The sequence below is a fragment of the Octopus bimaculoides genome, chromosome 5 (assembly GCF_046866305.1).
Source record: "Octopus bimaculoides isolate indiv1 chromosome 5, ASM4686630v1, whole genome shotgun sequence".
Lineage (NCBI taxonomy): Eukaryota > Metazoa > Mollusca > Cephalopoda > Octopoda > Octopodidae > Octopus > Octopus bimaculoides.
The window spans coordinates 107199212-107271300 of NC_142932.1; the positions used below are offsets into that span (position 1 = coordinate 107199212).

The following is a 72089-nucleotide window of genomic DNA, read 5'->3' on the forward strand; positions in this document are numbered from 1 at the left end:
ATAGGGTAAAAGATTATTAATTTATTAATAAATTAATAATATTTTACCCTATATCTTTAATGATATATATATATACAAGTTTAGTTGAGTTAAAGGTTGGAATAACCATCTAAGGGATAAAAATATCCATTATAGTAACGGTATAATTACCTATGTTAACCCTGGACATACATATGTAGGCATATTATGCTCATAGGTTACAGGTAATGACAAAGATAAACATGAGTTTATCAGGAATCAAATTTAAAGTAAAAAGAAAATGGAGAAATATTGATCAACAACAATTGACTAACATCAATTATTACTTTTTAATTAAATACAATTACACTGTATCTCATCTAACAACTGTTTCTGTTTCCAATGTTATATGGTATAGTCATTGAAAATTCTGAAAATGATATTCATCATATTTGGTAATACATCTGATCTGGAACATGGAGCTTCACCAGATTGAAGAAAAATACATAAAAGAAAAGGAAAGAAAAGAAGAGTCTCAAGAAGAAGATGAAAGGCTTAATATATTTAAATCATACCATTTCACTTACGTATCTCTTCGAGACGTTGAGTAAATGGCTAAACTTAAAATAGTAATTGGTGGGTTAATTTTTCTATGGGGTGGATAAGTAATAAAACAGTAAAATAAAAATTTACAATAATGGGATAAGCCAATAGGTTTAGACAATACCGTATAACATTGGAAGGAGAAATAGCTGTTAGGTGGGATACAGTCTATTTGTATTTAATTAAAAAGTTATAATTGATGTTAGTCAATTGTTGTTGGTCAATATTTCTCCATTTTCTGTTTACATTATATATATATATATATACACACATTTATATATATGTGTAAATATATTTATGTATATATATATATATATATATATATATATTTATATATATACACATACGCATACATACACATGTATTAACTATCAACCTGTATTATTAATTTCTATAATGTGTATTGATTTGGCTTTAAGAACATATTTAAAACATCTATATATATATCAGACAATGCTTCATAAAATCTATACTACATTATGTATGTATGTATGTATGTATGTATGTATGTATGTATGTATGTCTCTTCTATTCTGTATTTAATCATTTGAATTCTTTCTCTGAACAAAGATACAAAGTTCCATCATTGGAATGTAGTCCTTCTAATGGTGTAACACCAATGAGTTTATTTCTTGGTTTAAAGCAAAGCAGGGTAAAGGCAGGGTAAAGGCAGGGTAAGGTTCACCCAGTTTGATATAGTAGGTTTTTATCTGTCGATATCGAAAGAGTTACTAGTTAAGGGTTACTAGAGAATTTACTGATGTTAGTGATAGGGATATAGATGTAATTATGCATGCAAGGCCTCTGCCAGGGGTGTAGCCAGCCCACTTATGCGTACCTTCCTCCATTGGACACTAAACTCGGTTTGCAAAGACCTGTTGGGGCAAGCGAAATCGTGATGGCACCTGTGCCCAGCGTCGCCTTCCTGGCACTTGTGCCGGTGGCACGTGTAAAGACATTCGAGCGAGATCGTTGCCAGTGCCGCTGGACTGGCTCCTGTGCAGGTAGCACGTAAAATACAACATTTTGAGCGTGGCCGTTGTCAGTACCGCCTGACTGGCCTTCGTGCCGGTGGCCCATAAAAGCACCCACTACACTCTTGGAGTGGTTGGTGTTAGGAAGGGCATCCAGCAGTAGAAACTCTGCCAAATCAGACTGGAGCCTGGTGTAGCCAGTCTTCAGTCAAATCGTCCAACTGTATAATAACCCACCTCAGTTACTGCCTTTCAAATGGGCAGTAACGAAGATAGTTGGGGGTGAGGAGGCTGACCGGCTCTGGGTAAAGATTTTATGGATGCAGCATCTTGGAGCCTCCTGTATAATACTGTATAGGCTTGGAAGCCTGGAAAAGCAGCAAATTCAAAGGCTGTCTCTGGTGGCACATGATCTAGTTGTGTCACTGTGATAGGAAGCAAAGTTAACTGGAATGATCTACGAATATCCTTTGCAGGACGAATGTACAATTTTATATGCTTGAGCTGGTTAACGCAATTGCGCTAGTTATCGGTAAGGTTCGAAAACTGGTTACAACATGAATAAATTAAGTCAAACAGAACACACGTCATTAAGGATTCTGAATTAAAACAAACTGCTGGGCGTCGCTTGCTTGACACTTGCATTTGCGTTAAATGTGATTCACTAATATTCTGAAATGTCTTCATGACTGTCTTTTACGTTCTTCATTCTGATTATATTTCGTGTTAACAGCTCTTTTTTAAACCAACTGGTTGTTTCATTTTCGATATGTTTGAATTGAAATTCATATTTATTTCGTCTGTTTTTCATATATTTTTTCAAAAGGCTTAAATCAAATAAACTGTTACCAGATATAAAATTTAAAAAAGGAGCACGCCGTCGGTTACGCAGACAAGGGTCCCAACTGATACGATCAACGGAACAGCCTGCTCATGAAATTAACGTGAAATTGACTGAGCAATCCACAGACATGTGTACCCCTAACGTAGGTCTCAGGGAGTCTCAGCGTGACAAGACTGGCCCTTTGAAATACATGTACTACTCATTTTTGCCAGCTGAGTGAACTGGAGCAACGTGAAATAAAGTGTCTTGCTCAAGGACACAATGAGTCACCGGGAATTGAACTCACGACCTTACGATCGTGAGCCAAGCGCCCTAACCACTAAGCCACGTGCCTTCACATACAAACTACTTTTATGTGAATATAGGGAAAAATCGTAAATCGTATCTATTACTTTACTCAAGAATTCTTCATTACTGAGTGTTTATTTTGCTCAGCGATCTCTATAAGGATATTTCTATTAAAATATAATCACTTTTTACCCTACAAGTTTTTTACTGCCGTATCAATTTTGTTCAGAATTTGACAGCATTAGATTCATCTATTTTAAGGCAAAAATAATAAAGAAATAAGGAAATTACACTGCTTAGACATTGTATACCTATATATGCGTACTCTCTACGCTACTCCTTTTCGATGGACTTATCCACATTTCATTAGGTCGAAACTGGGTTATCTAGAGAGCATAAGCAAAAAAGTAAATGATCTTAAGAAAATTAGTCACGCCATACCGTACTTTAATGTAACAGAAAGATGCATGCACTTATCAATAGATATGCATCATACACACACACATACACATACACATACATACGTACATACCTACCTACATATACACACACACACACACACACACACACACACACACACACACACACATACATATATATATATATATATATATATATATATATATATATATATATATATATATATATATATATATATATATATATATATACATATATATGGTAAATAAATTCAAAAAGGGATAAAACTCTTTTACAAGAATTTTATCAAGAAGCCAGTGTGTAAAAAATTTCATAAGGGAAATTTCTATTCCCAAGAATATAATTATTCGTTTATATTTATATAAAGGGCATTATTGAATTTTTTTACACACTGGTTTCTTATATATATATATATATATATATATATATATATATATATATATATATAACCCACACTCCACCCATGCTTTCCCCACTCTCGCCTCCCCGCCTTCGCCTTCCCCACCTCCCAACACTTTCACATCATACCACATTACACCATATCACACCACACATCACTTCACAACACACCACCACGCACACACTAGCACTGACCAACTCCCTTCTCCCTTCCCCACTTTTTCACACCTACATACGTTAAGATCACCAGCATTCTCTCTCACACACACACACACACAGCTTCTCGTATTTGGGTTCACCGCTTCTTTCCCCTTTGTTATCTCCCCTTTTTCTTAGCTCTCCTGTGTGAACTTTCTGTCCGGCAGTCGCCATGATAGATCGCTGACCACTACATTTTAATTTTTTCTCCTTGTTTTTCTCCTTGCATGCATAATTACATCTATATCCCTATCACTAACATCAGTAAATTCTCTAGTAACCCTTAACTAGTAACTCTTTCGATATCGACAGATAAAAACCTACTATATCAAACTGGGTGTAAATTTTTATTTTACTGTTTTATTACTTATCCACCCCATAGAAAAATTAACCCACCAATTACTATTTTAAGTTTAGCCATTTACTCAACGTCTCGAAGAGATACGTAAGTGAAATGGTATGATTTAAATATATTAAGCCTTTCATCTTCTTCTTGAGACTCTTCTTTTCTTTCCTTTTCTTTTATGTATTTTTCTTCAATCTGGTGAAGCTCCATGTTCCAGATCAGATGTATTACCAAATATGATGAATATCATTTTCAGAATTTTCAGGCTATTCTTATTCTAGCAGCTACACTTTCAGTGCACCCTCCCCCACTACTAACTTGGTCACCTAGATAGCGGAAACTATCAACTAAGTCTAGTTTTTCTCCCTGGAATGTGGCCAAAGTTGTTTTCTGCACATTTTCAGTGTTTTTTGCTCCTGAACACCTGCTACATACAAACAATAACTTCCTAGTTAACCTTCCTTTGATATTGCTGCACCTCTTATGTGTCTATAGCTTGCACTGGGTACATCTTATAGAGTTTCTATCTATGCCTTTTCTACAGATCGAGCAGGGCCATCTACCTGAAGGGGTTTGTGGTTTGTCTACCTTCCTACTTATTAGGACTTTGGTTTTAGCTAGGTTGACTCTAAGGCCCTTCGATTCTAGTCCTTGCTTCCACACTTGAAACTTCTCCTCTAGTTCTGATAGTGATTCAGCAATTAGTGCAAGGTCATCAGCATAGAGGAACTCCCAGGGGCATCCTGTCTTGAATTCCTCTGTTATCGCCTGGAGGACTATGATAAATAGGAGGGGGCTGAGGACTGAACCTTGGTGGACTCCTACCTCTACCCAGAATTCTTCACTGTACTCGTTGCCAACCCTCACCTTACTGACAGCATCTCTGTACAGGGCTCGCACAGCTCTCACTAACCATTCTTCTGTCCCTGGTTCCCTCGTTGACCACCAGATAAGGGTTCGGGGGACCCTGTCAAAGGCTTTCTCCATGTCAACGAAAGCCAGGTACAGAGGTTTATCTTTGGCTAGGTATTTCTCCTGCAGCTGTCTTACCAGAAATATAGCATCAGTGGTGCTTTTCCCTAGCACAAACCCAAACTGCATCTCATCTAAACTGACTCTGTCCCTAATTAGTTGGGCTATGACCCTCTCCGTGACTTTCATTACCTGATCTAACAACTTGATACCTCTGTAATTATTTGTATCTAAAGCATTACCTTTACCTTTGTATCAGTTGACTATGGTGCTGCTACACCAGTCATTGGGTATGACTCCTTCATGTATCACCGGGTTAACAATTCGGGTGACTAGGCTATAGCCGGCACTGCCAGATATTTTGAGCATTTCTGCAGTGATTCCTGATGGGCCGGGGGCTTTCCCTGTCTTCATACTCTTAATTGCTTTATCTACCATGGTACTGTCAACTCGGATAGCTGGTCCCTCTGTTGGGTCGATATTCGGCAGAATCTCTTCCTCCCATTTATTCTCTTTTTTGAGCAACCTTTCGTAATGGATGTGTATGTGAATTTATATATAAATGCATACTATATTTGTATGTGTGTGTGTGTGTGTGTGTGTGTGTGTGTGTGCATGCGTGCATCTGTATACATATACACATGTATATACACTCACATACATGCAGGAGTTGGAAAATATAATAGAACTACCACTTTTTCAACTGCATTTTTCTGCGAGCAATATGACGAACTCAAAACTGTCCTAGTCTGTATATATGCATTATCTATGCCTTATATTTCATGATATAGCTCAGTGTTTTTCTTTTTTCTTTCTTGCAGGTACTTGTATTTAAATAAGTTAAAATACGTGTCGAGGACAAATTGCTGGAGCGCGGATTGACTGGAGCTTCAGTCATTATAACTGCTGAAATTGTTTAATGTTTTAAGAGGTACAGTCTCTAAAATCATGTTGGGATTCCCAAATCTAGGTAATCCAGCTCTGGCAAGTATAGAGGAGGGCAGTAGAACAGTGAAACATATTTTGTCTGAAAAGCATCAAACTACTGCAGCAAAAGTGACAGCGATTACCTTGCCAACTCTATGTCAACCAAAACCGTTCCATAAACCTTCATATAGCATTAGAGTTTCATAAAGCTGGATACTACAGGAGGGCTGCAATTACTAAACCTTTCCCATTCACCATCAACATTGTTAAACGGGAAAAATAATGTCTAGATTGGTGGTTCCCGAAAACGTATCTTTTATTGATGAACATCTCAAGAACAAGTGCATAGTGTCATTTGAAGAAAACTTCCGCATTCGTGGGATGACCAAAAAGGGGACGATAGATGGCAATACCTCATTCTAATTTTCAATAGTACACAGGTTCAGAAAATACTTTTTAAAAATCGATCAGAAAAAGTTGCTTGAAGTTAGTTTTCTTAAAACAAGAACAGAGAACAAAATTAAATTTTAAAAACTCCCAAAAAGTTTACTGATAAAATTTCCAAGAGAATTCCCTACAAAGACGAAACATATATGTATGTGTATGTGCATTTATGTACCAACTCTTCGAAACGCCGGTGTTAAAACGGGGGTAGCTGATGAAGGAAAATGTTCTCTATGTGGCTTGTGTATTTTCTGTACTCTGGTTATTATTATTTTCTTGTCTACGTTTTGTTTGCAATGTCCTGTACCCAGATATGCACCTATACATACAGGTAGACGTAGGTATGCACATACCTGTACGTATATATGCATATACTCATTTATTATTTGTTTTATATATATATATATATATATATATATATATATATATATATATATATATATATATATATATATATATATATATATATATATAAACAAATAGTAAATGAGTAGGTGCATATCTGGGTACAGGGCATTGCAAACAAAACAGAGACGAGAAAACACACAAGCCACGTAGAGAACATTCTACTTCATCAGCTACCTCCGTTTTAACACCGGCGTTTCGAAGAGCTAGGCAGGACGCATCGTTAAAACAGCTCTTCCCATGGACCGCAAATTAAATTTGTATACACAAATTAAATCTTGTCATGGAGGAATGTTGTGGCGGACAAAAAACAAGACAGGAAAACAAACAGAAAAGGCTTTACGGCCAGACGAGAAAAATTGTTTGTGTGTGAACGCTGTGAAGCACGAACTTGAAAGTAGGGACGAAATGGTCCGTGTGTTTGCTCGGCGACAGCCAAGGAAGAAAAAGAATATTGACCGGAAGCATGTGACCATGCCGGTGTAAGGGGAAGAGAGAGAGTGGCAGAGGGAGAAACAAAGGGAGGAAGTAGAAGAATAGGTGAGCAACGAGAGGAAAAGAGAAAGAGAGGAAGTACGAGGGGGAAAAAGAGATACGTAGTAGTAACAGAGGAAGAACGAGAGGGGTAAAACGGGATACGTAGTAGTAAAGAGGAAGAACGAGGGGAAGAGAGAGAGTGGTAGAGGGAGAAACAAAGGGAGGAAGTAGAAGAATAGGTGAGCAACGAAAGGAAAAGAGAAAGAGAGGAAGTACGAGGGGGAAAAAGAGATACGTAGTAGTAACAGAGGAAGAACGAGAGGGGTAAAGCGAGATACGTAGTAGTAAAGATGAAGAACGAGACGGGGGAAAATGATAGAGAAAGAGAAAGAGATAGAGTAGCGTCGGAAAATATGAAGTTACGAAAAACTAACAATTGGAGACGCTGCGTTCAATCATGTAAAAACAAATAGTAAATGAGTATATGCATATATACGTACAGGTATGTGCATATATATATATACGTATCTATATGTGTGTGTGTATATGTATATATGTATATGTATGTACATATCTATCTATTCTCTCCGTGGACGGACGCTAGTCGAATCGGCTCCACGTAAGTTGGTCATTTAGTATGTTTAAATGTGTTTATTTTTGAATATTTTGTGTCTAAAAGTTGTGCTACAACATTCACCCCAAAACTTGATTAACACCTACATAAAATTTCGCCCCTGCGTGGGCGAAATTTCCAAAATTTTGAAGGACATTGTGGTTTTATTTTAGCCATATTTTTTTTCAAAAATGGCTACCGGACACCATGAGGTCAGCACGCAAGACATATGCGTGACGCCAGTGAGGTTGCACAAACAAAAGAGGAAGACTTTCCTAGCCTTCCCCCACCACTATTTGCTGAACCTAATAGCTTGAACGTGACAATAACAACAACAATAACAACAATAACAACAACAATAACAACAACAAAACCAAGGTTGCTAGGCCATTCACCATCACCGCCACCAAAGACTCTGCTGTCAACACCAACACCACCACTTCAAAAACATCTGCTGCTACAGCTGCCTCCTCTGCTACCGATGACACCACCACCACCACCACCACCACCACCACCACCACCACCACCAGTGACAACAACAAAAACAAATCCAATTTTGCCGAAGCCCTAAAACAAAAAAAAACCCAAAAAACAAACTATATTACATTTCACAACCGAACAAATAAAACAAAGTCCCTTTTAACCCAACAAGGTTCGAACCTACAACTTAACATACCACAAAATGTCATAGACATTATACAAAAAAGAGCCATTGTATACAAAGTAATTAACTCAAAAACACGCAGACCAGAGCAAGCACCACCGGAACTAATAGAAAAATGGTCCGATATGGACACATAAAAACTATGTGAACTGGTGGAACAAATATACAACGATACAAGTTCGCTTCAACAGCGAAGAAAAAGCAAAAGACCTCTCAACCCTAACCTTACAGTCTGAGAAACTAATTTTGGTTCCGACCTACCTTGGACAATGCGTGACCAAAATCTCCATCAAAAATGTCCCTTCAGAAGTAGAAACACAATGGCTGTTATCCCCATTTGTTACAATATGGAGGAGAACATAAACATCCTAGAGATTTCTGCCTTAGAGCAGCAAAATTGGTCCGGTAAAATGATCCAGGCCTTGATGCAAATAGATCAGAATTCAATCAATAGTATTCCACATCAAATTGAGCTGCCAGACGGCCATAACCTATACATGGTGGTAGAAGGTAGGAGGCCTCGATGTTACTTGTGTGGAAGCGAAGAGCACCTCAAAACCAAGTGCCCAACCACAATGGAACGACAAAAACAACAAGAAAAAGAACAACTACCACAATAAGGAAAAAGCGAAAAGAAAAAAGAACCCTTGCTACCCACACCACCACCAACACAGAAGATAAGCAAAGGGTGTCTGACAAAAGAACCACACAAACCAAACATGCCAACGCCAACAAATGAACATACACCAGCACCTGGAAAAACACCACCACCACCACTAACAACAACAGTAAGAACTAAAGAAACCAAAAGACCAAAAGAAAACACAAAAACTGATACCCCTTCCCCTATATCGAATACACCACATACAAACAGCCAACATCAACGAAAACAACAACACAACCACCTACACAAACACCCATAGAAGCCTACAACATGCCCCTACCCCCGTCCGATTTCTCAGAAATTTCGTCGGAAGACGAAACCAGTGAGAAATGGCAAATAGCCAGAAAAGGAAGGAGGAAGAGGAGCAAAAAGAGAACAAAAGTCAACACCAACAAAGCAGGGAGATACACAACTCTCGAAAACACTCCCAACGCCAACACCAACAACAACACCTCAAAAACAAACACATGCACAATGCTCACTGCCATCAACATGAAAAATACAGAGTTGATAGAATACGTCAACACAAAAACTAATATTACACACGAAGACATAAAAAAAACAAGCAACCACCCATACACAACACCACCAGAATACATCAAAATACTGCACATCACACCAGTCCTGCACCACATACTAAAAGCCATTTAACCCAACGCGGTTGGAAGACGTCAGAAATACTCTTCCAAAAAACTCTATAGCGATCTCCTCAAGGAAAATTCGGAGGAGACATAAAAACTTTCGCACGGTAAGTGACTCTGTTCCTATCGTTTGTGTTTAAATACACACATCATTATGCTCAAGATTGGTTGTGTGAATGTGCATGGCTTGGGGTCCCCTTGGGAACAAGGACACCTCTTAAACGACATAAAGTCACATGAATTAGAAACCATAGCCATAAGTGAGACCAGACTCCATGAGCCACGGGCCCTAAAGTCCATGTTTGGCAGACAGTTTAACATTTATTTTTCTCCCTGTCTGCCGAGAATGGGCGGTAGTAGCACTGCGGTACTTTTCCGCAAGAGTCTGGATCTCGAAGTAAAGACAGTATTCATAGACCTGGAGGGTAGACTGGTTGTTCTGGATGTCGACGGCAGCGATGGGTGTGCTTTACAACTCATATCAGTCTATGCACTGCCTTTAACAGGTCGGCCGGATTTCTTTCGACGTCTAGAAGTATTCCTAGGAATGTCTCGTCCTTTACTTTTAGTGGGGGATTGGAATGCTACCTTGGACACGCATCTAGACTACGTGGGCAGAGATAGGAATAGACGGGGATGCAAATGCCTCAGAGACCTGCTCAGACGCTTTCAATTGGCTGACAGGTACCGACTCGACCACTCGAATGCGCCAACGTGGACATGGAGCAACCGCATTGGGTTGTCGAGATTGCATCTAGATAGAATATTGTGTAGGAGAGTAGATAGAGATGGCGTAGGGTGTCCACAATTCCACATAGTCAGCTACACGGACCACAAAATTGTGACGTGTACGCTGACTTAGATAAGACATATGCAGGGTCCCAGCTACTGGAAACTAAATATGTCTTTCCCGTCGAGACAGGTTTTCAGAGACCGGATTAGCATGCTAGTAAAGAGGGCTTTGACGGGAGCCATCATCAATAACAAATGGTGGTTCACCCTCAAGAGAGCAATAAAAGCAGAAGCGATTAGGAATAGCAAAGCACTAGCCATAGATATAAACAGAGTAGAGGGTGACCTAGTTAAGAAGATAGAAGAGGCGATTAGAAGTGGCATCGCATCCGACGTTGGCTCTCGACCAACACTTCAACGCCAAACACGAATGGTGTGTTGTCAGAGCTAGGATGCGTGCTCTAAGGGACGAAGGTATTGGAGCCGCATGAGAGGCGGTCTCTGGTAGATGAACGAGGGCGTGAATTACTCAAGCCAAGTAAAAGGTGTGAGGCCTTTCAGCAGCATTTTGCCCGACTGTTCGCGACGAGTGGCGAGCGAGAACACAGAGTGGACTTCAGTGCCTACCTGCACAGCCTGCCATGACTCGACAACAGAGGCAAGGTGCTGCAAAGGTGCCAGCATGGCGGCGGAAGTGCGGGACGCGATGGCAGAATGCTCGAGGGACAAATCGCCGGGTCTGGACGGTCTGCCCTACGAGCTTTACAGTTGTATGCCAGACTTGTTTGGGGACGTCTTGACAGCAAAACGGGAGCATCACTGGTTTTGTGAGCCGAGGAGCTGTAACGCTGCTGATGAAAGATCCAAACAAGGGGGACGTAATAGATAACTTTAGGCCCATCACTCTGCTCAATGCAGACTTGAAAATTTTGGCCAAGATGTTAGCCAAGAGGTTGGCGCATGTCATCGAGAAACTGGTCGACAAGGGGCAAACGTGCACCGTGCCAGTCTGGAGCATCCATGACAACCTCCACCTGATGCGCTACATCATAGACAGGGTAGTTAAGGAACCTGGCATGGGTGAGGCCCTGATCAATTTGGATCAATCGAAAGCTTTCTATACTTGGAGGCTGTCCTCATAGCGGCTGGTTTTGGTCCCGTCTTCCGCGGCTGGATAGCTGCCTTGTACAGAGGCGTCCATTCGGTAATTTGCATGAATGGGCATCTATCGAGACCGTTCGACATTGCACATTCGGTCCGTCAGGGATGCTCCCTCTCGTCGCTTCTGTATGTATTGACTCTCAATCCACTACTGCGGAAGCTGGCGACGCTGAGGGGCATCCCACGATAATTGGGATGCGGGACGAGTGTGTCCGCATACGCGGACGACGTCACCGTCAGTGTCTAGCCCACAGCACATCAAGCTGGTCTGCAAGACACTGAAAGACTACGAAGCGGTAACAGGAGTGAAAATCAACCAGGAAAGGTCAGTGGGATTGCGGCTCGGCACCAGGAGAAGCAAACCCATGCCGTCAGGCAGCGCCTCCGTTGTGGGACACTGGACCAACGGTCCGGTCGAGTTGCTCAGGGTTTGGTTTGAACTGGGATGAAATAATGAGTAGGGTGGCTACTCTCGCCCGGCAATGGGCCGAGAGGAAACTGTCCCAATAAGGTCGAGCGGAGGTGGCGAACACATACATCGCGTCCGTCATCTACTACCGCCTGACCGTCGTGCTTTGTCCCGACCCTACCATCACCAAACTGGAACGAATTCTCTTCCGCTTCTTGTGGAAAGGAAGTGTTCCGATGGTCAGGCGATCCGTTTGCTGCCAACACCCGTTAAAAAGAGGGCTGGGCATGCCGTGGTTGATGATGCTGAGACTGCAACATCTCCGGCTCTACGTAGATGACGGTGAACATGTGTGGTCGCCGTTTGCGAGGCGCGCTTTTCCACAACTGATCTTGACCGAACTGCAGTCGTGGAACAAAAAGAGGCTGAGGAAGGGCGAATGGCACCGCGAGTGTCACGTTGCTCTCGAGCAACTATGCCATCCCGGGTCGACCTTGAGCGACTGCAACACAACCAAAGCATTCTATAGGAGATCAGTGGAGGGGAGATACGACGACGATCTCGGGGCGAACCTGGGCGTCGACGAGGAAGACCTGACCCCCACTGTTCAAGACGACTTTCAGGCCGGGACCTATGGACAACTTCCAGAGATCCCTGGCCTGGCAGTGCTATCGGGAAGCGCTACCCGTTCAGGATAAGCTCTACAGGCATGGCTCTACAGGCATGGCTCGGGGCCGACCTGCCCGAGATGCGGACAGAGCGACGAAACTGTTCTGCATGCACTCGTACAGTGTCCAACCATTTCCGACCGGTGGGCTTATGTCGAACGACTGCTATCGCGTGTGGGACGAGTCAGTTTATCAGCTGAGTCTATCGTGAATATTGTCGCACCTCCTTCCTTGAAACGGGAGAGAAGAGCCATGTTCATCGTACTTGTGTCTATGGCGAAAGAATGTGTATGGTGGACGAGTCTGAAAGGTCTAGAGACAAACACTTTTCTCTCTGGTGAATCTCTCATCAACTTTTCCAAGTATCACTTGAAGAGGAAGGTAAGAGTAGAGAGGGAAGTTCTGTCTACTGAATGCTTCAAGAAAAGATGGGTGAATGTAGCAAGGATGGCACGTGTGAATGACGGAGCCACCTTGAGCATAATCCCATGAACCAGAAAAAAAAAAAAGGTAAAAAGAGAGTCACTTACTGTGTTGTGTTTTTCTGCATGACGTTATTGGCCAAGGTTACCATGGTCTTTTCCGTAGGCTTTTCTTCCTACGGATAAACCTAATCTGTTTCCCCCTTTACACTTTACATCATGACATTTCTGTGATACACGATCCCTATTGATCGGTTTTTTCCTTTTTTTTCACGATCCCTTTTGATCGAAAATCTACCCCACCTTTTTTTCCTTCCTTCTCCAAATAGAAAAGCTCTACTTTGTAACTTGTCCCCTCTGTGTTTAGCCCTGTGTGGCTAATAAAGAAACATATCTATCTATCTATCTATCTATCTATCTATCTATCTATCTATCTATCTATCTGTCTGTCTGTCTGTCTATCTATCTATCTATCTATCTATCATCATCATCATCGTTTAACGTCCGCTTTCCATGCTAGCATGGGTTGGACGATTTGACTGGTGGACCAGGAGGCGACACCAGGCTCCAATCTGATTTGGCAGAGTTTCTACAGCTGGATGCCCTTCCTAACGCCAACCACTCCGAGAGTGTAGTGGGTGCTTTTACGTGCCACCGGCACGAGGACCAGTCAGGCGGGTACTGGCAACGGCCACGCTCGAAATGGTGTGTTTTACGTGCCATCTGCACAGGAGCCAGTCCATCGGCACTGGCAACGATCTCGCTCGGATGTCTTACTGGCAAAGGCCACGCTCGAAATGGTATATTACGTGTCACCTGCACAGGGGCCAGTCCATCGGCACTGGCAACGATCTCGCTCGAATGTCTTTTCACGTGCCACTGGAACAAGTGCCAGGAAGGCAACGTTGGTAACGATCAACGGTCACGCTCGAAATGGTGTATTTTACGTGTCACCTGCACAGGAGCCAGTCCATCGGCACTGGCAACGATCTCGCTCGAATGACTTTTCACGTGCCACTGGTACAAGTGCCGGGAAGGCGATGTTGATAACGATCACGCTAGTGCTATTTACGTGCCACCGACACGGAAGCCAGACAGCTGCTCTGGCAACGATCACGCTCTGACGGTGCTCTTAGTGCTCCACTGGTACAGGTGCCATTATGATTTCGCTTTCGCTTGCCCCAACAGGTCTTCGCAAGCCGAGTTTAGTGTTCCTACAAATTTAGTTCAATTTCGATTTCACTTGCCTCACCATGTCTTCGCAAGCGGAGTTTAGTGTCCAATAAAGGAATGTTACGTGTAAGTGGGCTGGCTACATCCCTGGCAGAGGCCTTGGATTTTGGTCTCACTTGGCCTGCCGGGTCTTCTCACGCACAGCATATTTCCAAAGGTCACGGTCGCAAGTCATTGCCTCGGTGAGGCCTAACAACAGAGGGATTGTTGTTCACTAAATCTTTTCAGCCGTATCTTTTATGAATGAGTAGAAGTGTTACATCATGCAAAAACAAAAACCCGTTTTCATCAGGTAAGGATTTTGAACATCTCAAGAACAAGTACATGGTGCCATTTGATTCTGCTGACCCAATTGTGTGACCTTGGCGACTTGTGTATTCAGTCATTTATGATTGTACGCACACCCAGTCAAATCCGTGTTTACTTTAGTAAGTATGTATTTGTCCTTAAATATTGCTTGTACATGATAGCGCTATCACCGACCTGACCTTGGTTCTTTACTATTTAAATACCTGATTCTCTTGAATTCTGGAAATTTATATATATACAATGATGCAATAGAAAGTTTGTCTGTTTTCCTTCCATTTGATTAAGATGATAAAGATTACAAATAAAATTGTCATTTCCCCCTTTAAGAAAACAAATCCAGTTGAAAAAGTTGACACTTCAAAGAGTCGTCGCAGCTACCACTGTCTGTTGTTCTTTTTTTGTTTTTTACTTTTTCTTCCCTTAATCATTTATACAACTTTCGAGTGCCGTGGACTGAAAGAGAAATTCCCCCTATATTTTTATGAGATATTTTTTGAATCAGGGGTGCTTGATTTTTTTTCTTAAAAGGGAAAATTACTATTTTATTTAAAATAAAATACTAATCTTCATCATTCTTAATGAAAAGGCATAAAACAGAGAGACTATCTTTTTATAGATGAAGATCAGTTGCAATGGGAGGAGTTGAATCTCATAAGATTGGAAAAACAAACAACAACAAATGGATTGTACCTTATAATGAAACTTTTGAGAGCATTTAGGTGCCCTTGCAACGCTGAAATCGTTGCCTCGGTGAGGTAAATTAAGTACGTTATCAAGTACATGTTCAATGGAAATGACCAAGCTGCTGTTCAAATAAACAATGATAATGAAAGTAGTCAATATCTAATGGGTAGGTATATTGGGCCATCCAAAACAGTTGCATCCATTTTAGGATTTTCAGTTCATAAAAGAGCATCTGCAACAATGAGACTGCAAGTTCATCTACCAGATGAACAAAGAATATTACTCAGAAATAATGAGGATACATATAACTGTCAATGAACGACATATGAAAACAACATTGACAGAATTCTTTTCATTGTGCATCAATGACGACTTTGCAAAACTATTACTTTATGCTGAAGTACCCAAGTATTTCACTTGGAACAGCAGTAACAAAGAATGGCAAAGAAGAAAGCGAGGAAAAAAGTTGAAGGCCATTTGAACGTTTTCAAAGAAGAAACACTTGGTCATGTTAAAGTTGTCACACCAAAGGCAGGAGAACTGAATTATTTAAGAATTTTATTGCATGAAGTTCGAAATAGTATTTTTTCCTTTTCTGCCGCGCATCAACATTTTCAACTTGGAGTGATTGTGTCTTAACGGGTTGTGACAGGTACATCTTGTATATATATATATATATATATATGTATATATATAAATATAAATATATATATATATATATATATATATATATATATATATATATATATATATATATATATATATATATATATATATATATATATATATATATATATATATATATATATATATATATATATATATATATTATATATATATTTATATATATATATATATATATATATATATATATATATATATATATATATATATATATATATATATATATATATATATATATATATATATATATATATATATATATATATATATATATATATATATATATATATATATATATATATATATATATATATATATATATATATATATTTATATATATATTTATATATATATATATATATATATATATATATATATATATATATATATATATATATATATATATATATATATATATATATATATATTAGTTTATGTATATATTAATATTATCTCAGTTAAAAAAAAAACCTTTGATAATGTAAATATGTTAATAGTTAGCAGAGGTAGCAAAATTACACTAGAAACCAAGATATCACAGCCATTTTACAGGTAGAGATACCAAGTTAAAGTGATACATTTTGAGAAGATATGAATAATAATAATAAATGGAGCAAAACGCATATAAATAAGAGTTCCTTTAATTCCTACACATGTTTCAAAATATATGAGAGCTCTTCTACTGACCATGTAACATCTTAGCTCGTAAGTTACCTCATCATTTCGTATTTGTCTTATATGTTGATTCCCTGAAGATGAATATATGAGGAATTCCAGCAGCTCTTACTTCTTTGTAGAAGGGCTCTCATATATTTTGAAACATGTGTAGAAATTAAAGTAACTTTTATTTATATGCGTTTTGCTCCATTTATTATTATTATTCATATATACATACATATATATATATATATATATATATATATATATATATATATATATATATATATATATATATATATATATACATATAAAAGTGAGTTTTGGAGTGATATATTACCCGGGTTGATACCGTATTAGCTCTCAGTTGAGTTCCAGTTGACGGCTAACCATAACAATCAGTATCCAACGTCTGTGTCTACAATTAGATATTAGTTGCTCTGTGAATTCTTCCAATGGGTAATTCCGTGTGCTCTGCGCTGGACTGTAAAAATTGCCTGGAGTATATATTAATAATAATAATAATAATAATAATAATAATAATAATAATAATAATAATAATAATAATAATAATAATAATAATAATAATAATGCAGTACCAGGCAGTGGCTCTCATGGCTTCTCATCTTAATTGATTGGAAGTGTTATCATGTACATATTTTGTCTTGGTATAAAAGATGGGCTACAGCAAATATTCTGCTCAATACCACAAATTTGCTTGTCCCTTTGTGGCTGATGATATGTGCATCTCTGATCATGAGCAGAAATAGTTGGGGAGCATCATAGTCATGTGTTGAGAGGAATTCTTTGGGGTTTGGATAATTCACCTTTGGAAACATGGGTGTTTTGTTCAACATCCTTAAACAACCCTTATTCAGGGACCATTTGAGCAGGATGGGCTACTCAACCCAAAGAAAATCAAACTGGGCCCCACCTGCAAGGTCATGCGCTGTTTATCTTGACATGAGATCACTATGTTGCACACATATGGTTGTGATGCATGTGCCTGGTGTACCCCTATCAGGTGGGTAGTCATAATGGATATGCTGGGCTTCATATATTTTACCCCAGTATCACTTTGATGGCAAGTGAATTTTGTGACCCGGTAACAACAGGATCAAAGAGAAAGAAGAAAAAAAATGAACATCTATGACGATTTGAAAGGGGAAATACAAAGATTGTGGTCAATGAGGAGAGTAGACACACTAGCGTAGCTAGAGGTGGGGTGGTAGGGGGTGGTAGGGGTGGTGCATCCCAGGCAGCACTTTTCATCTTGTTGAAGGCTATTGCTATTGACAACAGTGTTTTTGTGGGGTCCGGTGGCGGTAAATGGAAGGGCCGCCTCCCGGCACACACTCTAGCTATGCTAGTGAGTAGACGTGGTACCAATTGTACTTGGCACACTTGGAAGTATCAACACTCAACTACCTACATGGCTCAAAAAGATTGGTACAAATGTGAAGGTAGAACACCAACAAAAAACAGCATTGCTTGGTACTGCAAGAATTATTCTCGGGGTTCTTGAAGCATGACCAGTAAAAAAGTGTCACCTTAGTCTGCTGGCTGTGGGCAGCTGATATTTTCCATCATACCTAACAAAATAAGCTGTGAGTTTTCATGTAATAATGATAATAATTATACTTTCTACTATAGGCAGATTTCAAAGTGGAATGAAATGAAGAGGTCAGGTGAGCCTATGGGGATGAAGTAAACTGGAAGGAAAGAGTCAGTGATGTCAATGGCTAAGGAATCCTACCGGAAGAGGAAGAGTGAGTGAAGAATTGGGCGGAAGTAGGACCAGCGCAGCTCTCTTTGACCCCAGGCAGCGGGAGTGAACGGATGCATGTAGACGTGTGAGCTAGAAAAGAGATTAGCGGCAGGTTCTAGCGATAGGTCAGACAGGGAGAGCACCTCTCAGATTTACCCCAGTTGGATAGTCGACACTGAAAGGTAGATGAATCGCATTTTGTTCCTCATATTACAGTTCCCTACACTACAGTTATTTATTCTCCTATATCTCATTTTATTGTTTTCAAACATATTTCATATTTTTTAGCTTCACAGCCAAGGTCATACTAAATGTAGTAACGCCGTGCGCATGCGTAGTCTCACGCATGCGTGGAATTAAACAAGCAAGCGTTCCCGCTTAATTCTATCTCTTTTACGGTCGGCCGACCATGAGCATTGGACGTGTTAAGCTGTCTCTCTACATCTTTCGGACTTACACTCGACAGCTCGCTTGCAACTACATACCCACGTGCCAACAACTATGCTCATACACACAGAAGCTGTAACAACAAGAACTAAAGATGTATATATTTACCACCTGAATAAATGTTGTTTAAGTTGATAGTCTGGAGTTCAGCGTTCCGTTATATTCTAATTTTATAGTAGGAAAGTCAGGTATACATCTAATGATGTGTAGTGAAACTACCTCCCGCCATTAGATACAAAACTACTATCGCCATTACATATAATCTTCTCATTTAAATATAAATAAATGCGAGCGTAGTAGAGAACCCATTCCTTGTCATCACGTGACTGATTATTATTCGAATCGGCAACTTCTTCGAACCTTTCCCGCCAGAACGCAAACTGACCAATCACAGCCCCTAATAAGGCCACGTGATAGAGTAAAATTCTGAAGCCATCGGGAGCCCATAGTTTGTTATAAATAGCTTTAACTCGGCAACCAAATTTGTCTCGGTCCAGTTTCTCTCAGAGACTGTTCCGTGTACCACACGACAGCAGCAGCAGTTCCAGCGACCACTTCAACAGCTTCGTCCAGCCAACGATGACCACCGCCGTCGCCACATCAGCAACAAGAGTCTACGACTACTATCCAGCATCATCGTCATGACCAACACGATTCTACGATTACTACTACCGAGCATCAATCTCCACCAGCGTCAACACGACTTACTATGTACACCAAACCAAACCAAACCTCCGCGGCACATCTCTCTCTTCGATTCTGTTAGGTGACTCAGCTTCACCACGGTAAATAAACAGACAAGAGTTCTCAGCCAGCGATGAACATCTGTATAACAAGAATCACGGCCCGGCATCGATGCCACGACATCACAACTAGTGATCAGCTCTGCCACACTCAGCCTTTCCTCACTTTCACATACAGAACTTTTCCTATAGTGTACTAACGAACTGGTATAATTGCTCACGTGTTATTGACTCTCTTTCTATCTGCTGTAAACACTCATACACACATGTATCACTCACATACACACTTTTCTTTGTATGACGGCCTGTCTTTGATTATGTTCTTATATGTCGCATTCACACTCTCACACAGACATACATCTTTAACGCCATAATAAATATCTCTGTTATTCATCTAATACGGTTGTGGTCTTTCATTACTGGTCACATATGTTATTGTCGCATAACATATCATCTATATCATTATTGATATATATATTTGTATGTTCGACCGTGTGACACGTTTAAATAAAAGGAGTCCTCTGTTTTTCCATTCGTCACCATATCTCCTTTTTGAGTTCGCACGGTCGTCCCTTACAGATGTATAACTCACTTTCTACTAAATAAGGATCGGCTGGTGATAAACGTTGTTTGTTAAATCGTGCTAGTGTTCTAAAAACTGATATGTATTCGATTAAACTGCTGTATGTTTATATAAGAGATACTATGAATATAAAAACTCATATGTATTTGATTAAACTGCTGTATGTTGATGTAACAGATCCTACGAAGAGTAATATATAAATTGCATATACATATAAAATTTCATTGTGATGGTTATAATCAATATTGAAGCTTTATTGATTTTGTGCCAATGGAGCCAGTTGTCTCTGGTTTCAAAAAGAAGTAAATAAACAGTATATCGAGGTCGAAACCTCGTGCATAGTAGTCTTAATATCTATCGTTACAGTTATAATGACGATGTTAGCTTTTCGTGTTGTCGTTTTAAAGCCAATCAATGGTTATTGTATCATCTTTACTTTTGTGGTCGATCTATTTGCTGTCACAGAATCTAATCTATATACCTGGTTGTTCAAGGCATCTGATCATCGATACTTAGGTGCATTGATTTCAGTTTACAACCTGTGAGATCCAACTTCACATCTACTTTCACCCAGCAAAATAATGAAATACTCGTCAGGACGATTCAATAAATGTCCATCATAACGCATACTGTTGTCTTAAACAAAAAAGATAAACCGAACATATGACGAGGCAAGTCAGCTGTAATTCAGACTACTGTCAGTAGAAGCCACTTGATGTGGCCCTCAGGCATCAGTCTGCCGACTGATGTCGTCCTGTGATTTTGTACTGCCACGTTGTGCGATTTTTATGATGGCCGTTCATCAATTTTCATGATGGCTGAAACAAAGGAACAGCGTACTTCCATGAAATTTTGTATTCTGCAGGGGGGAAACGGCAGCCGAAACAAGTGTCATGCTTCAAACAGCTTACAAGGACTCTACCATGAGAAAAACACAACTTTATCAGTGGTTTTCTCGTTTTAAGAATGGTCACTTATTGATTGAAGACAAACCTCATTCAGTGCGACTGTTGACTTCCCGATGAAAACATCACGAAAATTCATGAACTAGTCTTGGAGGACCATCTCTGCAATTAACGAACTTGTTGATATGACTGGTGTGTACTGGGGTGCCCACCAACGGATTTTGAGTGAGGAATTGCGAATGAAAAGAATTTGCAGCAAAATTTGTGCCTCACTTGCTCACAGAAGGCAAATGTGTGTCGTGAACTGAAACAGTTGAAAGTTGATTCAGACCTTTTTTCAAACGTCATCGCTGGTGATGAAAGCTGGTGCTACAGCTACGACTCAAAAATGAAGCATCGATCAAGTTAATGGAAGCTTTCACTGTCACCACACCCTCAAAAAACATGTCAAGCGAAGTCCAATGTGAAAATGATGTTGATATGTTTCATCAATGCGAAAGGGATCGTCTGCACATAATTTGTTCCTCCTGATCAAGCTGTTATTTTTACTTGGCACTTCTGAAGTGTTTGTGAGATGCGGTGAGAAGAAAGCGCCCCGACCTGTGGCAAAGTGGAGGGTGGTGGTTTCATCACGACAATGCTCCTGCGCACACCGCCTTGATTGTGAAACAGTTGTTGGCCAAACATTGCACAATTCCGCTTACCCACCCTCCCTATTCACCCGATCTTGCTTCTTGTGACTTATTTTTGTTCCCCTGAATAAAAAATGTCTTTAAAGAAAAACGTTTTGCAGATGTGGAAGAAGTGAAGAAAAAATGACAGAGGCGTTAAAAGGCATCATTTTGCAAGAGTTCCAGGACTGCTTTGAACAGTGAAAAACATATCTGGACCAATTCATTGCTTCAAATGGAGAACACTTTGAAGGCGATAGAAGTGTAACCATGTAAAACTAAGTAAATAAAATAAAATTGCAAAATTCAGGTTTCTTTTGGGTATCCCCTTGTATTTAGTACCTGATAAACAAAATCTGTGGCTGTGTCATAGATGAAACAGGTTTACTCAGTCAGAGCCAATCTGGAGCTAAACAGCAACAACGTTCATCAACTAAACCAGTGGTTCTCAAACTGGGGTCCGCAAAGGGATGCTGAAGTATCATGAAAATGGGTGGCTTGAGAAAGTTAAGCTTCAAAATTTCAAGATTTTCAATTTTCGCATGCTATCATCCTTTTTTGTTGTTGACCTGAAAAACCCTCGCCACTACTACATTCTCATTTTCTAATCACACTTGTTGTACAAGTGTGACTGGCCGATGGAAAATATGAAGGTATAACAGTTGATCATGCATGTGCTGTTGGTATTTTAGGCTCACACGATACACCACTCCGCTATTGCAATCCATATGTTTGCATGTCTCTAGCCGTCGTTGTCCTCACTGGTGCATGTTTCTGCATGACCTTGCCCTTTGCCAGACACCCATTCTCATCCCACATGGTGGCTGAGCTTTATAAGGCATGGTTGTTTTTCATAGCAGCATGTTCTGACAGAACTGTCTTCTCAACTGTTATCAATTCACAGAGGTTTATCTACGGACACAACAACGCTCACATGCATTTTGGATTTCTTTCACAATTAACAGTGAGAGGTAGGCTTTATTGTTAATTAGTGCACCCAAAAGCTAGCTACACTAAGGCATATATACACACCGGTAGTACATGATAAATTCGAAATAAATATACAATATAGTTAAATTAAATTGGTTTACTGAATTATATCTTTTTTTATACCTCCAAAAAAGAAAATAAGATATGACGAATCTTATTTGAAATTCGGTTTTACTGTGATAAAGTCTGGCAGGGAAAGAAACCACAGTGTATTTTGTGCACCGGCGTTTTAGCGTTTACTTCACTTAAAGCCTACCAAGTTCAAGAGGCACTTCGAAATAAAACATCCCATTTCAGTAAATAGAGATGTCGACTTCTTCAGACGCGAAGCCGACAGATTTACGAAGTCCAGACTCGATGACACAGGAATGTTATGGTATTACGGCTGGTTTGAAAGCATCCTACGAAGTTTCAAGGAAAATAGCTGTTGCCAAAAAGCCTCACAATATTGGCGAAGAGTTGATATTGCCTTGTTGCAAAGATATCGTATCGAAAGTGCCAGGAAGTCCCGAATGTCAGAAGCTGAAGCATGTATCTCTCTCAAATGATACTGTTAACAAGCGAATAACTCAGCTGTCTGATAACACTCTGTCACAATTGCTCTCTAAGATTCACAATTCGCTTTTGAACTTTTTTTTGCCATCCAGCTTGATGAAACGACGGATGTTTCCAGCTTAGCCCAACTTTGCGTCTTTTCTTTTATTCTTTTTTTTTTATTTGCTTCAGTCGCTTTCCTGTAGCCATGCTGGAGCACCACCTTTTAGTTGAAGAAATCAACCCTGAACTTATTCTTTGTAAGCCTGGTAGGCCACAATGACATTGAAGCCATTGGTCTGGGACTCCTCCTCCTCCTCCTTCTTCTGCCTTCTCTTTTTCATCTACTTCTGTTTCTTCCGCTTCTGTCTCCTCCTCTTCCTCTTTCGCTTCTTCCTCCTCTTCTTCTGCATCCTCACCCCTCCTCTGTTTCTTTCTCCTCTGTTCCTTCCCTTCCTTCTCTTGCATTGCCTCTTCTTTCTCTGCCTCCTACCCTATCTCTTTCTCCTTCCCCCCTCATGCTTTGTCTCGTCTTTCTCTCCCTCCATTGCCTCTTCCTCTCTCTCCTTCTCCTCTTCCTCTTCTTCCTCCTCCCACTGCTTTTCTCAGCTCCCTCCAATTGCTCCTTTGCACTTCCTCTTTGTCTTACTCCTTCTCCTTGTCCTCTTTCTTCTCCTCTGACTTCGAGTTATATCACAAAAAGAAAGTGAAGGACACTAGATCAAGACAGACCGAGGTGCAAGAAGACGAAAAGGGTCAATGACCAAAACTCTAATTTAATGAATAGCAAGAACAACAGGATGACAAAACAAATGAAAAATACCACATCAATAACAACAATAACAACAAAAAAATAACAACCAGTGAGAACAGTAACTACAACAACAATACTACACATAAAGGCAGTGGATTGACGGAGTTGTTAGAGCGTTGGATAGAATGCTTTCGATTCTGAGTTCAAATCCTGTCATGGCCTACCCGAAGATAGATTTAATCCGACATCTTGTTTAAATCTACTACTTGGCACCTTGGGTGTCTTTAATCCTTTGGCATTCAAACCAGTCATATCTGGCCAAAATATTGTCTAAAGTTCAAACTGGGCAGATCTTTTAATGTCATTTTGAACATAAATAATCACATCATCGAAATCTCAGGACTACAAGATAATGCAGGATAAATTCAAAATGACACGAATAAACAAGCTTTATATCTGATAGAATAATCTGAATGCTAAAGGGTTAACGGTATCCACTCTGTTTCGAGTATTTGGACCAGGTTTCCGGTTTGAAGATAACTTCCTCCTTTCTTCCCTCCCACCAGGCTTGAAAGCCCTGTTAGGGATCGTGGGCACGACATTCTTTCCTCACTGAAAAATAAAAACAAAAGTATCAACACACAGACATATACTCCTCTACTTCACCATTCTCCTTTCAGAGAACAGTGAATTAATGGAGTATGTAAAGCAAAAAACAAAAATACACACACAAAGTTGATTGTCATGCTCGGTCACAGAGTGACTATTGGTTTCGCACCGTGTAGGCTGTGTATACTAGGCAGTCCTCTTTGGTTTATACAAAGATGATGTTTTGGCCATCTTTAGAAAAGCTAACGGACATACCCTTGATAGGCTTTGGAAGGACATAATTAGCACTCTCATAATTAGCTCCTGTAAACTTCTTAGATATTACGTTAGACTGGACTCCTGTTCATACAGTCCCTACTGCAAAGCAAAAGAGAGGCTGTCTTATATCATCCACATATGGCACTAAAAAGAGGAAGGCACTCCATACATAACTAAATGGAAGAATCTTGAACAGTCAGAGACATATAAACGGGAGCAAACGGTGTATGTTTTGCTTGACTGAGAGAGCAAGAACCCTGCAAAATGTGCTTGACTCGGGGGCCTTTGTAAACTCCAGGAAAGAAATATCTAGTCAATGTCCACATCTGAGGCTTCTTGTTACAAGCTTGGAAGTCCTCATTCGTTGAATAGAACCACGGAAGCAGCTTCGAGAATCGCCACGGTAGGAACCGATGTAAAGGAGACAACCTCGTCCCGCCAGAAACACCACGGCCATTTCGTGTATATATTTTTTGTTTGCAAAACTAACTGACCATGACGTTTTCCTCCCTCCATTTGTGGAGAGGTTATGTATATATGGCCGTTTGAGTCTGATGAGTTGTCTATACGGCTAAGCGCTTTATAGATGCAAAAACAATGGTCACTCTCTGACTAACCATAACAAAATATATTACTGCTCTAATGTTTTTGAATGTGCTTCTTTTTCGAATATATGAACTCCTGACAATAGTATGTGTTATGTATTCTTTTGTTCTTTGTGGGATAATAAACAACTCACTGAAGGCATTGTTATGTTTCTAGGTGTTTACTTTATTTGACATGTTTACAAACAGTGTCTATAGCGGAGTGATACACGCTGTGCGTATCTGCCTTAAACACAGTTCATACTACTTAGTGGATGCGCTTAACAAAATAGTACTGCTAGTGAAGATGTATTCATATATACGTATACCTATGCATGCACATAGATATGAACATATAACAGTATGTATGTATGTACTGATAAATAGAAAGATAAATTGATATAGATATATAAACAGATAGAAAAGTAGATTGATAGATATATAGACAGATAGAAAAGTAGATTGATAGATATATAGATATAGATAGATAGACATAGATAGATAGATAGATAGATAGATAGATAGATAGATAGATAGATAGATAGATAGATACATACATACATACATACATACAGAGACAAGACGAAGGATAAGACATCGACTAACTCTCTTTCAAAAAGCAGCGGCTAACTCTATAGAGTTGTTCAAATATCACCTGTGGAGTTTCCCACATTACGTGGGGATCTGAATTTAAAACTGCTTATGCAATGTCACTGGAAGTCTCCCGAGAACATTGAAATTTGGATTATCAGATTGCTCTGAATATAAAATGATCTCTTCCACTTATTTTTCTGTCAAGCATGTCAATAATAAAAGTTAGTTGCGAAAATGTGCGTGGTATAGGGTTGGTTTGAAAGTCAGATCATTTGCTTAATAATCTCAAGTCACTATAATTTAGATGGTAGCCATCATCACTGACGACCAGAATTTTCGGGATGTTCGTTAAAATTAAAACTGCTTATGCAATGCTAGAGAGGATCTACCGACAACATCGAAAACTGAATTGACCAGTTATCCTGAATATAAAGGGATCTCTTATAATATGTCCAAAGCCGACCGTTGCAATTTCGAGCGGCCAGATATTTAGATCTCAAGATCATGATCTACACTGTTATCAAAAATAAGACACAAAAGCAGGGTTAGATTTCTAAAAGGTGATACTGTCTTTCCAATGCGAAAAGCTGACAGCCAGATGAGTGGACTAATTAAGTGGGTATTGGTGGTAGCAATTATCAACAAGAGAATTGTGTTTCTCTGAACAAAAAAACCTTATTTTGGGTAGAATCAATGGGATATAGCAAAGAAGTCGTGGTTGAAACAAATATACTAGAACAGGAGCTACCCTGCAGGTGAGAAGAGGCGATTAGAACAAGCATTACAACTGACATGCTAGTAGCTTACCATATCATAATGACAGTGGAGGCGCAATGGTCCAGTGGTTAGGGCAGCGGACTCGCGGTCATAGGATCGTGGTTTCAATTCCCAGACCGAGCGTTGTGAGTGTTTATTGAACGAAAAACCTAAAGCTTCATGAGGCTCCGGCAGGGGATGGTGGTGAACCCTGCTGAACTCTTTCACCACAACTTTCTCTCACTCTTACTTCCTGTTTCTGTTCTGCCTGTAATTCAAAGGGCCAGCCTTGTCACACTGTGTCACGCTGAATATCCCCGAGAACTACGTTAAGGGTACACGGGTCTGTGGAGTGCTCAGCCACTTGCACGTTAATTTCATGAGCAGGCTGTTCTGTTGAGTGGATCAACCGGAACCCTCGTCGTCGTAAGCGATGGAGTGCCAACAAACAAACATAATGACAAGTTATCTCCACGTCAACCTCCGTACCATATTCATCTGTCAACTACCACTGGTAACATAATGTTAACAATACTTTAACGCTAAAGTGAGTTCGTTCCTCATGGCTTGCTGCCGACAGATTTTTCTGCTTGAAAAAAAAAAATGGATTTTATCCTTTATATAAATACTGTTCAGTATCTATGCGTGGAATAAAATTTATCTTTCTACTTGTTCTTTAATGCTAAAGTATTTTATCCAATAAATATTTATATGGTTTATGTAGTTGTATAATGTTTACAATATTTTCTGCAATTTCGTTACTGTTTATTATCGCATCTTATAAGCCCCCTTACAATCGGTTAACTAGTATTATTACACACACACACACATACTCACTCAACACACACAAACGCATACACTTATATACACAACAGATTTACTATCGTTACACACACACTAAAATTGAGCTAAGGAAAAAGATTCAAATTCAAAACTATAAAGAGTAATCTTAAGTAATATTACACGACTATGAAAAATTGTTATAGCAAGGCAAATACAAATAACTAAACAAAAGTCCAAGGGGCGTTCAGAGCTAATATTATTAGGTTCACACTCAAAAAAGTTATGGAGTAAAAAGAATAACGTTTTGAACAAACAATCATATATAAAAAATATACCACGGACCACAAACACATAAGAAAAGTATATAATATAAAAATAATATATATATATATAAAGTGTACAATTTTAAAAAGCATATATTCTAATAAAACACAAATATATTTAATTCCGGTTAAAAATATATATAAAAAAACGTAAGATATATTTTTTATATAATAGAATACAAAAGGTCTAAAAGTTAAAATAAAACGACTAAAAATTCAAAATACCAGTGCTACTAGACAAATAAATAGCATGAAGATAAAATTTAAAAAAAAAAAAATATATATCTTTTAATTACCTTAGAAATTACTCTAAATTATTTAAAAAGTATTTTAATCTTGAGTTAAAATCTTTAGTCCGTGGACAATTATTTTATTTTATTTGTAAATCCATTGGATTTACAAATACAATATCTCTACACTCACTCTCTATTTCCTATCTTAACTAAACTAACTATTGCTTAATCATCTTCTCACACCGTTTCCGATGAAGGGATATATTTAATATCCTGGAAACAGCTGTAAGACATTCTATTTATAAATGTTCTATATTATACACAGCCTTGGTCTTTTATCGCATTACGAAAAGTAAATCCTTATATTCACACGCTGATATATGACCTACGTTGGAACCCTTACTCGCATAACCACCGAACCTGGAGCTCAACTGTGGTCTAACCATAGCACTTACTCAGCATTACCTGAAACCTCGGGGTCTAATTGACACCACAATCGCTCATAACCTACCCTTGATTCAATAACACTGTGTATAGACTCTGTATTTGGAATGACCAAGTTCAAAGACTGTTGGATTTTACTCATAGGGAATTGGAATCTTAATAATGGATTTACAAATGCAATGACCAATCTTAAAGACTATTGGATTTTACTCACAAGGTATTGGAATCTTATACGTATACCATTCTGCCTAAACAATGGATTTACAAAAACAATGTCCCTACATTCACTCTCTATTTCCTATCTTATGTAAACTAACTATTGCTTAACCATCCTCTCACACCGTCTCCGACGAAGGGATATAATAAATATCCTGGAAACAGCTGTAAGACCTATTTATAAATGTTCTATATTATACACAGCCTTGGTTCTTTATCTCATTACGAAATCCTTATATATATATATATATATATATATATATATATATATATATATATATATATATATATATATATATAAATCTACTCTTAAAGCTTTGAGCAGCCTGAGACTATAGTAGAAGATATTTGTCCAAGATGTCACGCAGTGGGACTGAACACAGAAGTATGTGGTTGGGAAGCAAGCTTCTTACCACACAACCATGCCTGAAAAAGAAATTATTAAACAATCTCTGTAAAAAGAAAAAAGAAAAGAAAAAAGGTAATACAATATTGTTATTCTTATATTCTGTATTTCTTTTATACGTTTCAACCCTAAGGCTGTGCCATGCTGGGGCTAACATCACCTCACATGTTTTGACTCATCACCTACATTGCTCATAGGTTTCTTTTATCTTTTACTCGATTCAGTCACTGGACTGTGGCCATGCTGGAGCGACACCTTGAAAGGTTTAGTCAAATAAATCCACCACAGTGCTGATTTTTTTCTTGTCTGGCACTTATTCTATCAGTCTCTTTTGCCGAATCGTTAAGTTACAAAGACGTAAGTAAATTAACGCCGGTTGTATAGTGGTGTGGGGTGGGGGACAAAGACATTCACCTACATATAACATATACATACATATATTCTTTTGTTTGTTTCAGCCATTTGACTGCGGCCAAGCTAGAGCACCGCCTTTAGTGGAATAAATCAACTCCAGGACTTATTCCTTGTACTTATTCTATCGGTCTCTTTGCCGAACCGCCAAGTTATGGGGACGTAAACATACCAATATCGGTTGTCAAGCGATGGTGGGGGGGGGACAAACAGAGACAAAAAACATGCACACACACACACACACACATATGACGGGCTTCTTTCAGTTTCCGTCTACCAAATTCACTGACAAGGCTTTGGTTGGCCTGAGGCTATAGTAGAAGATACTTGTGCAAGGTGCCACGCAGTGGAACTGAACCCAGAACCATGTGGTTGGTGAGCAAGCTACTTACCACACAGTCACTCCAGCGCCTGTATATGTGTGTGTTTTGTGTGTATATATATATATATATATATATATATATATATATATATATATATATATATATATATATATATATATATATATATATATATATATATATATATATATATATATATATATATATATATACGCCATGCTTCCATACAGTTTCCATCAACAAAATTTTCTCAGAAGGCATTGGTTGGCCTGGGTCTTATATCTTATAGCAAAAGACACTTGCTTAAGCTACGGCACAGTGAAACCGAACCCGAAATCACTAGGTTGCAAAGTGAGCTTCTTAATTATACAGTCATGCATCACAAAATTAAATTGACAGCAATAATTATAACTGTATGGAACTGTATGAGGTGAGGGGTTCGTCCGAACCTGCCTACCGCCTCCCCTGGTAACGGTAACATATGTGAACCTGCCTACCTCCTTCCCTGGTAACATATGTAAACGATAAAGCTTTCTTGGGTGATAAATTATTGGTCTCAAATTTTGGCACAAAGCTAGCAATTTTGAGGGGATGGGGTAAGTCAATTACATTGACCCTAATATTCAACCAGCACTTATCTTATCGACCCAGAAAGCATGAAAGGCAAAGTCGACTTCGGTGGAATTTGAACTCAGTGCTCAAAACGTAAAGATGGATGAAATGCCGTTAAGCATTTCACCTGGCACAGTAACGATTCTGCCAACTCGCCATCTTAGATGATAAAATTATTGGTTTCACATTTTGGTACAAAGCTAGCCATTTTGAGGGAGAAGGCAAGTCAATTACATCGACCCCTTACGTTACTTTATCGACCCAGAAAGGATGAAAGGCAAAATCAACTTTGAACTCAGAACATAAGAAATGCTGTTAAGCATTCCACCTGGTGTGCTAACAATTCTGCCACCTCATTGCCTTCTTAGATGTTAAAATATCAATAGGTATTTATGGTTTATTTTTCAGCACACCGCTTCTATGTAAACAGACAAAGCTACTATAAAAGAAAAACTTAGCAATCAACATGAGTTGTTGACTATTGCGAAACCACATGCTCTCTGACAACAACAAAAGGTGACAGAATATAAATTCAGCTGTTGAGTAACTAGATGATAAGAAAACTTTTGTTTAAAAAATTACGTGGTGGGATTAACCAAATATCGCCGCATTTAGCATCAGAAAAATGTAACACGTTATAGTGTACCCCGTTCCAAAGATAAGCAACCTCTCTGGCCTTACCAACTAAGTGCATGATTGCCTTCTACTGGAAAAAAACTTGTAAACAATCCCCTGCTTCATTAACTTCGGTATCTCTTCCTCTTCAATGACTTACTTAGAGCTTAATCTAACAGAGATTCCATTGAAACTTTTAGCTAAAGCAATGTTATTGCTTTTGATATCAACAAAGCCTATTGGGAGTCAACCTACTGGGTTCAGCCGTCTCTTTCTCTTTTCTTATATTGTAAGATTCTTGTCAGATCATTGCATTCCCGTACTGTCAAAAAGGAGATCATCACGAGTTACTTTGAAGAGAGAGTCTCAACTTGAATCGGTAGAAGTTTCTTGGTTACTCTCTTTCATTTTCTTTTGGTTGTCTTTTCTTAAGATATTTTTTTGACAGCTTCTAATAATTATTTTTGTATATATCCATTATTACGACAGAAACAATATGAGCACTGATGTATTTTGAGGGGATATGAATACACACACACACACACACACACACACACACACACACACACACACACAAACACACATAAATATATATGTGTGTGTGTGTGTGTGTGTGTGTGTGTGTGTGTGTGTGTGTGTGTGCGTGCGTGTGTGTAACGGTTGGGTTAATTAGTAAACAATAATATGGGAAGACGATAGTTGATACACAGTAGGATGGAATGCAATCTGTTTGTAAGGATTGGTTCTTCATTGATTGCCATTATGTAAAGTTGAAAGAACAGTGATTGAAGTTGTGAAGAAAATATTTATTTTACCGCTTACCTCGACGGGCAGGTGATAAAATCTTAGAGAGTGCAAAGTAAAAAAGTTAATTTCGGCCTGTGTATTCATATTGTAGTAGTAAAACATAGAGAGAGATATGGTAATGTGCAGAGAAGAGAAATTGAGTTAGTGAAAGTGAGAGAGTGTGGGGCGAAACAACAGCTTCGTTGGTGAGTTACCATAGTTGTCATTTTTGTGCCCTTATCTTTAGAGACGGCGTTTTGTTCAGCCGATCAGCCAGACTCCGTTCTCACTGAATTGTCACCCAGTGACTAACTGTCTTTTGCTTGGGGGTTCTTGTTTTTATAACTATCCAGAAGGATAGACATATTGTGGAGAACAATGGACTTCGTTGGTGGTACTGTGATATCTTAATTCTAGTTTTTGGTGAAGTAGAAGAGGTTAGAAGGGTCAAGTGGTGAAGACACTATTTCGGCCTAGCTAAGGCAAGATGGAAAATGTAAAACTGCTGTCACAGGAAAACTATTGTTTCACCGTAAGAAAAGTTCTGTTGAAGTTTTAATTTAAATTTGGGTATGGCGGATCGAATCCACTTCATGCCTACAAGATCCATTATATATATATATATATATATATATATATATATATATATATATATATATATATCAGTGGCGTACGGTGGTTGTTGTCTTTGGATATGCTGCAACACTGAACATACTATGACTAACATTATTACTCAAATTAGGCATACAAACTGTGTATTTTTAATTAAAATATAATCACTGAAAGTTAAATTAAAAGTGTGTATTTCTGCCACTGCAAAAACATTTAAGATCAACACTAGTTAAATTTTAAATAAAATGCCTAAGTACACATCTAAGAAAATCACCAAATTCACTGAGCAAAATATCAACGCACAATCTTTTAGAATTGGACCTGGCTTAAGTTTTGTTTCTGACTTCTAAAAGTGGGTTATTTGGTTTGAAAACAAATTCAGATCAAAGTTATATGATGATATTGTAAGAAAAAAATTATTATAAAAAAATTTGTTTTAGTTTAGGAATTTTAAATGAATTTAAACATGCAACTTCTTGCTATGAACATACGACTGTGCTGTCAAAGCTGTCGCACGCCCTTCACCATTAATTTTTTGTCGTTCTCCCATTATCCTATGATACACCTGGTACCATATTATGACACAATGCACTGTGAGTTGTGTAGTGTTATTTCAGGATACCTGCCACCAAATTTCAAGCAAGAGTATAACAAAAGTTTTGTGCAATTTTTCGCCAGAAAACGTCGTTGATGATTTTTTTTCCTTTTTAAATTATTTACATGTCTGTTCAACTGTTTCACATGACTTTATTCCTTAAAACTTCAGAAGTTCTTACAACTTTGGTCGTCGTAGTTCTAAATCTTTCTGAAGGAAACTACGGCAGCAGTACTGGATATTAATAGTTATTGCCAAGCTAACATAACAGTCCAGGAAAATAGGACGAATGCTGCCGTTGATTAGCTCCAAGAGGCCATCGCCTCTAGCTAGCTATGTGACACACAAACCTGTGTCTATTACAACCTTCGAACAGGGGAGATCAGCAGCTTCCCCCTGCTGGTTCAACATCCACAGACTAGTTTCGGGGTGAATATATATAAGTAAACCTTCGAACAGACAGTCAGCAGCTATGCCTGCTGGGTTCACCTACTCCACATTGAGAAGGGGCAAATATTCCAAAACTAGTCTGTGGATGTTGAACCAGCAAGGAGAAGCTGCTGACCTCCCCTGTTCGAAGGGTGTAATGGACACAGGTTTGTGTGTCACATAGTTAGCTAGAGGGGCTGGCCTCTTGGGGCTAATCAGCGGTAACATTCGTCCTATTTTCCTGGACTGCCATGTTAGCTTGGCGATAATTGTTTATATGTATATATATATATATATATATATATACGCGTATATGGCTACAGGACGTCACCAATGGTGCAAATAACATGAAATATGTAAACAAACGAGTTAAATACGTAAACAACGAGAAAAAAATGCAAAACAGAACAAATAAACACAGAGAAAGGACCCTTCATCAGTTGTCGGCTGTCTATCCCCTCCTCATTTCGAGCATTCAACGACAATATGAGTCTTCAAAAACAGTTGCTCCCATAAATTCTAAAATAAAATTTAAGATTTATGGTGGGTTAAAGTTAGGGCAAGCGAGTAATTATACAGGCTTGCCACATGCTGAAAGAAGACGCCAAATGTCTCTAAACTACCTTAAAATATCACAATAAACACGCACCGAACTCGGGCAAATAAACGAAAAAGATTCATAAAAGGTTCAATTACATATCAATTGATTTCAGGATTAAGAGGAAACACCTTTTACCATCTTCAGTGTAATACAACCAAATGCACATAAATATGAACAATTATACATACCCCATAAACACAACGGCTTCACAGCACAAATACAATTGTTCGTACTTATATACAAATTAAAATTCAAGAAACCAAGTTCGTTTATTTTCAGCCACGTGTTAATAACCAAATAATTCAGCAGTGAATAATTTTGGTTTAGGTGAAATTATATATATCTTTGATATATTATAAAATTTAGGATAAAATCTATATAAGATTTTATCAGTTAGTTAGCGTGTGATAAACCGGTTAAGGTAAAATTAATAGATTAATAAATTTATATTCGGGGCAAGCTGAATTATCCGGTAATACCTGGAAAAGCAGGGATTATTTTAAGTTCCCATTCCCATTACATTGTTTTATGTCCTATCCCGTTCCCTGTTCAGTCTCCGTTTTAGTTCTGCTCCCATTCCTATGTCAATATATAAATTTTAGAATCAGTTAGGTGTAATTAAGCCATTAAATATTTTATTAATATTTCTGGTAATAGTTTATTGCTAAACTAAAATACAAACTATTAATACGATTAGTTGGTGAATAAGGAATGTCCCTATATTATATTAACAAAAGAATATGCATCTGAGTAAAATAAATTAGATAAATAAATAGGTTTACAAATACATTGACAAATACTCCGCATATTGTAGCTGACATTGTCACGTGTCATAGCTTATCGTGGCTGATTTGTAAGCATGTGCTGTAGCACATGGGGACCCATTATAGATTTTTATTGAAATCCAATTCATCTATAATTCAACTGGATGTTAGGAATGAATAAATAACAAAATCAGATTTAAAGTAGAAAATTATTTCAATATACCAAATTTGAAAATTTTGACGTAATTTTAAAATCTCACAATATATGATAGCAACAGGGAAGACCCTACAAAGTAGGGAGACAGACAGTTATAGGATGTGACATAGATACGCGCGCGCGCGCACACACATACACACACAGAGTCAGACTTACAAACGTACAGACAGGCTATCACGAGTTTAAAATGGTGCATAGTAGACATATTTATGTCTGTATATGTATGTATGTGTGAGTGTTTCTTTTCGATGAACAGCAGAAAAGCCACCTACCCCTCTTTCTTTAAAGCTACGTATTCCTCACACTCACCTTTCTGTGTGTGTGTGTGTGTTGCATTTATGTATTTATGAAAGTATGTATGCAGCGTCGCGTGTATATGACAGATTTATTAATGTTATCATCCCATTGCTACTGCCGTTCTCGCCTTCACTGATATAAGCTACTCTCTCCCTGTTACTATCTCAGACTTATGATTTTGAAACCTTCTCATTTTATCGTATAATTCGCCCAATGCCCCTAGGTGTGGGGGGGGGCACATTATAGATTTTTATTGAAATCCAATAAGATAGATAGATAGACAGACAGGCAGACATGTAGATAGATAGATAGATAGATAGATAGATAGATAGACAGATAGATAAGTAGGAAGTCTGGTAGGTAAATACGTATGTATGTATATATGTATTATGTATGTATGTATGTATGTAGGAGGGTAGGTAGGTAGGTAGGTAGGCAAACTTGGCTACCAAACTGTTAATCCGTTAATCGGTAATTAACGAAATTAACATTTTCGTTTGCTTTAAAACTTTTAAGTTAACGCTGAAAATCATTATTGGACTAATTAACTTCCGTTGCATTTAACTTCCGTTAATCAGTTAGTTCTTTAAAAATGTAACGGAAGTTTTTGATAAACCGAAAACGTCAATTTCTATTATAGAAAAAAAATCTGTTTTTGCTTTAAAACCACCTTTAAAAAGTGCAAAAACTATAAAACCAACCTTTTTTGGCCTTTTTAAGGGCTTTAGAACGCAAAACAATATTTTTTTTTTGTTTTGCTTTAAAGTTTTAAAAATACTGATTTTATAGTTTTAACTTTTAAAAGACCTGAAAAAAGGCTGATTTCATTGTTTTTTTTAGGTTATGAAAGGCTTTCAGCACTAGAAAAGGGTAAAAAGAGTGTAGTGTTCAAGAGGCCCTACAGGGTTGCCATGGCCAAGGGACGTGCCCTCTAGAACCAGCAAGATCACTGCACTGTGGCAGCATTTACGCTGAGGTGGGACCTCAACACCATCCTGGAGACTAAGAGACCTGTTCTCCACAGAGCCATGACCCAGTTGAAGGTCAACAGCTTCAACGACCAGAATGTCGATTTAATGAAGGTGTATGCCAAGGTAATAAATGAACACTAAAGTAATATTATATTATCTTATTATAATATATATATTATATATCTATCTTAATATATAAATCTGAAATTGTGTGTTTGTGTGAAGCCTTTTTGAATGTTTATAGAAATCCACATTTTCCACTTTTTCGTAAAAATTTTTACATCAATGGAATTTTCTTGATCTGAGCTTTCCAGTGCAGTAATTAGATTTTTTAAATACCATTTACATTGTGTGATTTAAGGGAGATTTGGCTGTTGTTTCTAGCAACTTTTATATTTCATCCCTGCTACCTGGAACGCCATTCTTACACACGCGCTCAACATAAAAATATAGAGAGTAAAAGTAAAAAAGGGAGAGGGAGAGAGAGAGAAAGTGATACATACAACGTCATAGATTAAACTTTCATCTCAGTATTCTTTACCTATTTTTCATAACATAGATACGTAAAAACACACACAACCACACATACTTGACAACATACACATTGCTCTCAATCTCTATTCATTTCTCCCCCTCTTCCTCTCTCGCTCTCTCAAACGTATACACGTGCAAGTAAACAATCATTCACATCGTGGTATATTTACAAAACATTGATGGCATAACTACAGAGTTGTATCCCCCAACTTTGGAAGGTCATAACTTTCATAAAAATGAATATTTATTTATGAAATTTTCTATGCATATATTATTTATTATGTAGATTCCAAATATACAAAAATTTTCGGTGAAAGTGTTTTGGAAGGGGATGGGGTACAATATTCGAAAATTCCACTTAAATTCCTCTTAACTTCCAGGAAAATGAATATTTTTTCATGAAATTTTGTACAAATGTACCTTGATGTATGTACATTTCAAGCATGTAGGAATTTTGAAGGAAACAACTGCAGGTTATTTTTGAGAAGTGTTCCCCACTCGGTGGTGTTTCGGAGCAAGTCGTCCATATCTGTTTCATTTTTCTCTATTATGTGCTTATGTGCATCCTTAGATTTCTAATGAAGTAATAGGCAGTGAAGAGAAGCAGTCATAAGAAAACTTTTAACTACCCCTATTACTTTCTCTCCCCCTCTCTACCTCTTCCTCTCTCGCTCTCTCAAAAGCATACACGTGCAAGTACACAATCATTCAGTAAAATATTACTCATGTTCGTCAATGTTTTGTAAATTTACCACGGGTTAGGGTTTTAGGGTCAGGGTTAGGGTTTTAGGGTCAGGGTTAGGGTTTTAGGGTCAGAGTTAGGGTTTAGAATTAATGTTACGGTTACGTTTTTTAGGGTCAGGGTTAGGGTTAGGATTTAGGGTTAGTGTTAGGGTTAGTGTTAGGATTAGGTTTAAGATTAGGGTTGGGTAATTGTGCGGGTGTTAATCTGAAAAATTACAGATATGTGAAAAGTACCGACACTGCCATCTATTATAACTTTTGTTGTTCTGTTTAATATATACATAGATTATGCCTCCAAAGAAGAGAGTTTGCTGGGGAAAGACAGCAACCGGTTTAAAATGACAGCAACAGACTGCAGTAATGCACCACATTCCAGAAGCTATTTTGAACATAATGCAAAATGGTGCATCAACATCTTCTGCCCAATCTGATAGAATTCTGGCAAAACTGTGTAGCAACAGATCGCCAGCAATTGCTTCATCAGAAATTGCCGTCCTAGCTCCTGCTAAAAGGGATTACCCTGCTATGTATAATCAGGGCAGCGCAAAAAGTTGTTTTGCACAAGCATTTCTATAGCCAATTACACGGAGGAAATTTACGTATGTTTAATAATTTTACACAAAACAGCCATCAGACTTTCCCTATTAATTTCATCGTCTTTTGAATTATGAAAATATTTACATCATAAGGGTTTTCTCGTGGTAAGGCTTTCTTTTTTAGTTGATTTTCAGCTAGCAAGACTTATCGTAGATGGCATAATAAGTCACACCCGGACAAGGTCGGGTTATACTGCTAGTATATATATAAAAATGAGAATGTGTGTCTGTGTGTGTGTATGTGCTTCCCTAAAACTTGAGAACTACACGACCAATTTCATTCAAATTTTACACGTGCCTTACTTAGGGTTGTGTTTTAGTAAAAAAAATGTTTAAACTTCTTGCATAGTTCGAGCCCACAGCAACATCATATCTCCTCCACTATTTAAGTATTACGTGTCAAAAGTGAAACAAAAACACTCATGTCAAATACTTTCACTTCAAAAATGAAACTATTCCACTAACTGAAACAACCATATTTCGATACTGTAATGACAGATACTTTCACTTTAATGGTGTGTGTATATATATATATATATATATATATATAGAGAGAGAGAGAGAGAGAGAGAGAGATGTATATGTATACATATAGATGTATATGTACACGTATATGTATAGATATATATCTATATGCATACATGTATATGTATACATATGTGTAGATGTATATATATATAGGTGTACATCTAATATGTACACATATATAAATACATACAGATATCTATACATATATACACCCATACACACACACATACATATGCACACAAACACACACATTAATCATCTGTTTTCTTATCCAAAACTACGTCAAAAGTATTGAATGGATCTTTCAGAAATTTGGAAATTATATTCTATGCATAATGGCCATAACCCCCATGAAAATTCATATATTTTTGATGTTGATGAAATTTTAACCATACATATTACATACAAATAAAGTAATATTTCTAAAATTTTTTCTTCTTAGAAATTACAAAGACCCCTTAATGGGGATTTCACACCCACAATTTAGTCATTTTTCCTAAGCAAAGACGAGTACAGTTGTACCATTGGTATCTATAGGGTCACCCGAACATAACAGATGAGCATTATTTGTAATTCAACGGTACAACAGTGTAAGACTATCCTTTAAGATATACTTACATTGTGATTTCTGCAATGTGGTGCATAAATTGTCAAGTAAATGAGACTCATCTTTGCCACCACTGATTCACTTGCAAAGTGTTGAGTAAAATTATTTCGTTGCAGACCTCCTTTGAGTCTTTTCATTATCACTGCGACACATATAGTCCCCAGTTGGTAACATTGATTTCAAGGCCTTCCCAGATGAGTGACTGGTTGTTCTAAGACATTTATTGATTGTAAATATTTTCTGCACAGTTACCTATCGGTAGAGTGGTCATTTGCAAACTCCAGAGGCGACACTTTCATTTCCCTTTACTCCAAACGTCACACATTGTTGCTTCTATTGAGTCATGCCCTTCCAATTGCTATAGATCCATAATGCATCTTAAAGCTGTACCTGTCACCTGTATGGTGAGGAATCCTACATTGGGGAGTAGTAACGACTAGGCTACGGTAGCTGACTGATTATCGTGATCATTCGTCTTTTGCTTTCCTGTAGCTTTGCTCTCTTTTACAAACACAGTGAACATACATATATTTCCTATTTCAAAGAAATTCAAACAATACATATTACACACAAGTTAAAAAGATTCCCAACAATTAAATTTCTCTGGTTGACATTAATACACCCATCACCAATAGGGGCCTTAACTCCCACATTTTTCAGCTCCATGAGCTCCATTTTTCAGGAGCAAAATTCTTTTAGGTTCCATGTACTGTCTTAGGCCAAAAAATTTTTTAACTTCCTGCATAGTTCGAGCCCACAGCAATATCATATCTCCACTATTTCAGTATTACGTGTCAAAAGTGAAACAAAAACATCACTCTACTGTAATGTCAGATACTTTCACTCTAACACTGAAACTATTCCACTATTTCAGTATTACCTGTCAAAAGTGAAACAATAACATGTCGCTACTGTAATTTCAAATATTTTCACTTCAATTTCATACTGAAACTGTTAAAGTGAGACTATACTCTCACATATATACAAGCATACTATAAGACCCAAGTTAAAAACATTCCCAACAATTCAACTTCTCTGGTTGACATTAACACCCCCACACCCAATAGGGGCCTTCATTCCCACATTTTAGAGCTCCATGAGCTCCATTTTGCAGGAGCAAAATCTTTTTTACAGGTTCCAGAAGACTGAAATTTTGGAATATGCGCATAAAGATCAATAGTATGGGATACATGTCTCATGATTAGAATTTTTTGGGTGTGTAAAGAGGGAAAGAACCCTCATGTGCAATTTTGATGAAATTCGAATCATATGTATTCCAGTTCCTTACAGAAAATATAACAGAAAAGTCTCATTTTTCAATTGCATGTAACACGAGCAACACCGGGTATCTCTGCTAGTAATATTATATTTTAACAGCTGCAGCAATTGCTAGTGCACAAGCTATTCGTAGAACCAGTATGTAATATTCGGAACACCTTGAAAACTTGGCAGATGTTCATCAAAAACTTTGCGGCCAGTTATGGAAGTAAGCAAACATCGGTGAAATCCAGAATCTCCTTCATCAGGTTAGACTCTTACCTATTTATCTATAAATAGCATTATACTGAATTGAACACACTATTGATACAAATACTAGGGAACTTAAATAAATGCATATACTGGTTCTTTTAATACGCACAAAGTAGATTAATCATGTTATTCAATTTCCAATTTACTGAATAATAGTTTAGAGCCTACTTTGGTCAGGACTAATCATGGTTTCTGCGTCGGGAAAATTATTCTCAAAGGTGCATTCCTGTGCAAGCATTGTTCTTTTTGTATGTGTGTGTACAAAACTAACAGATGCTCATGCATGCAAGTCTCTCATCTCCGTACTCCATATGGTATCCAAAGGAAAGGTATGGCCAGCCGATACAGCTTGACAACTTGAGAATGCCGCTGTTAAGGTTGGTATATTTCGCAATGCGGAGATTGACTAGTTAGGGTTAGGGTTAGGGTTCACAGAAGACGAAAGCGAGTTTGTTTCAACGATGACTCACAGTTCAATTCCTCTTCGAATAATCAACTTGACCTAATTTAGTTACAAAGAATATAAATACTATTTCGCTAATTCACTTTCATCCTCTTTGGTAATTCGGCGTTCACCAAGACTATACATCTATTTTTCTTCCTCCTTCTTTATGTTGATGGAGAGGCAGCAGCTTTACTTGAGGGACTATATAACCCTTACAGTTTCTATCTGCCTTCATCTTCTTGCTCTCTCTCGTTTGTTGCCACAGAGATGAAACTAACTACTTACTATAATACAGAATGGACTAGAGCTCTACAAATAACTTGTGCATCCAAACAACTATAAAAAGTTATTTTCTATATTGTAATGACATAATAATCATACTAATAAATTACCATCTTAATATTGTTCTTAAATCATTTATACGATGTGTCAATACACATTGATTTTTATACTTGATAAAGTTCCGACTCAAAAACTAAACGCCTTCTTTACTAAATGCTGCTAAAATTGGGTCTTACGTATACATTGTTATAACAGATGACTTCGTTGTTATAACTGGTGACTTTCCGACTGAAGAATAACAGCCTTCAACCGTCGACTACAAGAATTTATACGATAAATATTATCGTTAAAGAAGAATACTGCATCATTAGAAATGAAAATACTCGTACATATGATTGTGTAAATGTGTTAATGGAATGATATATCAGTTTCCTAAATAAATACTTCGTAGCCAATCACTGCCTCTCACCCCTATTGTGTCTATTGCTATATATTTCCCTGATTTCTTATCGATTCCACTTCCTATTCAGCGAAATTTTGTCCAGACAAAGCTGAACAAATTTCTTAAACCTTTACTGAAGCAGAAGCACATGGTTCTTGCATTAGAGGGCATATGAACAGGTGTTCCAGAGTTTGTGACTGTGTCACATTTACACAAGATGTTAGATGAGTTGTATCTCCGTCTACTGAATATCATCTTAACTCTAACTTTGGTCCTCAGTTGATTAAGACACATTCACTTTATCCAGCTTCCATCTGTATCACTTTCCAACATTTCCATTGTTGTTGAGGATGCTTGGCTGTTGTTTCTTCTCATAAATTCATTCATTCTTACCTCATCTTCATTGCTATCTTCAATGGGTGATGACACCGTAAATGAGGTAAGAATGAATTTGATAAGTACTACCATTTACTGTATCTTTTTCTTGATTCCAGGCAACTCTAAACTGGTGTTTTTTTTTAATATAGGATGTTATTCATCTATTTGCTACCACTGATCTCCCTGTATAATAACTGCTGATCTTCCAATGCCAGATTATGCTTTATCAAAATATAGGGATTGTCCGTGTGACTAGTGACAATACGCTATGGACCAGCCGATAGGAAGTAATAACGGCTGGATTTAGCATTTAAGTACGGGGCGATCATTCGCCTAAGGAACTTCCAACTCAGCTGCTGAGCTGCAGAGAGCAAGTGAAGTTGAACATAAGGAACTTGCAAACCCTATCTTGTATTTATGAGCTTGTTGATGTTATTGCTGCAGGCACTTTTGCATTATCTTCAAGATGTCGGTTTTTAAGTTGTGATAATATTCAAAGTGACACCGAGTTGACAGCGTTCAAAAGTACCCTGGATCAAGTTTTTTGTTTTTTTTTACAGTTGAGGATTTGCTTCACGGTTTTTCAGATGGAAGGTGCTTAGTTGCACCTTAGATATTAGCAGAGAGGTGGTTCTCTTGAAAATTCGTCAAGCTTTCCACCATTACTGATGAATATTTATCCTGTACTTATCATTTAGATTGTCACAGTTCAAATTTTTGTCTCTAAGTTTCAAAGATGTAAACCTTATGGGCAAAATGTCCTCTGGAACTTGGTGCTCCAGACACATATTCGTGTTGCTTATACCTTCAAACGAACCTGACTGTGTAAATATATGTACATATATTTTCTGTGTAAATGTGTACATTAAGTAAATACATGCTTAAGTCATTATAAGTATTTAAGATGGACAGGAAAACGTTATGACTTCAAAGATTTCTCAAGTCTTGTCTAACTTTTAAACTTGTATTACCACAGCTGCAGCATTACATTCTTCCATATCAGTTTACAGTATTTCAACTTCGAAAAGAAATTGTGTTTTTACTAGTATCATGGTAGTTTTGTACTTGTATTTACGAGATACTTATTTTCGTATCACATAGTATAAATAAACAGTTTGACTCCACTACAGAGTTGATAAGATTTTTCTATTATTTTCAGATAAGAAATAGTTTTATTTATTAAACAACTAGCAGTCACCCGGCCCACCAGCAAACCCATTTTAGGAGTGGGGCAGTCCATAGTGAGCAAGACGGAGGTTAGATTAGTTGAAAACGCAAAAAAAACCCCAACCTATTACGAATTTCATTTAGTGAAAGTAGCGGTCAATGTACAAACTAACTTTGCTTTTTATAAGTATAGAGATATGACTTGAAGCTAGACAACGTCGAAGAAAGCCTCTTGAATCTTTTCGATTGAAAAGATCCAACTTCTTTTCTAATCAACGCAACTATCTATATATATAAAAATGAGAATGTGTGTGTGTCTGTCTGTCTGTGTGAATCCCTAAAACTCGAGAACTACGCAACCAATTTCATTCAAATTTTACACATGCCTTACTTAGGGTTCCAGTTGTGTTTTAGTCAAAAAAAAATTTTAACTTCTTCCAGAGTTCGAGCCCACAGCAACATAATATCTCCTCCACTATTTAAGTATTACGTGTCGAAAGTGAAACAAAAACACTCATGTCAAATACTTTCACTTTAAAAATGAAACTATTCTACTAACTGAAACAATCACATTTCGATACTGTAATGACAGATACTTTCAGAGAGAGAGAGAAAGAGAGAAAGAGAGAGAAAGAGAGAGAGAGAGAGAGAGAGAGAGTGGGAGAGAGAGAGAGAGAGAGAGAGAGAGAGAGAGAGAGAGAGAGATGTATATGTATACATATAGATGTATATGTACACGTTATTCCACTAACTGAAACAATCACATTTCGATACTTTCAGAGAGAGAGAGAAAGAGAGAAAGAGATGTATATGTATACATATACATGTATATGTATACGTATATGCATATATATATATATATATATATATATATATATATATATATATATAGATATAGATCTATATGCATACATGTATATGTATACACATGTGTAGATGTATATATATATATAGATGTACATGTAATATGTACACATATATACATATATATACATGCATACAGATATCTATACATATATACACCCATCACACACAAACACATGCACACAAACACACACATTAGTCATTTGTTTTATTATCCAAAACTACGTCAAAAGTACTGAACGGTTCTTTATGAAATTTGGAAATTATATTCTATGTATAACGGCCATAACTCCCATGAAAATTCATATATTTTTGATGTTGATGAAATTTTAACCCGAACATAACAGATGAGCATTATTTGTAATTCAACGGTACAATAGCGTAAGACTACCCTTTCAGATATACTTTCATTGTGATTTCTGCAATGTGGTGCATAAATTGTCAAGTAAATGAGACGCATCTTTGCCTCCACTGATTCACTTGCAAAGTGTTAAGTAAAATTATTTCGTTGCAGACCTCCTTTGGGTCTTTTTATTATCACTATGACACACATAGTCCCCAGTTGGTAACATTGATTTCAAGGCCCTCCTGGATGAGAGACTGGCATTCCACTTAATGTCTATGTTCCATGCTGGCATGGATTGGAGAGTTATTAATGTAGAAATATGGTATCGTAGCTACTAACAGTTGAGGGTTGCGTAGTCTAGACGGCGTTTTTAGATTTCATTATTCTCTTTAACCCGGGCAAAGCCGGGTATTTCTGCTAGTTTGTCAATAAATGTCTTTGCTGAATGACATCTACATGTTTAACATGGATTGTAAATTTCGTGTTGCTGCTAGGAAATGAGTATGATAAATAACATTAGGCATCAAAGATTTTGTTCACTTACTAAAATTTCCTATCACGTCCAGATTTTGGTTTTAATTGGCTTAATGTCTGTGATATGAAATTTGCTTCTCAAGTTTTAAGCAATTTTTGTTTGCCAACAATATACTTTTATAACATGGTTTCAGTATGTTGCACCTTAGTATCGTACACTAATACAGTGTCATATATAGTACCATGGGATAGACACTAACTGTCTCCGTTTGAAGTATTCCCAAATACTCTGTCAGCAACTGTAACCAATCCAAAACAACACTCAACGAACTATAACTTCTCAACAATTTCTTGTGACTCCACGAACGACACCTTTCGACTTCCTACGATTTCTCATTTTATTTTATGGCCATAAAGGCCTTACATAGAGTGGACAAAAACAAAACAAAACGAATGAAATTATACAATGAGAGATGAAATGAAGTCTCTCGGCCCCACCTCCGAGCGACTTCCTTGAACCTGTAGCAACACCATTTGCATTACTCTTTGTAACAGCCAATTTAATATATCATTTGAACACAATTATTTACACAATAGTTAATCCATCTCTTTTTCCAAAATGTCTATATTATATTTTTTTAAATTGTCCACGTACCTTATTTTTTCGGCATTGTGCTGGTGTCTATTTTTTGGGGCCACCATTCAGTCAGTTTTCTATATGCCTATGCTGCTTCCACAGGTTCTCCAGGTCCGTCAGCACACAATAATCTTTCTCGGGAAAACCCCTTACACCTGCTATATCCACCTTGACTATTCTGTCCCATGAATTTACTTCTTTATCCAGTTCCTCAATCTGTCCATTGTACATTAAAATGAATTTAATTTTTTCTCTAGCTGCCGCTGCATAATTCCTCTTCTCCATTTCCTTGCCCATCTTGTTTAAATATTCAACTAATTCCTCCTCAGATGAATCACATTCTAATGAAGAATACCTCAACTTCTCCCAACTTCTCGCTCCTCTATTATACAAGAGGCAAAAACGTCGCTCCACCAGGACAGCCAAAGACACATATGTACCAAACAAATCCAACAATTCAACTGAACAACCATAAACCGGAATTCATGTACCTTTGCCTGCGATTTTTTTAATCTCTCATTTTCTTTATTTGGCACTCAGGCCTTAACATAGAGGGGACAACACAAGGACAGACAGAACACCACAGTGGGGACAAAAACATAAAAAACGAATGAAAAATGAAAATGTATAATGAAATCGATGATGATGAAATGGTTGTATTGAGTCCCACTCTCAAGCAGTACCATTTAACAGTTAATTTCTGCAATTAAATGATCGTTCTTACACTTTTTTTCCATTTTGTATCGTTTTTACACTTTTTTTCCTTTTTGTATCGTTCTTTTTTTTTCTTTCTTTCAAAACTTTTAAAGCCTATTTTTTCTCTTTTTTTTATAACAAATTTTACTTCCTTGATTTTTTTAAACGTTCATTAATGGTTTTAGATCTTCGGAATCCACGACTGGTGGTAGTTCGTCAAACTCGATTTCAATCCCCAACGGGTTTATGCTGCTTCCAAACAGTTCTCTCAATTTTTCCTTTAGTTTTTTCCGAGTATTTTTCTGGAGGCATCCTTACTCTTATTACTGATTTATTCTTTATAATCTTTTTCTCTATTGCTGTACTTTTGGCATACATGACCATATGCCACTTGTATTTTTTACTTTTCACCTCTGCTTGCTTCGGCTCCGGACCTGAGTTGTCCGGGCGTGTAACAAAATCATAAATGCTACCTCCTTCCACATCTTGTTGTAATGCTGTTTCTGCCTTTGCGCCGTCTTCCATTATTAATTCTGTTGGTGTCTCGCACCTGTTTCTCTACTCCTCCATCTCAATCTCTTTTCGCCTTTTTTTGGCTCTCTGGAGGAGAGCTCACCCGTTCTTTTCTCTTCCTCCTTTTCACGACTGTGAAGGATTCCTCCACTCTATCTTTCTCTGTCACTGGTATCACAACTTCTGCACTCTGTTCTTCCCTTTTCTTCTCCTCCTCTTCTTTTTCCTTCTGAGGGCACCTTACTTTCATGTGCCCTTTTTTGCCGCATAGGAAGCATGTTGGCAGTCTTCCTTCTACTACTACTCGAAGTCTGGTGTCTTCCGGGAGTATGATTTCGTCTGTGATGCCATACAGGTCTTTTAAACTCACCTGTATGGCCATCTCGGGGCCATCTCCGCACCAGTCGACCTTTTGGTCCTCATTATCTTGAGGATTTTCACCTCATCCTCCATACTGTGCATTATGGTTGCTACCAGCCATGCTTTCTTAATTTCGGGGGGGGGGGGGACTCTGTCAATTCTTACTCTGGCAACGCGTTTGCAACAGTACATCGGCAGAAGTACCCATTCTGCTGCCCTTGTCGGCACAGTGGAGTGGCTTATGGCATCTTCTTCATTGCCAAACCTTACTTCCACTGTGCCGTATTTTCTTCTACATGTATAGAATGTGGTCGACCTTTTTACGTCTTCGACGCACTTCTCTATTGCCTCTATCGGGGCTACCTCGAGAGGATGTGGACAACGTCCTATAAACTACCGTCCTCTTTGCCACATTATTTCTCAATTCTTCTGGAGGAGTCAGCTTTAGACTGGCTCCTTCCTTTTCCAGCAATCTGCTTCCTTCCTTCTATTTCTTTGGCTCAATTTTTATTTCCCGTATCTCAAGGGTGTTGGCATTTATACTTTGTGTAGTTGCCGCTGCGTAACTTTCCACTCTCCATCTCTCTTCCTTTATCCACTTCTCCCATAGATGGGGGATAAACACTTTCAAATAACTTGCAAACAAAACAGTGATGAAAATTCAACAATATTAATAATTTAACAAATCGTGGTACACCCACACGGGGGAGACCTTCAACAAATATATGATAACAATGTGTAACAATTCAAACTCACATTAAAGAAACTACTACCAAGACCCATCTACGATTTTTCATCTCCCGCTTTCAGTCAAACATGTTGCTATTTATACAAGTTCGGGTAGTCCATTTTCACAAGGGCTGTCATGATTCCCTTCATAACATCTTCCCATTTGAGATTTGATTTCTGGAGGAAGTGCAATTTGTTTATTTAATTTTATTCTATTTTTTTCTTATCATCACCTCTCCTTTTGTTGAGATTTTAATTTCTTCAGAAGTTTTAATACTTTTTTCGCTTAGGGACTATTTCTGACCATTCTGTTTGTTTACGTTTTCTATTGCTGATCCGCCTAGATTCAACCTCTTTTGGCGTTGGAACATCAAACAAGTCATAACAAACTTCCATCCGTATTTCTTCTTTCCTTGGCACGTCAAGTCTACTACTGGTTCAAATGTCGTTTGCTATACCGTCCTCCCAACCTTATCTTCCATTCTTATATATTTTGAAATGAATTTTATCTCCTACATTAAAATACTTTGTGTTTCTTGGACTTTCTCTATAAGTTTTTTTTTTTTTGTAAGTAACAATTTATCAAAAATTGGCCCTTGTGCCGGTGGCATATAAAAAACACCCACTACACTCTCGGAGTGGTTGGCGTTAGGAAGGGCATCCAGCTGTAGAAACTCTGCCAGATCAGATTGGAGTCTGGTGTAGCCATCTAGTTCGTCAGTCCCCAGTAAAATCGTCCAACCCATGCTAGCGTGGAAAGCGGGCGTTAAATGATGATGATTTTATCTTCCGGGCAAACATTAGCTCTGCGGGCGACATGCTTGAACAGGCGTCCGGGTTGGGTGTTACCCTGTAAATCCTTAAGAATTGATTTTGATTTTATATCTTAAATAGTTACTGGCAGCTCCCGAATGACATTACACAAAATGTTTTTTATTTCATTTTCCGCTCGCAATGCAGTAATCACGGTATCTTCAAATAGTTCTGTATGTTTTGGAATTACCCTTGATAAACAATCCACATGACCTAACCTCTTGGATGGTGTATACTCCATCTTAAAGTCGTAATTCAACAATATCATATCTCAGCGTTGTAACCTGTTTGCAGTATGAGTAGAAATTCCTTTCTTCAACCCCAAAATTGATAATAATGGTCGATGATCAATTTGTAGCCGAAAACTTCTACCGGGCAAAAATCTGAAATTTCTTCACGGCAAAAATGATCGCGAGAGCTTCTTTCTCTATTTGACTATAGTTTTGTTTTGTTTTTCTGCAGCTATCAGAGAAAGCGAGGCATGAACCACTGCCTTCTTATTACCATCTTTATATTTGTGTAACATTATTGCTCCTATGCTGTATTCAGAAGCGTCAGAAGCTACAACAATCTTCGCTGCAAGATCGAAATCAGCCAGCGACAAATCCGATATTAATATTTTCTTAATATCATCGAACGCCTTTTGACAATTACTTGACCAATTCCTCTTCACATCCTTTTTTAGCAAATTATTTAGTGGAGCTCTCAATTCATGCATATTTGGTATATGATTTTGATAATAATTCGCTAGACCTAGAGAAGTTTGTAAAGTCGTTATATTAGTCGGAGGAGGCTTATCTTTAATTGCGTCTGTAGTGAAACCACCTCTCTCACGGTTATTTATTTTACAAATGCGAGCGTAGCAGGGAACAACTCTTTCCCGCTTTGCTGTGTCATCACCTGACTAACTTTTATTTTCGCGGCATTTGCCTCCAGGACGCAAACCGACCAACCGTAGCCACTAATAAGGTCACGTGAGAGAGTGTTTTTATGATGCTCTCTGGAGCCTATCTGTACCTATAAATAGCCTAAATTATCCGCGCCAGTTCGTCGCGGCTACAGATCCTCACAGATCTGGTCGTTGACCACACACGTAACACAACCAGCCAGTTTCCAGCGACGACATCAACAGCATCGTTCAACTTCCCCGGCGTCAACACGACTCTACGTACACAAGCTACCAAACAGCCACCGCAGCTTCTCAACCCTGTTTGTGTGATTTGCTCACCACGAAATTAACAGCCAGAACTCAACCTGCGAAGGACATCTGTATCAAGAATCCGGCCCGGCATCGAAGCCTCAACTGCACGACAAGTGACTTAGCTCTGCCGCAACCTTAACCTCTTATATACAGACAATCTAACTACTGTGTACCTTAACAGAACTGGTATCTTATTATCCTGTGTTACAGACTCTTTCTATGCTTTGTATCTCTTGCATTCACATACATATATTTGTATACACACTCTTTTGTTTACATGACGGCCTGTCTTATATTGTGTTTTATTATGTCGCATTCACACACACACAGACATACAGTTTAATGCTACAATAAACCTTACTGTTATTCATCTTTATCGGTTGCGTTTCTATCTGTTCCTTGCTGGCAAACTTCTTAGTTCTCTATGTTATAGTTGTGGTGTATGCGTGCGAGTAGATGTAATCGCCGTACCTCGGTTTTCCTTTCGTCGACTGCGAGTCTGTCTTGCGGTATCCAATCCTTGAAGCTTGCCCCGACCCAAACAACACCAGGAATAGCAGCTGCTTCTCCCAAACCTAGACCGTCGCTTAACACGTCTTGTCCTGACCACGACCCCGTTCGAAAAGGGCACAAAACCCTCACATCAGTTATCAATGTTTTACCAGAAGAACAAAAGGGGTGCTAGAGAGGAATGTATGGTTGTAAGGAGCAACTTCTGGTAATCCGAGCCATTGTAGATGACTGAAAGAGGAGAAAAACGAACCTGAAAATGACTAGGATTGATTACCAGAAAGTATTCAACAGTGTTCCACACTCATAGATACTGGAATCTCTCCACACAAATAAAGTAGCTCCAACACTACTAAAATATATTAAACATGTAATGACAAACTGGAAAGCCAGTATAACATTGGAAAATGAATCACAAGTCATTAAAACTTGCCTTATACCTATAAAAAGTGGAATTTTCTGGTGAGACTTGCTGTCATCCTTGCTTTTCTGCTTTTATTTGACCCTGCAAACAAACTTGTTAAATGAAACCACCATGGGTTATAGATGCTATGGACACAAAAAACCATCTCCTGTACATGGATGACTTAAAAATGTTCACTAAAAATACCATAGAAAAGAGAAACCTTCTAAAAATTGTCCATAGTTTCAGCAAGGACATTGGGATAAGCATGGGACTGGATAAGTGTGACACCAAGAAGAGGCAAATTCAACAGCACTGAAAACACTGTCCTTGACGTTAGACACAGAAATCAGAGAATTAGACCACAATTACCTGTACAAATATCTAGGAATAGACAAAACACAGAAATGAAAGAGAAAATTAGGAGAGAGTATTACAAAAGAGTTAGACTAATATTAAACACTGAATTCAAAGCTAAAAATAAGATAATAGGGATAAACACATTAGCCATATCAGTCATAAATTACAGCTTCAAACTGAAAGATTAGTGAATTGAAAAACTTATAAAAACCAGAAAACTATTAACGACATACCGAACCCACCACCCCAAAGCAGATGCAGACAGAATATATCTAACCGACTTAGAAGGAGGTTGTGACCTGATACAGATAGAGAACTATTATAAAATAACAACAGTGGAAAAGTACTTAGAAGAAAAAAGTAGAAGACTATTACGTGTAATAAAGCAACATGAGAAAAATGTTGAGAACATGAGAAAAAGAAAAACACTTTTCTCTATACACTAGGAAGTAACATAATACAAAACAAACGACACTGATACACTGATCTCAGGTGACAAATAGTAGAAAAAGACAAAAACAATATGAAAACAGAACTACAAAACATACTAAAGAAGAAATTGAGAGAAAAAATCACGCTATAGCCAATACCCTGCAAGGCTTGATCGAGAAGAAGTGAGCTTAAGTAAAAACCAGCAATGGCTTAAAAGCTCTGGACTAAAAGCTGAAATGGAAGGACTGAATAAGACCAATGCCTGATCACAAACAACTATAAAAACAAAATAATGAAAACAGGCCCTTACACCAAACACACACAGAATGTACAACCAGCACAATAAGAGAATTGACCATATCATCTCTAGTTGTCCAGTCTTTGCCAAATCTAAATATATATACAGACACGACTGAGTAAGTAGTTATATTTACTGGACAATATGCCAAGACTACAACATAAAAACTGACACTAAATGGTATAAACATGTGTCAAACAAGGTACAAGACAATGACCAAGCCACAATCATCTGGGATATGCCTGTTCAAATCAAAAAAAAAAAAAAAAAACGAAATAAAAGCTAATTCCCTAGATATAATAATGGAGGATTGGAAAAGAAACATCTGCTTACACATAAACATTGTAGTACCTTCTGACCAAAATATTGTCCCTAGAAAAGTGGCGAAATTGTCAAAGTAAAGACATCGAAATTGAAGTATTCAAGATGTGGAACATGATAAAAAACATAAACAAAAACATAGAAGCTATACGTGAACTCTCAATATTACACACTATCCAAAGAATTCGAACCTGGAGTTAGAAAAAGTAGTGAGAAATTATAAAAAATAGTGAGATACTGTCAAATTTCCTAGCAGAGCAGGTTTTATAGGAAGTGCAATTAGGATTCATACTGACTGCATGTTGTTTCATTAAAGAGTCCATATTAGCTTTTTATGTTTGTCATGTACACAATGATTTTTTTACATCTGCAGGTCCTTGGTAACACAGAATAACTTTGTTCAACAAAGGATAGGGAAATGGTGAGGGTCACCGTTTACAGCTTCAATAAGATAAATTTCTTTCCAGCTGTTTTTGAAAATACTTTTGTACATTGCTGCACCAGGTAACTTATTTTACTTTGTAGAAGACTGTCCTTTTTTTCACTGCAATCAATTTTTTCGTCACTGCTGATTCACATACACATCTTGGTTGCCATACTGAAATGAGATTGCTTGTTTATTTTTGAAGTTGTTAGCCTTACAGTTTCTAACTTCTGTTACTATGATGGAGTAGACATGGGGACTAAGATTCCTAGCCAGTTTATGAAATCATTATTAATTAAATTAATGTTTCATAGACCCTTTTGATGAAGAGTCTATGATGGTCTTTATTGAAATATCTATTTCAACAACATTTTAGTCTAGAATCTGTTTGTTACCTTTGAGAAGCATTTTTTAATTATCTTAATGGAAAATTCTCCTAGAATAGAATATTAAACCTTCAGCCACCTGTCAGCTATTTGCAATGAGTGGATGTTTGACATCCCCTGCCACCATTTGACAAGGAGCAATAATATAAGTACCAGACTTAAAAAAAAACATAAGCACTTGGATCGATTTCTTTGGCTAAAACCTTTCAGGGAAATACCCCAGCATGGTTGTAGTTCAATGACTGAAGTGAGTAAAAAAAATTAAAAAATAAAATAAACAAGTCTTTAATTATAGAGACAAAATTTTAGTTAGACAGAAGGATTTAGAAAGAGATATCAAATGACAATATAAATATATAGCATTTATGAAAGAACATGCTGAGACTCCCTTCGATCATGACTGACCATGGGATTGCACCTAGAAAGTTACCCTCCCAGGCACATGTCTGGGCAAGGTTGTTTATGGAAGACCAGCAGTCGCCCATGCATACTGGCCTCCCCTCTCCACACCACCAGTGTTATCCAAGGGAAAGGCAAAGGCTGATACAGCTTGGTACCTGTGACATCGCAACTCACTTCTACAGCTGAGTGAACTGGAGCAACGTGAAATAAAGTGTCTTGCTCAAGAACACAACACACAGCCCGGTCCAGGATTCAAACTCACAACCTTACGATCATAAGCTCAACGCTCTAACCACTGAGCCATACACCTTCACTGAAAGAACATATAATAAATAAAAATCAGTCTTTGAGCTTGGTTTGCATGGAAACTGTATTATACAAAGTATGTGCAATAGTGATTGTATGATTTTTCTTTATTCATTAATCCAAGTCTGTCGAAACTTTTTTCGTCCAACAGTTTCTGTATTTTTAATCTCAAATCCTAACACTTAACTAACTTCTAAAAATGTTTGAATTATTGTCCAAAGGATTAAAATCTGTTAGTAGGCATGTCCTGTACATAATGTTTATTATTCAGCTGATTAGCCTTGATCTCCCATTCATTATATATGCTAGTCCGAAATATCATATCAGACTATGGATGACTAAATTACAACATATATGTAGCCCATTGTATTATAGTGCGTTGTTGCACTATAATTTTTATTCTTTACAAACAATACACAATGCTTCAAAAGTTTTTATTCTTTGCAAACAATACACAATGCTTCAAGCGAACTACAATACTCTCACACATATATGTGTATATGTGTGTATCATCATCATCATCATCATCATCGTTTAACGTCCGCTTTCCATGCTAGCATGGGTTGGACGATTTGACTGAGGACTGGTGAAACCGGATGGCAACACCAGGCTCCAATCTAATTTGGCAGAGTTTCTACAGCTGGATGCCCTTCCTAACGCCAACCACTCAGAGAGTGTAGTGGGTGCTTTTACGTGTTACCCGCACGAAAACGGCCACGCTCGAAATGGTGTCTTTTATGTGCCACCCGCACAAGCCAGTCCAGGGGCACTGGCAACTATCTCGCTCGAAAATCCTACGGGAGCCAGTCAGGCGGTACTGGCAACGGCCACGCTCAAAATGGTGCATCTCATGTGCCACCCGCACAAGAACCAGTCCAGGGGCACTGGCAACGATCTTACTTGGCTTGCCGGGTCTTCTCACGCACAGCACATTTCCAAAGGTCTCGGTCAGTAGTCATCGCCTCGGTGAGGCCCAATGTACGAAGGTCTTGCCTCACCACCTCAGCCCAGGTCTTCCTGGGCCTACCTCTTCCACGGGTTCCCTCAACTGTTAGGGTGTGGCACTTTTTCACGCAGCTATCCTCATCCATTCTCACCACATGTCCATACCAGCGCAATCGTCTCTCTTGCACACCACAACTGATGCTTCTAATGTTCAGCTTTTCTCTCAAGATACTTACACTCTGACGGGTATTCACATTGACATTACACATCCAATGGAGCATACTGGCTTCATTCCTTGCGAGCTTACGTATGTCCTCAGCAGTTACAGCCCATGTTTCACTGCCATGTAGCATGGCTGTTCGTACGCATGCGTCATACAGTCTGCCTTTTACTCTGAGTGAGAGTCCCTTTGTCGCCAGCAGGGGTAAGAGCTCTCTAAACTTTGCCCAGGCTATTCTTATTCTAGCAGCTACACTTTCAGCGCACCCACCCCCACTACTAACCTGGTCGCCCAGATAGTGGAAGCTATTGACTACCTCTAGTTTTTCACCCTGGAATGTATATATATATATATATATATATATAGATATGCAGGGCAGGGAATCATCAATTAGTAATAAAATTAATAAATTATAAAAAAGATTATAAAAAATATATATATATATATATAATGTGTGTGTGTGTGTATGTGTATAGATGTGTGTGTGTGTGTGTGAATGTTAGTGCTTGCTAAGTTGTGGTACTAACTGAAATGTCATTTGTTAAGATTTTACTTGCTGTGTTGTCATGCTCTATAGACAGGATTTGTAAGGACCTGTTTACTACACTGAAGCAAGCACTTGCACATTATTAATAACCTCATTCCTGTTTATTGTTAGAAATACGATATCTGACTAAATCACTACCACTCCATGACAACCACCATTACCACCACTACCATCACCATCATCATCATTTTACATCCGCTTTCCATACTACCATGGGTGGGTTGGTTGGTTCAACAAAATCTGGTGAATATGAGTCTTGCATTTTATTCCTATTTCTCTGTTTTGGCATGGTTTTGGCAATTGGATGCCTTATCTAATCCCAACTGCTTTACGAAAGGCATTAGATGCAGTTGTTATGACACCAGAGTAAACAAAGTTGCATTACAACCTGCAAAACTAAAGATCCTGCAGAGTGATTCCTTAAATGGGCAGAGAATAAAAGAGTGATGACTTTAGCCAATGTCATAAGAGAGGGTGGAATAGGATAAAATAAACAGTTTTAGTGTTGTGTGTGTGTGTGTGTGTGAGAGAGAGAGAGAGAGAGACAGTGGAATGAAAAACAGAGTTAATGCTATGGGGTGAGGGAGTATGGATGGTATAGGGGAAAGGGAAAGAAATAGGGTTAAGGGCTAATGAGGGAAAAGTTGAATGTAGTGAGAACCACTCGGTTATCAATTCTGCCTTGTTAGTTTTCTCTCTGATGATACCAATGGTTGCAGTCAGTCTGTTTGTCCATCAGTCTGCCTGTGTGTATGTGAGTAGTGTGTGTGTGTGTGTATGTGTAGGTTTATGTATATGTGTCTACCTACTTAGCTATCAATCTCTCTCTCTCTCTATCTATCTATCTCTTTATTTACCTATCTGTCAATGTATGTGCATATGGTGTGGTGGTGGTGTGTGTACGTGTACATATGTGTGCATGTGTCTGTGTGTGTTTGTAAAATCCTACAATTATTTAGTGCCATCCTCTCTATTGTGAATTCAAATCCTATAATGCTGACTTAGTCCTTCATGTTCTTGGGGCTGATAAAACAAGTACCAGTTATAGAATAAGGTCAATTCAATTGACTAAACTACTTCCATTACAAATCTGTAGCCGTTTGCCAGTGGGAAAAATGCATCTGGTCAGCCAGCCATCTTTTCCTCCCACTATTTCTGGAGGGGTTATGGGAGTCCTCAAGTACTCCCTCACTAGGGTCCTATCAGACACAACCATCTTCACACTTTCTGATTTGGCCCTTCCTAATGCCAACCAATCCAAGAGTGTAATGGGTGCTTTAAGGCGGCAAACTGGTAGAATTGTTAGCACGCCGGGCGAAATGCTAAATGCTTAACGGTATTTCGTCTGCTGCTACGTTCTGAGTTCAAATTCTGCCGAGGTTAACTGTGCCTGTCATCCTTTCAGGGTTGATTAAATAAGTACCAGTTATGCACTGGAGTCGATGTAATCAACTTAGTCCCTTTGTCTGTCCTTGTTTGTCCCCTCTATGTTTAGCCCCTTGTGGGCAATAAAGAATTAAATGGGTGCTTTTATGCACAACCGGCATGGGTGCCAGTTGTGAGACACCAGTATCTGCTACGACTATGATTTCATTTGGCTGGATGGGTCTTCTTCTCAAGCACAGCATATTGCGAGAGGTCTCAACCATTTGTCATTACCACTGTGATGCCCAACACTCAAAAGGTGCTTTTTACATGCCACCAAAAATTAATTGAAACACAGATAGCACATTTCAACAGAAATATGGTAACAAAAGCAGAGTGTAAATGATTTAAGAAGAAAATTTGGTATAAGAGGTGTTGCATGGTGTGTGCAAGAAAGAAGGCTGTGCTGGTTTTGTCATGTGATGCATATGGATGAGGACAGTTGTGTAAAAATGTGCTGAGCTCTAATTGTGGAGGGTACCTGTGGAAGGGGTAGACCCAGGAAAACATGGAATGAAGTGGTGAGAAAGGATCTTTTTCTGGTGCCAGGCCTCTTTGAGGAAATGACAAGGGACTGGGACATGTGGTGATTTACTGTACTTGATAAAACATGTCAAGCTAAGTAAAATCGCTGTCTTCCACACATACAGGTTTGTCCTTTCAGGTGCCGGTGCCACATAAAAAGTACTTGTGCCGGTGCTGTGTAAGCGCACCCATGCTGGTACTGTATAAATGCACCTGTGCCAGTGCTGCATAAATGCACCCATACCAGTGGCATATAAAAAGCACCCAGCACACTCTGTTAAGTGGTTGGCATTAGGAAGGGCATCCAGCCATACAATCCATACCACAACAGACAGTTGGAGTCTGGACAGCTCCCAGCTGGCCAGCTCCATGTCAAACCATCCAACCCATGCCAGCATAGAAAGTGGACATTAAACAAAGATGATGATGATGATGATGAGAAGGATTGATATAAGCCACCTTAGATGATCCTTACACTTAGCAAGGAGCTTTCTTGCTTGGGTCTCTCTGTTTCAGAAATAAGGTAAGGTTAGTAATGTTAGACACAAATGTCTTGATCAGACACCAACTCCAGTTGTAGGTTTAATGAATATCTGTTGAGTCCAAGTTGAGTTCATTCCCTGTTGTAGACACACTTCACATACAAAGATGAAACCATAGAATGGTGTTACTTGTTTAGTTACTTATTTGGCCTGAGCATAAAACAGGTAGAACTGGTTTACATGATAACCGATGGCAGATAATTTTTTTTTGCTCGGTTTGCAAGGTTCCAAATATAAACTTGTGTGTTGAAACAGGTTTTGTTGTGTTTCAGGAGGGTTTTACTAGGCCAGTAATAAATACATGTGCTGGTTCAATTTTATATCTTTATTATTCGTCATTTACTTAACCATTTAACAAGTTAACCATTTGATTGTTTGATTAATCATTCAGTTAATCAGACAGCCAGTTGTGTTTCTCAAAGTCTTTTTCTTGCCATTTATGATCCCTTCAGTGACATGCTCTCTCTCTACTCCAAGTCAGCTTCTGGTTTGTCTGTCTTTTAGTTTTAGATTCAATATTTATGCATATCAGTGGGAATGTATGTAAAAAGGGAAGAGAGAGAGAATATGAGAGTATGTGTGTGTGTGCGTGCAGGTGCATTTGTATGCATGAATGTACATTCTGATGTGTGTGTGTGCATTCTGGTGTGTGTGTGTGTGCATATGCAAGTTTGTGTACTGTAGTTGGTGTTGTGAACATGTGCATTAGAGAGGACGTGTGTGTATATGTATACGTGTGTACATGTATGAGTGTGAGTGGTTAAAAGTTTAGTTCTCTGTATCATTTATTTGTAGGTCCTGTCTTTTTGACTGGACAGCATTTGCAGGTATGTGCTTATACAATGTTACTTGTTAATGAGATTTTTATCTCTCTTGACTCACAATCTCCCAAAATATGGAATATAATTTCTGTTTATGAAATCATTTTAAATTAAATTAAAGCATCATACAGATATTTGTCCTCCTCTTGTTTGTTGTCAACACGTTTTGGCTGATATACCCTCCAGCCTTCATCAGGTGTCTTTGGGAAATTTCGAACCTGGGTTCTCATTCCTAAGGTATTTTTCGATGTTATTATTATTATTATTATTATTATTATTATTATTCAGGTCACTGCCTGGAATCGAACTCGGAATCTTGGGGTTTAGTAGCCTGCGTTCTTAACACTGTGCCATATGCCCACAGGCATATGGCGTAGTGGTTAAGAGTGCAGGCTACTAAACCCCAAGATTCTGAGTTCGATTCCAGGCAGTGACCTGAATAATAATAATAATAATAATAATAACAACAACATCGAAAAATGTGGCACCTCTAGGTGACTACTGTACCAGTGATTGTAGGATCTCTAGGAATGATGAAAAAAGGTACTGAAACCTATTTGAAAATGATACCAGGCTTACCATCCCTACAAGAAGTGCAAAAAATCGTGCTAACTGGAACGACTCATGTACTGAGAAGAGCATTATTGCTGTGAAAACAACATCCATTCATTAATTAAAAAAAAATCTTTTTTTAAAAATACTTATTTTATCTGTGAATTTGCATGTGTAAACTGGGAATGCATACAATGAGTTTCTCTGCCCCAGGTGTACGGAAAACACTCGGCGAGAAATGGAAGAAAATTTGAAGAAAGAAGAAAAAAAACAACATAATAATAACTGATGAAGAAAACAGAAGACAGATTTGGTACTAGTCTTTTATTCAGTATGATGATCATTTTGACCCTTTCTGCAGCTGTTCTTTATGGGTGGGATGTTGTGCATCCAATTCTGTCGGATCAATCATTACAGTCTGGGTCACATCAGGTACATACATACATAAAGTAGTGTACTGTTAAACATATTGAGTTCTTGCAGGCATGCTGTTGTTTACCTGTTGTATCCTGGCTACAACCAGTGAATGGGGCTAGGTACAATTGTCCTTAAATATTTGATAACCATAACGAAATAATCATAAACATAAAAATATAAACTGTAAAAAAATATAAAAAATAGAGAGAGGGTAAGACATGTTAAAGAAAGATTAGATTACATTAAGTTTAAATATGCCTGCGTGTCTCTTCATGTTAGCAGATCTAGACTCCCTCTCTATAGACAAAGTGGCAGTATTACCTTGTATTTGTATATGTCAAGGACATTTGGAAAAAAATGTAGTTGGAGAAGCAGTAGTTTTGCAACTTTGTCATGTTTTCTTTTCCTTTTGTTGTTTACGTTGTACCTTCTTGCATTGTTCCAGCCTTACATAACAACCTTGCAGATTTTTGGCGATTTTTTTTCCTCCTCTTCCTTCTTCCCTTTGGACATTCCTGTTTTGCCTGGTTCTGAAGAAAAACTATACTTGAAACGTAAAACAACTACTCTTTTCTTTCTCTGAGCGTCGTATTAATACATTGCCTGTGCTACACCTTTTTGTTTTTTCTTTTCCTTTTCCTCTGTTCTTTTAATTAATCATATATATATATATATATATATGTGTGTGTGTGTATATATATCTCATCTAATATAGGATAAAATTTTCAAAAAATTTTATCAGTGGCCAGCATATTAAAAATACCTTTTAAGGTGAAAATTATAAGCAACTTATAAAGAAAGGCAAAAGAAAAAACATTCCAATGCTAAATATGCCGAGAATAGACTTTGAATAGTCAATAAGCACATATAATTCATTCCTATAAGCACACGTCTCAAAGCAAGCTGACAGAAATTTCTAAAAAATTCTGTTATTCCGTTATTATCACAGAATTTTTTAGAAGCAGGGTTTTTAGTGTCCAATGAAGTAAAGATACGAATTAGTGAACTGTCTACACTTCAGACAGAGGTCACAGATTATGCTCTCACTTGCCTTGCCGGGTCTTCTCACGTACTGCATATTTCCAAAGGTCCCAGTCACTGGTCATTGCCTTGGTGAGGCTTAAAGTTCGAAGGTCGTGCTTCACCACCTCAGCCCAGGTCTTCCTGGGTCTACCTCTACCACAGGTTCCCTCAGCCGCTAGGCTGTGGCACTTTTTCACACAGCTATCCTCATCCATTCTCACCACGTGACCATACCAGCACAATCGTCTCTCTTGCACACCACAGCTGATGCTTCTTAGGTCCAACTTTTCTCTCAAGGTACTTACACTCTGTCGAGTATGCACACTGATATTACACATCGATTGAAGCATACTGGCTTCATTCCTTTCGAGCTTACGCATGTCCTCAGCAATCACAGCCCATTCTATTTGTATTTTATTAGAATCTATATTTTACCTTCTGTGATTTTATGTATATGTACTATTATCATTTTTTTAATGTGTTTGTAGACCATGGATTTTTTTAATATATGATTAAATGTTTGAGGAGTGGTGTTGTATATAAAGTCATTGACCCAAATTATCCTCATCCTTAACAATGCATTTATATATTGCATTAATAATTAAACAGAAACCATCAAAGGATTAGGTTGATCTGCCCATGATACACCCTTGTTATTGATTTGTTCATCAATAAAAAACATGCCTAAAACGTCTGTGATTGAGTTGTCTGTCTATAAAAAAACATGCCTAAAACATGTGTTATTATTCTTACTACACCTCATTTAGAACCTTCGTATGCATTGGATTTTGAGCCAGCAATGGACTGTGGACTGCATGCCAGAGTATATTGTAGTGTGCCTTTACATATTCACTCTGTATTTGGTCTATACTCATGAATGCATCCATAACTGAAAGAACAAATCTGTATTTACTTTAGTAAGTACGTGAGTGTCCATACAAACTGTTAGTGCACAGGTATGCTAACCAAAACTCTACCTTGGTGATTTTGCTATTAAAATACTGTGATTTTAATGGATCCTGAAAATTTTCATTCACTCATGAAGATGAATTAAATCTGAAATCAGCACTGATATGATTCCATCTCTCTTGTTGCAGGGAGGGAGCCTGTTTCCTTTGCCAGTCATTAAGGAAGTGCTCTCATGTGGCTAAGAGTTGTTTCGACTCTTTATTTCTAGCACTGTCAGTGCTTGCTAGCGTCCTCCATCACTTTAGTGACTACTATACTTGTTACCTTTAGGTTCAGAATTGCAAATAGCCAACTTAATAATTTGTGTGTGTAGAGAGAGAGAGAGAAAGAGAAGTTTGGTGATACAAGGAGGAATAACAGAACTCAAACATGCAAATGTATCATCATCATCATCATCATCGTTTAACGTCCGCTTTCCATGCTAGTATGGGTTGGACGATTTGACTGAGGACTGGTGCAACTGGATGGCTACACCAGGCTCCAATCTAATTTGGCAGAGTGTCTACAGCTGGATGCCCATCCTAACGCCAACCACTCAGAGAGTGTAGTGGGTGCTTTTACGTGTCACCCGCACGAAAACGGCCACGCTCGAAATGGTGTCTTTTATGTGCCACCCGCACAAGAGCCAGTCCAGGGGCACTGGCAACGATCTCACTTGGCTTGCCAGGTCTTCTCACGCACAGCACATTTCCAAAGGTCTCGGTCAGTAGTCATCGCCTCGGTGAGGCCCAATGTTCGAAGGTCTTGCCTCACCACCTCAGCCCAGGTCTTCCTGGGCCTACCTCTTCCACGGGTTCCCTCAACTGTTAGGGAGTGGCACTTTTTCACGCAGCTATCCTCATTCATTCTCACCACATGTCCAAACCAGCGCAATCGTCTCTCTTGCACACCACTACTGACGCTTCTTATGTTCAGCTTTTCTCTCAAGATACTTACACTCTGACGGGTATGCACATTTACATTACACATCCAGCGGAGAATACTGGCTTCATTCCTTGCGAGCTTATGCATGTCCTCAGCAGTCACAGCTCATGTTTCACTGCCATGTAGCATGGCTGTTCATACACATGCGTCATACAGTCTGCCTTTTACCCTGAGTGAGAGTCCCTTTGTCGCCAGCAGAGGTAAGAGCTCTCTAAACTTGGCCCAGGCTATTCTTATTCTAGCAGTTACACTTTCAGCGCACCCACCCCCACTACTAACTTGGTCACCCAGATAGCGGAAGCTATCAACTACCTCTAGTTTTTCTCCCTGGAATGAGATAGAAGTTGTTTCCTGTTTGTTTACAGTGTTTATTGCACCTGAACATCTGCCACATACAAAAACTAACTTTGTAATTAATCTGCCTTTGATATTGCTGCACCTCTTATGTGTCCATAGCTTGCACCGGGTACATCTTATAGAGTTACTACCTACTCCTTTACTGCATACTGAGCAGGGCCATCTACCTGAAGGGGTTTGTGTTTTATCTACCTTCCTACTTATTAGGATTTTGGTTTTAGCTAGGTTGACTCTAAGGCCCTTCGATTCTAGTCCTTGCTTCCACACCTTAAACTTCTCCTCTAGTTCTGATAGTGACTGCGCAATTAGTGCAAGGTCATCAGCATAGAGGAGCTCCCAGGGGCAACCTGTCTTGAATTCCTCTGTGATCGCCTGGAGAACTATGATAAATAGGAGGGGGCTGAGGAAGGAACCTTGGTGGACCCCTACCTCTACCCGGAATTCATTACTGTACTCATTTCCAACCTTCACCTTACTGACAGCATCTCTGTACATGGCTCGCACAGCTCTCACTAACCATTCTTCTATCCCAAGTTTCCTCATTGACCACCAGATAAGGGATCGGGGGACCCTGTCAAAGGCTTTCTCCATGTCAACGAAGGCCAGGTACAGAGGTTTATCCTTGGCTAGATATTTCTCTTGCAGCTGTCTCACTAGAAATATGGCATCAGTGGTGCTTTTACCTGGCACGAACCCAAACTGCATCTCATCTAAATTGATTTGCTCCCTAATTAGTTGGGCTATGACCCTCTCCGTAACTTTCATAACCTGATCTAACAGCTTGATGCCTCTGTAATTATTAGTATCTAAAGCGTCACCTTTACCTTTGTAGCAGTTGACTATGGTGCTGCTACACCAGTCATTGGGTATGACTCCTTCGTGTATCACCTGGTTCGTAATACGGGTGACTAGGCTGTAGCCAACACTGCCAGATATTTTGAGCATCTCTGCAGTGATTCCTGATGGGCTGGGGGCTTTCCCTGTCTTCATACTCTTAATTGATTTATGTACCCTGGTACTGTCAACTCGGATAGCTGGTCCCTCTGTTGGGTCGACATACGGCAGGCTCTCTTTCTCCTATTCATTCTCTTTATTAAGCAATCTATCGTAGTGGCATCTCCAGACCTCTTTCTTTGCAGCCTCATTTAGTGCAAGCGTACCATCATCCATGCGAACACATTTCTCTCCTACAACATCACTATTCTCTCTCCTACACTGTCTTGCAACACGAAATACCTTGAGTCTTTGGTCCTTACGGCGCAGAACATGGGCAAATCTTTTCTTATCTGCTTCCCCTCTGGCTAAATAAACCTGTCGCCTAGTTTCCCTTCTGGCAGATTGGTACAATTCCCTGCAACCACCGTTCTTCCAGTCCTTCCAAGCCTGTTTCTTTTGTCTAATAGCCCCGTCTACATCCTTGTTCCACCACCACGTTACTCTGGGTCGAGAGGGGACTTTACACCAGCCACAGATCTGGTCTGTGGCTCTCAACAGGTTGTCTCGCAGAAATCTCCAATTGTCTTCCACGTTGTATGATGCTATATCCCCTTCTATTTCGTCAAATGCTTCAAGTAACTTGTCTCTAAATCTCTGTCCATTTGCAGGGTCTTTAAGTTTCCATACCCTTCTCCCCCAGGCCGGTCTACTTCTGGGCACCCATATTGCCTTGATCTCAAAGTCGCTAACTACTAATCTGTGTTGGGGTGTACATTCTTCGCCAGGGAGGGTTTTGGCATTTATAAGCCTCCCTCTTTCTCTAGTTCTGGCGAGGATGTAGTCGATTTGGCTAGAGTGTCTGCCGGATTGGTAGGTGACTAGGTGACAGGCAGGTTTCCTGAAGTTGGTATTGCAAACCATAAGATCGGTTGCATCACAGAACTCCAGCAGTCTGGTTCCCTCCTCATTGCGGGAACCGAAGCCATAGCCTCCATGTATGCCATGGAAGCCTGACATGACCATTGAAGTCACCAGCCACAAAGAGAAGGTCTCTATCTCTTGTCGACGAGGTAGTTTGCAAGAGGGTGTCATAGAATTGGTCTTTCAGCCCATCCGGGAGCCCCGGTTGAGGGGCATAGGCTGAGATGACAGTAGCTAGCCTATGATGAAGCACTAGTCTAATCTTAAGTACTCTGTCACATACTCTAACTACCTCGATTACCTTATCAACCCATTTCTCCGCTAGAAGTATTCCTACGCCCCCGACTCCGTCAGTGTTCCCTGCCCAGAAAAACTTGTACCTGTGTTCTTTGCCTGTGAGGAACCTCGCAGAACCTCCTCTCCATCTTACTTCTTGGATGCAGCACAGATCTACGCGTCGCCGTTCAAGCATCTCAACAATCTCACCAGACCTACCTTTCAGCATGCCGACATTGAGAGTGCCAATCCTGACGGGCTAATGGAGCTTCGTCGTGGGTTCTATTAGCATAGAGATTCCAATACGAAATGGTGGTGGAGTTGGAAAGCGAGCTGGTTATATGTTTGGGTTCGCACACGAGTCGAAGAGGAAATGGTGGAAGAAGTGGTGATTCAGAGAGAGAGAGAGAGAGATAGAATACAATAGGGAGGGAGAGGGAGAACCGGCAGCAGTACATCATGCTGGTCAAATTCGTTAGGTTTTTAGAAAAAAGTTGAAAGAAACACAGCAGTGTTTAAACGTGAGATTAAATGTTTAAATCGGTAACAGAAATGAGAGTTTACGCATTTGACAAGTTTGTGGAATGTTACCTTTTACACTTTATTTGTTTTAGTTATTGGACTGTGATCATGCTGGGGCATGATCTTATTTTTGTTGTTGTTGTTAAACCACCATATTACAAGGACATAAGCAAACCAGTACCAGTTATCAAACAGTCAAGAGAGACAAACACACCACAAACACACACACACACATGTACTGTATGTGTGTGTATGTATGTATGTATATTTGTACATATATATGTGTGTAGATTTTTGTATATATGTATATATGTATACATATACACACACAAACATATATATATATATATAAATGTGTGTGTGTATATGTATATATTTTTGTGTATATATATATATATATATATATATATTTATAATACACACACACACACACACACACACACACACACACACACACACACACATATAAGGCAAATAAAAAAATGCAGAGGATATACAATCGACAAGCATTAGCCACTGAACATTGAATTATATCTAATCATTAATTGAATAGAAACATATATGTAAGTGATACATGTAAACAAATGAAATAAGGTAATAAGTAAACAGATATAAGTATAGAAATAAATGAATAATAATAGATGAGTGTAGATATTAGTCTCTGTACACTCATATATTATTATTCATTTATATATATATATATATATCTGTTTACGAACTTATTGGCTTCTTTCATTCATTTACTTGTATCTCTTACACATATGTTTGCGATCAATTAATAAATAGATATAATTGAAAGTTTACTGGTTGATGTTTGTCAATTGTATATCCTCTCCATTTTCTTATTGGCCTTATAAATCCTGGGTAAATGTCTAATTTACCCCCACCTATACCTAGTATTCAATTGCAATATTGCCATGCAATAGTAAACACTTGGTTATAAATATGTAGGTACACATCCACTAGTATATTGGATATTTTATATCCCTTAGATGGTTTCTTAACCTCTAACTCATACAGACATCTACACACACACACACTATCTGAAATGTATAATATTAAATACCTATCATGGCTGATCTTATCAGTCGGTTTCATATAAAGAATATAATGGTGTGTTCGATAACGAACTGATTATATAATTTACGCTCATCAGAGTTAGTGAATATAGTGAAGGGATTGCTTCCATATTGGCTAACTCTGATGAGCATAAATTATATAATCAGTTTGTTACCTAACACTCCATTGTATTCTTTATGCATTGCCTATTGGTAAGACCAGCTGTGATGGATATTTAATACTATACATTTTGGATAACATACCCTCTCTACTGACAGATATACAAGTGCATCTTTCCCTTGACATATGATTCCTTAGATGACTCACACACACACACACACACACACACACACACACACACACCAAAGGTAAAAAACAAAGGGAAATCATCAAAACATAACAAGCAGGAAAAGGACGATAGCACAACAACGGCAAACAGGACAAAACAAGATACATGGATCATTCGCAACCACTTGCTTCTTCAGTTGGAGTCTGGAACGTCGACGTAGTTTCTTCCAATCCTCTTTGATACTACTTGAAGCCAGTTGGTCCAAGGGCTTAAGCTGAAGGCATTAAGCCCCTGAGAAAGGCAAACGAGTGTACATATACAAACACAAGGAAATAAACAGAAATAATCTTTCGACTATTGGTCGAACGTAACATAAGAAATAGAATTATACATATACAATGGACAAAAGCCTTTTGGCTATACAAAAAATAAAACAAAACAAACAGTCTTTCGACTAGCAGATAGAACAAGGAAAAAAGAAATGGAAAAATCTTAACTGATCAGGTGGCGAGACAGTACAGATGCGACTGACCTCAAAGGCGGTCAGCTGAAAAAGAACGACAATGCATACACCGGACAGTGATCATATAGTAAAGGAAGGGAAGAATATATATATATATATATATATATATATATATACATACATTATACACACACACACACATATATACACACACACACACACACACACACACACACACACACACACACATGTAAATGTATCATCATCATCATCATCATCATCATCATCGTTTAACATCTATCTTTCATGCATGCATGGGTGGGACAGTTGACAGGAGCTGGCCAGATAGAAGACTAGCCCAGGCTACTGTGTCTGTGTTGGCTTGGTTTTTATGGGTGGATGCCCTTCCTAACATCAGCCACCCTGCAGAGTGAACAGTTTTTCTTTTTTTTTTTACATGGCACTAGCACAGGCAAGGTCAGTTTTAGTATAATTTTTACAGCTGGATGTCCTTCCAAATGCTGATCACTTTACTGTGTGGACTGGATGCTTTTAACATGATTCCAGAACTGGCAGGGTTACCAAGTAACTTGCAAGGCAAAGAATTTTGGAGGAAGTGATCTGGTATCAGACAATGAAAAGCTAGAGCATGACAGAGAAACAGAGAAGCTGAAACAGGTGTCTTACTATAGAGTAGGTTTACCAAAATACAGCAGACAAGAACATGCTTAGGACATCTTAGTACATCTAGTAGGACACATTCCCTTCTTTATGCATGTACCTGTTGTGACACAAACTGCACAGATTGATGTAACACAATTAGATGCACAAAATCCAACCCATAACGGACAGTTTCAGGATGGGTTGAAATGGTCGTCATACTAAATAAAGACTAGTGCTAAATCTATCTTCCATTTTCTTCATCAATTATTATTATTATTATTATTATTATTATTATTATTTGTTTGACTTTTGCTTTGTATTTGTACAAGTTGACTCCAAGTCTCACCCAGAGACCTCAAGTTAGAAGTTCAAGTTGGTGTTATGCCTAGGGTGTCATATATTTGATTTTGTACATAGTATTGTTCTAGAGAATGTTTAAGGAAACATAAGAAAATTAAAATTTGTTTTAAAATTTGAGATTACATAGACAGTATTTTATGTAGGATATGGGCAGTTCCCATGAGGACTATCTTTTGAATTTCTGCCATTGGCATCTGTGCCCACACACTGAGAAAAGCTGCTTCCAGTTCCACATGAGTTGTTGACCTTGGGACCACCTAGTTTAGCTGTCTCTGGATTTCATCCCACAGGTGTTCAATTGGGTTCAAATCTGGGCTGCGAGCCAGCCATGGCTTGGTTCTGATGTTATGCTGATGCAAGAAGTCCATGGTGACCCTGGCCCTGTGGGAGGGAGCATTGTCCTGCTGGAACATGTGGCTATGGTGATGCATGAAGAAGGACATGATGTGAGGTCTTAGGATCTGGTCAATGTAGCACTGCGCTGTGATGCCATTCCCTCTGCCTGCACCATAATTTTGGAACACATGGGGTCCAATTCTCTGATTCAAGCTTATAGCACTCCAAACCATGATGCTTTGGCCACCCCACATGTTTCTCTTCGTGACACATGCATCTCTGTAGCATTGACTCCTCCTATGTCACACCATCACTCTGCCATCCGAGGTGGAAACACAGTACTGGTTCTCGTCAGAGAAGACTATCGACCTTCATTGTTGATGCCGCCAATGTTGGTGCTGTGTAGCCCACTGTAGTCATGCCTGATGGTGGTTGGTGGTGAAGACAGGCCCTCAAGCAGGACAATAGCAATGCAGGTTGTTGTGGCCATTTGACATCGTACTGTGTCATTGCTGATGGGTCACTATCCAGTGCCAATGGTCTCATGAGATGTCATGTTGGCTGGTATGAAGCGATCACAGAGGTGTTGCAGGTGGATGAAGTGGTCCTACTTGGGCTTGGTCACCCAGGGGCGCCCGCTGTGAGCACGGTATGCAGTGCTGTTGGTGTTGTATCGCTGTTGCAGGCGATAGATGGTGCTGACATGGACATTGTAAGCTTTTGCAGCAACCAGAGCACACTGCTGATAGCTTGTTCTCTCTGCACTGCTGATAATCAGGTCATACTTGATGCGTCTAAATTACGAATGCCAGGAATGTGGTTCAAGTTGATTTTTATACCTATAACTTTCATAAGATGCACGTACATTTTGTTTTTCATGACAATTGTTTGTGACTGCCACCCACGGCATTCAATACAGCTGTGTTTTGCAAAACTTATTAATCTAGATACAGCCCAACATACTATTGGATTGCAGTAGTATTAGTTTTTCTCTTACTTTCAACTGGAAATTGTCACAGTTTTTAATGTGTATGGATTTTGTTTTTATGTATCAGTTTTAGAGTATTATTAGTGATTAACGCTTATCAATTTAATTTCATGTTTGTATTCTTTAAGTGTTTATCTTATTTATCAATTGTTTACATTTAAAATCATTCAGAATAAAAGATTATATAACAGAGCTTATCAAAAGGATTAATCAATATGAATGTATTATCATCCTAGGGACTGTTTCCTTGGTCTTCACAGACTCTCTAATACAGGTGAGAATCATGAAGTTAATATCTCTCTTGAATAGCTGCAAATAGATAGTTGCAGTCAGAATAGGAGCAGGGAAAAAATTTCAAAGGGGTACTGTTCTGAGGAGGAAGAACTGGATGTAAAGATTAGCAGTTGAGGGTCACAATATTGGTGCTGAGAAGAGAGATGAGTGAATGGAGCTGGCATGAGGTCAGACAGTTCTGAGGTGCATAGGTCATAGTAGTACTAGGATGAATGGTAAAGTAAGGAGGTAACAATCTGTGGATTAAAGGTTGATGTGTGTAGGTGAGTAATTTTAAGCTAATCAGTTGGGTGGTCTTTATATTAATGTAATTCAGGATGTCTGTATGTGTAGCAACAGCACTCATCCCAGATGTGAGACTAACACTACATCAGAGATTCCATCTAAGCTTCATAGTTAGTACTTGTGGGTGGGAATGCCAAAGGCCAGTCTTTGTAGTGCAGTCTTTTTTATGCTTCAGATGCATGTTCACCAGGTAAGATCCTTAGGGATGGAGGGAATTTGCATTTGTACCAATCTTATGGATTCTAGATGTCATCATCATCATCATCATCAGCAGCAGCAGCAGCAGTGTCTTTTAACATCTGCTTTCCATGCTGGCATGGGTTGGACAGTTTGACTGAGGACTTGCAAATTGGGAGGCTGCATACAGGGTGCATAAGGTATTCGAGGACATACCTTTCTTGGGTCATTGCCGCATTTTTTAATTACCCCTAAATCACAAAATAAGGGAGGAAAATCTGCCCTATTTTTCAAATCCTGGCTACAACACTAAAGCTGGAAGCAGGATACTAATCTAATTCTACACTTAATCACATTCAAGAATATAAACATGTTTTTAAGTACAACACACGTGGAGTCAAAAAGAAACACTTCCTTTCACTGGCACTGCGTGAACAACAGTGCTGTCCCTCCCTAGCATGAAGCTTCCTATCTCAGATATGTGAGCATGTGCACAACAGCCAAACACCGCATCACTGGAACTGTGAAGTACACAGTTTCATACAAGGCTTTTTGTATTTTTTTCATAAGCTAGGGGATGACTACTGACATTAAGCTTAATGATTAAATAATGTGTAAGTATAAAGAAAGAATTAAAGAAAAAAGGACTCATTATATTGAATGTTACCGATAATATCAAGTGTAAATAGGGGGTGCTGCAGTTCCGAAGTGCCTATATACGAGCTGCCACTGGTCAGCAACGAATGACATGTGATTCCTCCTTACTTTTTTCCACAAGGCCTTAGGGTTAACTCTGCTGCCTACATTGAGGTCCTGGAAATAATTATTAAGCCCTGGATAGACAGTATATGCAATG

The 72089-nt window shown here is 38.4% G+C and overlaps 1 long non-coding RNA gene and 1 pseudogene across 1 annotated transcript; one reads left to right on the forward strand and one right to left on the reverse strand.

Annotated features, from left to right (window-relative positions):
• Positions 1 to 18055: 18055 nt before the first annotated feature.
• Positions 18056 to 20173, forward strand: LOC128247846 (uncharacterized). The gene is made up of 2 exons (XR_008264170.2): positions 18056 to 18767; positions 18874 to 20173. It is a non-coding gene; the product is annotated as an uncharacterized LOC128247846 (long non-coding RNA).
• Positions 20174 to 47100: 26927 nt separating this feature from the next.
• Positions 47101 to 47834, reverse strand: LOC149135674 (uncharacterized; annotated as a pseudogene).
• Between the last annotated feature and the right edge of the window lie 24255 nt (positions 47835 to 72089).